This window comes from Lissotriton helveticus, chromosome 3_2 (genome assembly GCF_964261635.1).
Source record: "Lissotriton helveticus chromosome 3_2, aLisHel1.1, whole genome shotgun sequence".
Lineage (NCBI taxonomy): Eukaryota > Metazoa > Chordata > Amphibia > Caudata > Salamandridae > Lissotriton > Lissotriton helveticus.
In genome coordinates, this window is record NC_136062.1 from 59,015,649 (window position 1) to 59,087,737 (window position 72,089).

Here is a 72,089-nt window from a genome sequence, read left to right on the forward strand (position 1 = left end):
ATTGTTGTTATAGATAGAGCCCATGTTATTTCTCTGAGGTAAGCAGAAACAGCTTTATTGACATCCCTCCTAGCCTTCTCAATCTGTGTACAGAATTGATTTGACCACTTCCATTTCTGTCTTTGGCATATATTAGAGTGTACAAAGACAGTGTGAAGGAAAAATGACATAATTTGAGCAAAGGTATCCTTTATTATGATTTCCAGCTCAGTCAAAGTTCCTAGGTCATTGCCACCACAGTGCACAATCATGAGGTCAGGGAATTGGAGGTGCAAAAATGAGTTAACCAAAAGCAGCACTTGTGCCACTTTAATCTTCTCTGTATAAAACATTTAATATCCACATTTTACACACCTAGGTCTTTGTCAATACCTCTGCGTCCCGCACACCTTTTGCTCCAGAAAACATAGCTGTGTCCTACAATCCATACTGTAAGCATTTTGAAGGGATGTCTGGAAGTAATCAAAAGATATCTGTAGCGGAGTAAGTCAGTTGGTAGAATGAGAAGTATCTAAAATGGCAAAGAAGATGCTGCTTTTGAAAAAGCTGATAACTGATTGGCTGTTTATCAACATTATACACTCAAAAATAGTACGCAGGTTACTTTACTGAACAAGTATCTTTCTGATTGGTTATGGCAACATGTTTGATAGGAACAGTAGACTGGATAAGCTAATATTTTGCAAAATTTAGCAACACCTATTTGTAAGCTAGTGTGCTGAATTTCAAAATATTGTGAACTTGTGACCAGCTTGTACAGTTGAATGTTGCAGAAAGTTTTGCAATGGAAACTAGAATTAAACAGAATGGGGGAAGGATTGAAACTAAACTGAAGTTTTAAAATATGAAAGACTAAGTTATATATAAGTGACATGCTACAAAAGTAAGATTTCCCAAGTCATTATTATGATTAGAAGTGGTATGTTCTTAAAAAATAATACAAGTGTTATTGGAAATAGGTTTTTGAACTCTCGTAAGGGTTCTCAAACTGCGGCACCGTGATGGAGTCGTGTTTCTAATAAATTACAGAAGCATATTGGGTAGTTTTAGAAGCGAGTTATAAAGGTTTAATATGTGTAACCAATAGAAATTGGTTATAGAATTTGAAAAACTGAAGTGAGCATTTTGATTTGTTACTCACATTCATTTGTATGCAAAAAGAGAGGGAAGTTTTTCCAATACTGGTTTTAGCTTGTTGAGAGTGATGCACCACATGTATTGTGTTGGAAAGAAAATCTTTTAGGAGTTTCTTACATTTTCATATTCTGCAATAGTATTTCAGAGATGAGTTATATATGTGTAAGGTGTGTTATGTGTTGCATTGGAGTGCTTCAGTGTTTGTAATGATATTTTTAACTTTGTAATTAATTATTTATAAAGCTTGCAAACCATTAGGGAACGGTCATGTTTGAAATATGTGTATTGTAGTTTGTTTTATTGTACTGAAATAAAGATTGAAAAACCTTGTGCATGCTAATATGTGTGCTTCATGAGTCTATAATCAAAGTAATAGGGAAAAATGAGGTTTAGAATATGTTGGCAGATGTATTGAACTGTATCCCTGTCTATATAAGACTGCACCCTTGTGCCCTGTAATATGAGTAGAAAAGAATATATACACTTTTATGCAGACACTATTCTTGCAGTGATCCAGTCCCCCCGGCACTGCCCATGAATTTATCTAATCATTAAAGGACTATCCTTGCACTCAACTATTTACTCAGGCACTTTTCATGGTGTCATTTTATCACCAAGGTACTACATATGCACTTTTTCATTCTTTATGGCAATACCCATGCACTGATTCAGTTAACTAAACACTACCCATGCACTCATACAATCACTAAATCACTACCCATGTACTGATTTAATTACTCAAGCACCATTCTTGTTTTTTCTGTAGCTTTTACTTTCTGGAATTCTCTTGCCTCTTTCTGCACCCCTCTTCCCTCTTTCTGTTCCTCTGTTGTCTCTTTATGTACCTTTGATGCTTCTTTCAGCATTTGTATTGCCTCTTTCTGGACCTCTGTTGCTTCTTTCAGCATCTCTCTTACCTTTTTCTGCACTTATCTTGCCTCTTTCTGCACCTCTGTTCCTTCTTTCATTACTTCACTTGCCTGTTTCTTCACCCGTCTTGCCTCTTTTAGCAGCTCCCTTGCCTTTTTCTACACCACTGTTGCTACTTTCTGCACTTCTGTTGCTTCTTTCTGCACGTCTCGTGCTTCTTTCTGTACTTCCTCAGCAGTGGTTTTTCAACTACTTTCATTCAAAAAAAATTTAAGATCTAGGAATATCATGTCAGTTTTGGAGATAGTGTAGGTGAATTTTAAGAATTCATTCTTTTCATTTAGCCATGTTATGAAGTCATTGACTATATCTTCATTCCCGTTCCATATGACCAGAACATCGTCAATATACCTCTTCCAGAGACAGGTATTGGTGAGGTAAGGATTATGTGCTGCTAAGATCAAGATGTTGGACATATAGTCCTGCCACACTTGTAACAAATGTGCTTCCCATGCTGGTGCCAACCTTTTGTAAGTAAAGGTTGTTCTCAACCCTAAGTTACATGGAGCCTGGTGCCTCCACTCTGTAGTGAACAACACCTTTTCTAGAATGGCCAATGTCTCGGTATGAGGGAAACTGGTATAAAGGCTTTCTATTTCTAATCCAATCAAAAGTTGAGTCTGTGGATCAATTTGCAGGTCCTGTAGGATCTGCAGAAAATCCTTAGTGTCTTGTAGATATGTCTTAATGCCCTGAACAACTGGCCTCAACAAGGCATCTGCAAACCTGGAAAGAGACTTCAGGATTGATCCAATCCCTGAGACAATGGGATGTCCCGGTGGTTGATGCATATTCTTATGTATTTTGGGGATTGTATAAAAATGGGCAGTTACTGGATGTTTGTTAGTCATAAATTCACTTCCTTTTATTTTAAACCCAATTGTGGGCCTGTGCCTCCACTACCATACTCCCTATGTTGATTCTTATTCTCTATGTAGGGTCTCTGGTGAGCGATCATAATTCCGCCGATCACACATCATTCTGTCTGGTGTGCCTCTTTTGTCTGGATGACAATGGCTCCACGTTTGTCTGCCATTTTTTGACTAGATTGTCATTTTTTGAACGTTCCTTAATTGCCTGTATCTCCTCACTAGAGGAGTTATGAAGCACCCTGGTGTCTGTGAGATTAATTTCCTCTATTTTTTTTTGTCCTCATTAGCCACTTAGTCGATCCAGGGGCATTCCAACCGCAGGACACAGTCGCCTCTGTACCGTTAAGATACCATCAAGTATTCCAGGAAGGCTGACCTGGTGTCACAGCAGAGAAAGATGACCCCACACGAACTGACTCCAAAACCAACCCATTATAGGCTGATAGTCCAATGCTACTGTGGCTTGGGGTGCCTCCCGTTGGAGGGGGGGGGGGACCCCGGGCTCCTAGTTGTCCCGTCTCCACTCAATTAGGAAATTCCAAAATCTCACTGTACGGGGACTACATGTTCTGGCCAAATCTACTTTTGATGTTACATAAAGTGAGGACAACCACTCTGCATGGATCACTGGATTGATATTAACCCAGTTTTTGCAAATTTGTCTTCTTGCTAGTAGAATGGCATAATATAGGAATTCTCTTTCTAATCCCTTGATGTTATCGCTTAGCCCAAAAATTACTAAAGACCAAGAAAAAGGGATAGAGATTTTAAGAATTGACTCAAGTGATATCTTGATTTCTTGCCAGAAAGTAGTAATGTTCGGGCATTCCCAGAACATATGCAGGTCTGAGGCAGCTGGAAAAAAACATTTACTGCAACACTTCCCTGGTTGGAACTTAGACAGTCTTTTAGGGGAATAATACGCCCGATGTAATGTAAATAGTTGGTTGCGCCTCAACCAAGCTGGTTTTATAATCTTATAGAGGAGTGTAAAGGATTCTATCCATTTCACTTCTGCCTGGGGTTCTCCCTCTCCACCCCATAATTTGATCAGAAGATTAAGCTCACACTCCCTTTCTTCCATGATGCTCCAATAGTGAGAGGCAACCTCCTTACCTCCATACGGTTTTTCAAATAGATTCTTTTCTAGGGAGCTGTATCCTCCAAATTTGATCTTTTTATTAGTTTGAGAGCGCAACCAACTAGAAAGCTGTCTATAAACAAACCAAGACAGGGGTGAAGTTACCCTGTCTGAGAACATTTCCCATTCCATATTGGAGCCATCTACCACTAGCTCTCCCCAACGTGTTATGCCTGCTTCTTGTAGAACTGTTTTAACCGTCTGAGTGTAATGCGGTGAGAGCCCTGGGATGTCCCAGATCGGTGCATAGTTGGAAAAGTAAGTAATCCCCGCCTTGGATTTGATTTGAGACCATTCTTTTATGGGACAATGTAGTGTCTTTAGCCTGACTTTTTTGAAAAATCTCTGATGCCCAAATTTGAATAGGAATCCGTCCAGAGGAAGATCAGAGCCCAGTAGCATTGCTTTGAACATATGTCAGTTCGAGTTGTGTAGTGGGGACTTTAATAACATCCTGGAGTGGGTCAGATGGAAAGCCCATGCGTAATACTCCAGGTCTGGCAAGGCGAGTCCTCCTTTTTCCCTTCTCCTTCTCAACTTCTTCCATGCCAGCCTGGTTGACTTATAGCACCAAACAAATGTATTGATATTTTGTTGACATTTTAGTAATTGGTTGGTGTCAAATATTAAAGGAATGGTGTTGAAAATGAATGTGTATTTGGGGAGAATGGACATTTCTGCTAGGCTGGTAATCCTGTAGATGGTGAGAGGGAGAAAAGACCAAGATTTCATTAATGAATTAGATTAGAGAGAGATACGATCTAGGTTAGTCTGGGCCAGAAGGTTGGGATCTTTTGTGATTTTTATGCCCAGGTAACGCATTGAGGTTCTTAAAGGGAGCTGAAGATTTGTGATGATCCAAGCCATTATTTCTGTCTTCCCTGCGTTTATTTCGTAGCCTGAGTGTTTCTCAAATTCCTCTGCGCTTTTGATGACAATAGGGAATGCCTGCGTCGGATCTGTTGTGTAAATAAGAATGTCATCGGCACACAGCCCGACTTTCTTTTCCCACCCGGAGAATGAAAAGGGCGGAATATTAGTATTCTCTCTTATAGTGTGAGCAAATGGTTCCAGATAATTATTAAATAGTAAGGGGGAAAGAGGACACCCCTGTCTTGTTCCTCTATTAATTTCAAAGGGATTTGTGCGTGTGCCGTTAATTAACAGACTTGCCCTCGGATTTTTATATAATAAGCCTACCGCTCTACAGAATTTAGGGCCTAATTTAAACTTTTACATGGCAGCATTTAGATAAGACCAATTTACCCTGTCGAATGCTTTTGTTGCATCGAGAGTCATGATTGCAAGGGGTAGAGCAAAGGTTGAGGCAATATCTATAGCTCCGACTAGATCGTATGTTAGATCGGCTAGTTGTCGGCCTCTTATAAACCCCTTTTGATCTTGATGTATAATAGTTCCAATCTCGCTTCCCAAACGAGCAGCCAAAATTGACGAAACGATCTTATAGTCATTGTTGAGAAGCGAGATTGGACGATATGAGCCGCAGTCTATTGGGTCCTTGCCTGATTTTAAGATTAAGGCGAAGTTTGCTTCTCCCCAGGAACTAGGCGGTGTCTACCCTCTTAATAGTATGTTATTAAATAAATTTGTTAACACCGGGGTGAGTGTGGAATTAAGCACACGATATAATTCACCCGGAATCCCATCCGGTCCTGCGGCTTTCCCCAATTTGAACTGTTTAATAACACTTTCGACTTCCTCCTCAGTTATCTCTTTATCCAGATTCTCACTCTGGTGCTCATTTAAACCAGGGAGGTTCATCCTTCCCAGCCATTGATTTCTTTCCTCAGTATTAACAATTATTTCATCTGTATAGATATTATGAAAGAAAGCGCTGAAAGCTTCTCCAATCTCGAGATCAGTATTCCTACTGTTTAGTTCTCCAGCTACCCTCACTTCTTTTATATGATTCCTAGCCTGGTCTGCTTTTATTTTCCAGGCTTGCAGCTTCCCTGCTGATTCACCATATTCAAAGTGGGAACGTTTACTGGCCTGCCATCGTTTGTTTAGTCTCTCCTGTAGTAGTGTTTCTAGCTTATCTTTTAGCTCTCTTTTCTTTTCTGAGTTTGCCAAGGGCGCTTGATCTACTGAGTCCAGTCTTGCCAGATCTTGCTCTATTGATAGTAGTCCTCTCTATATTTCTTTTTTCTGTAGGACGCCCGATTGGTGATGCAGCCCCTTATGTATGCTTTCCATGTTTCCCACACGCTGACCAATGGAGCAGAGTCTAAGTTCTGCTCTAGAAAGGAGATGGTTTCGGAAATAAGGTATTCTCTTTCCGTTTCCTCTAATAATAAAGTACGCTCAAAAGACCATGAGGCAAAAGTAGGTTCTAAGTCTAGTGTTAACGAGAAGAGGATGGCAGAATGATCCGATAAGTGCGGTGGTAAATATATTATGTTCTTTATAAAGTCTTTTAAAGAGAAACTAAATAGAGCATAGTCTATTCGAGATTTATGCTTGTACCTGTAATTATGGAAAGAGACCCCCAATGTTTTCCCGGCTCTCTGTCTCCAAAGATCTTCCAGTCCCAAATTGGACATACAGCACAAAAGAGCGTCTCTTGCTTTGTTGTGGATTATTGCCCTAGAGCTAGGGGATTTATCCAGTTTGGGATCTAATACTAAATTGAAGTCTCCCATTCAAATTATTGGATTGGTAATAGTGATCAAGTGATTTTGTATTGTATATAGATAAGAGGGGTCATCCTGGTTAGGGCCGTAGTAACCCACTAGGGTAAATATCCTTAGGTCTAGCTGAACGTTAGCTATCAACCATCTACCATTCGGATCTGTCTTCCAATCTTCGATCTGGGCCCTAACGCCTTTTTTGAATATAATGACTAATCCACGAATGCTAGAGTTATGATCTGTGCTAACAAATTTATCAACCCATTTCAATTTCTTAAAAGTGTCTGTGATCTCTTGCTGTGTCTCCTGCATCGTTATGATCTGCGCGGGCGAATCTCTGAGGTACTGCATAATTTTATTTCTTCTCCCTCATACGCGCAGGCCGTTTACGTTCCAGGAGAGAAATTTAATGTCTATCATTTTTCTCTACTATTCCATTGCCCTGCACTCCCCATTTACTCTTTATTATTTTTTTTAATTTTTCCTCCAATTGACCTTCCAATATTTATCCGTTTATTGTTTTGGATAGCGACCACTCTTATACAGTGTGCCCTGGAATCGGTGAGTTTTCTAATTTTAAGGTTTTGCTTACGAGGACTTTTTTGTACTACCCCCCCACCCCCCCAACCTCTCCTCGAAACCCCCCCTACTTACTCTGGCCGGATGACTGGCCAGGTTGTCGCCCCTGACCTACTCCTGCCTGGGGCCCCATTTATCTCATCATTCTGTCAGTCTGATCAGTATTGTGTGGTGGTTGTTTTAGTCGAAATTATATTTTTCTTCCCCTTTTCCCCCTTTTTCCTTTTTTTTTTTTTTTTTAATAATCCTGATTGACATCCTAAAGAGTGAACAAAGGGTAAGACAAGATCAATTCTAGATCCTAGATCCTAGATCATAGAAAAGAATGAGGGGAGAAAGAGGCGGTAGTCTTCCTTTTTAAAAAAATATTTTTATAAATTTGCGTGCTATGTGCCCCCCTTTATTATTTTTTATTTTTTGGGGGAATCAGTTGTGACTATTACCCGTTTTTTTTTTTCCCTGTTTATCTTTATGACTATAATGCCCGGCCTTTTATATATTCTTTTTAAGCTGGGGAGCACAGTTGTTATTCATTTAATTTATCGGTTTTTCTTCCTGTACCCCTCCTTAAATCAGGGAGTACGGGAAAATTCACTAATGGAGACTAGTAATTCATCGGCCTCGAGAGGAGTCTTGATGTTGTGCATTTTGTTGTTAAACATGATCCTCAAGAAGGCGGGGAATCGCATCTGTACCGTTGCACCTAAGGCTCTAAACTTTTCCATCCGTTTACCAACCTCCCATTGCCTATCTAAAGTAGTTTTGGATAGGTCTGACCTTACTTCGAAGGAGAAGTCCGAGGTCTTCAGTGTTTTAGCTTTGAGTGCTAAGTTAAGAATCATTTCCTTCGTTACATAGGTTAAGAAATTTACAAGAATCTTCCGGGGTTTGTTCCTGCCTGGATTGAGACGGAAGGGGTCACGATGTACCCTTTGTATATCAACTTCCAGATCTGATACTGACATCTCCAGGTTAAGAGTGTCCTTAAGCAAGGTTGCAACATATTTCTTAATCTCGCTTCCCTCTTTTCCTTACGGGATTTTTAAAATCCTGAGGTTGTTCCTTCTTGAATAATTCTTTAGGGACTCAACTCTTTCTTTTACTGCTTCCCCCTCTCTTCTCAAAGTCAAAATCTTCGTTTCAGCATGGTCTAGCTTTGCTTTAAGCTCGCCCAATGTGTTCTCTAAACTCCCTGTTCTTTCAAAGAGCCCATCCACTTTGGTTTCCAGATTCTCGCACATGGCCCGGATCAATGCTTGGTTTTGCCTTGACTCCGCAAAGCACACTTTAGACTCTTCAAATCCAGATTTAATCTCCTTACTCATGTTAAGGAGTATGCGCTGTATAGTGTCTTTGCTATCTTCTTTATTGCCACCTGGGCTTTGGTCCGGAGCGCTATCTATAATCGCAGTTTCTATACCTAGTGAGTTAATGTCCAAGCGCTCTGTTCCTGGTATTGTGGCACTATTCATCTTTCTGGCATCATTATCCAGGCCTGAGTTTTTTAGCTGTCCGGTGCTCTCTACTGGGAGCTCAGTGCTAGATGTACCTGGTGAAGCAGGGACTTTCGTTGTGATGGACATGACCGGTGCGGTAGTCAGGACCTGTTGTTCCTGATTTATGTTTAAGACCTGGGGTAGAACCTTAAAATAGGACTTCAAAGAAGGTGTAATTCTTGGAGCCTTGGTTTTTCTAGTCAAGTCAGAGAGAGTCAAGTCAGAGAATTTATATAGCGCACTACATACCCAGAGGGTCCCAAGGCGCTTAGAAAGGGGAGGAGGATTACTTGTCAAATATCCACGTTTTAAGTTGCTTTCTGAATGCTAGGTGGTTCTGGGTAAGGCGAAGGTAAGCGGGGAGTGAGTTCCATGTTTTAGCAGCCAGGTATGAGAAGGATCTGCCTCCCATGGTGGTCTTGTTGATGCGAGGTACAGTGGCGAGGGCTTGGCTGGAAGAGCGTAGTTGGCGGGAGGGGGTGTAGAAGGATAGTCGTGAGTTGAGGCATTGTGGTCCGATGTCGTAGAGTGATTTGTGTGCGTGGGTTAGCAGTCGGAAAGTGATCCTCTTATTGACGGGTAGCCAGTGGAGGTCTTTAAGGTGACCAGAGATGTGTTCGTTGCGTGGGATGTCTAATATGATCCTGGCTGAGGCGTTTTGGATTCGTTGGAGTTTCTTCTGGAGTTTAGCGGTAGTGCCTGCGTAGAGGGTGTTTCCGTAGTCCAGTCGGCTCGTGACCAGGGCATGGGTGACTGTTTTCCTTGTTTCGGTGGGGATCCAGCGGAATGTTTTTCTAAGCATGCGAAGAATGTTGAAGCAGGAAGAGGATACGGCGCTGACTTGTCTATTCATGGAGAGTGAAGAATCCAGGATGACGCCTAAGTTCCGTGCGTGGTCTGTCGGGATGGGTGCTTTTCCGAGGGCTTCCGGCCACCAGGAGTCGTCCCAAGCAGAGGGGGATGTGCCTAAGATGAGGACTTCTGTTTTGTCTGAGTTCAGTTTCAGACGGCTTTGTTTCATCCAATCGGCAACTTCTTTCATTCCTTCGTGTAGGTTAGTTTTGGCGGTGCTGGGGTCATTGGTGAGAGAAAGGATAAGTTGAGTGTCATCCGCGTAAGAGATGATGTTGAGGTTGTGTTGGCGGGCGATGGCCGCGAGGGGGCTCATGTATACGTTGAAGAGGGTGGGGCTGAGTGAGGATCCTTGTGGTACGCCACATATGACTTCAGTGGCCTCGGACTTGAATGGTGGGAGGCGGACTTTCTGAGTTCTTCCGGTGAGGAACGAGGTGATCCATTCAAGTGCTTTTCCTTGGATTCCGATGTTATTGAGGCGTTGTAAAAGGGTGCTGTGGCAGACTGTGTCAAATGCTGCAGAGAGGTCGAGGAGGATGAGGGCGACTGTGTCTCCATTGTCCAGTAGAGTTCGGATGTCGTCTGTTGCTGCGATGAGGGCGGTCTCAGTGCTGTGTTTTGCTCGGAAGCCAGATTGTGAGGAGTCTAGGTATTTGTTGGCTTCGAGGAAGGCGGCTAGCTGGTTGTTGACAGCTTTCTCGATGACTTTGGCCGGGAATGGAAGGAGCGAGATGGGGCGGTAATTTTTGAGTTCGGTGGGGTCCGCTGTGGGTTTCTTCAGAAGGGCGGTGAGTTCAGCGTGTTTCCAGTCTTCCGGGAAGGTGGCGGAGTTGAGGGAGCTGTTGATGACGTCTCGGAGGTGCGGTGCTATGACTGAGTCTGCTTTGTTGAAGATGTGGTGAGGACATGGGTCTGTGGGGGATCCTGAGTGGATGGAGTTCATCAGGCGGATGGTGTCCTCAGTGGAGATTGGGTTCCAGTCGTTAAGGGTGTTCACGGGGGGAGAATGTTCAGCAAAAGGTAGGGTGGGTTGGTTTCCGGGTTGGTTGTCGAAGCTGTTGTGGATGTCTGCAATCTTGTTGTGGAAGAATGAGGCTAGGGAGTCGCAGAGGGCTTGAGAGGGGGTGATGTCGTTGGAGATGGCCGAGGGATTGGAAAATTCCTTGACGATGTTGAAAAGTTCCTTGCTGTTGTGGGCGTTGTTGTCAAGTCGATCCTTGAATGCTGTTTTCTTGGCCTTTCGGATTAGTTGGTGGTGAGTGCGGGTGGCGTTTTTGAAGGCGTCCTTGGTGCTAGTATTTGGGTCTTTTTTCCAGGCCTTTTCGAGGGAGCGGCAGAGTTTCTTGGACTTCTTAAGATCATCGTTGAACCATGAGGCCTTTTTGCTGGCAGGTTTGTTTTGACGTTTCTTCAGTGGTGCTAAGGTGTCGGCGGTGTTGGATAACCATAGGGTGAGGTTGGCGGCGGCTTCGTTTGCGTTAGAAGAATGGGCTGGGGTGTTTAGAAGGAGCGATGCGGAGATCTGGTCCGTGGTGATTTTGTTCCAGTTTCTTTGCAGGGTTGGTTGGAGGAGGTTGGTGGGTTTTGGTTTGTTGTAGGTGAAGTGAACGCAGCTGTGGTCAGTCCAGAGGAGCTCCGTAGTGTGGCTGAAGGAGACATGATTGCTGGAGGTGAAGATGGGGTCGAGTGTGTGACCTGCGATGTGGGTGGGGGACGTGACCAGTTGTTTAAGTCAGAGGTTGGCGAGATTGTCCAAGAGGGTGGTGGTGTTGCGGTCGTTGATCTTTTCAAGGTGAAAATTGAGGTCTCCCAGAAGGATGTAGTCTTTGGAGGGGAGCGCGTGGGGGGTGATGAAGTCCGTGATGTCTTCACTGAATTTTGCGCGGGGTCCTGGTGGTCTGTAGAGGAGGGTGCCTCTGAGTGTGGTCTTGGGGTCGATGTGGATCTGGAAGTGAAGGTTTTCAGAGTTGGCGAGGTTGGCGTCAGAGCTGGTTGAGATGCGGATTGACTTCTTATGGACGATAGCGATTCCTCCTCCTGTGTGGCCGGTACGGTCCTTGCGTGTGATCTTATAATCTTCAGGGATGGCAATGGTGATGTCTGGGGCGGAGGAAGCGTTCATCCAAGTTTCTGTTAGGAAGGCGACGTCCGGAGAGATGGTGTCTAGTAGATTCCATAGGTCAATGGCGTGTCTGTGGACTGATCGGGTGTTGAGAAGGATGCATTGTAGGTGGTTGGGGTCAGGAGTCTGTGTTGTGGTCGTAGCGGAGATGTTGTCGGTGCCGATGAATTTGCAGGAGTAGCAGGAGAAAGGTCCATGGGTGTGTCCGGGAGCGGCTTGGACGCAGTTGGGGGCGCGACCGGGGTTAAGGTCTAGGAGGGTGGCGGCATCGTAGGTAATGCGGGAGGGCTGGGCAGCGCGAGGGGCAGGGGGTCTGGCGCTGGGCGCGGTCCAGGCGCGGACGGGCGTGGACGGGCTTACCTTTGGCGCACCTTCGGCGCGGATTGGGCGCGGTCGCTGCGCGTGAACGCTGCGCGCTAAAACACCATTCATATATGGATAGTGAAGGGGTAGGGGCGAGGGCGGTTCAGCTGGGAGGCGGGGCGGGCTAAGGAGGAGGACAATAACAACAAGATGGAGGCGGAGGGGTCAGACCGGCAAGAGGGCTTGGGGTAAAATGCTATTTCTGCACAGAGTCGCGCTAGCAAGTCCAAATGCTAATGAGCAAAGCGGCGAAATGATCAAAACAGTCTGCAACAAAGTAACGTTGTCAATTTCACAATGCAGATCGGCAATTAAACTATGTGAATGGGCAGCGCGGTAAATTAAGCACGCAGGCGGCAATCAGAGCACACAGTAGGCAGTAATTAAGATTAGGATTCGTTTCTCCCTGGGCTGGGTCCTTCTGATTGTTTGACCGCCCCGCTGCTGTTTTATTAATATATATTGCCGGGAGCTTCTTTTTGCCGCTTGAAACTTTAGTAGCTAGTGGTTGGAGCGAGTCTGATTCTGACACTGTTTCTGACTCTATTTCTGATTCTATTTCTTTTTCAAGGCTCTCTTCAGGCACTTTCTCTGAGTCTGAACCAAGACTATTATCTATGTTTCCCAGGTCTGTGTCCTTCTGCCTGCCTTTCCCTTTTCCCTTTGCCTTCCGCTTCCCCAGGTTGTCGGTAGTAAACCCTATCTTCGTAGTTACTGCCCTCTTCTTTTTGGACTGTGTCTTACAATTATTCTGAAGTAAAACAGCGCTGGAGAGGGCTTGCAGTTTACTCTTGACGGTAGTTAGATCAGGAGCGGGATCAGAAAAAAAGTCTCTTCTCGGGAGGCGCCCCGGGCTTACTGTTCGATTTTGTGGTTTAGTATTCAGAACACATCTGCCTGTTAAATCAGTTTCTGCGTGGACACTGTTGGCCCTCGAAGCACTAAAAAAGTTAATATTACTGGCCCAAAGGACTGGGTTACTAACCCCCGATTGCTCCTCTTTTACAGCACCCTCCACCCGAAATCCCCGCTTACCGCACCGTATTGTCGTAGCTGAGATGGCTCTTTTTGTGAATATGCTGCGAACAGCCGCCCTCCTACTCCTCCGCAGCTCCACGGCTGCCTCGCACCAGCGAGACGGAGTGGGGAGAGAGACCCGCCCCCAGCACATCGGTTGCTCTGAACACAGCAGCCGAGAGGTCCATTGAGACGCTGAGCCGCGCCGTCAACAGCTCAGGTATGCAAGCCTCGCGGGGGAAGGCAGATGCAGATCCGACCGCCGAGTGACCAGCAGGCGTACCGGAATTCACCTCTGCCCGGAGGTCAAGACGCACTCAGTCTGGTAACACCACCATAAACAGTGCCATATGTGACCGTGTGGAGGCTTCTACAGACGTGGGGGCATCAGGGCAGGAGCCTTCGTCGGGACGTGCGCACCGCGTTAGCTAGCGGCCGCCATGTTTTCCCTAGTTCCTCTATTACTTTCATGACTGCCTTTTCAAAAGCTAGGATATCCACAGGGATAGAGGTAGCTGAAGGGGTAAATGTCAATTTATTCTTGAGTCCTGTGTCACCTTCTGATTCCTCCTGATCTTTTTTTATCTGGTTTTCCACCACTTTCCTTGCTCCTTTCTGCACCTGTCTTGTGTGTTTGTGTACCCCTCTTCTCTATTCCTGTACCTTTCATGCCTCTTTCTACATGCCTCTTCCTTTTTCTGTACTTCTCTTGCCTCTTTCTGCACCTCTATTGTTTTTTTCTGCATTTCTCTTCCTTATTTCTGCACTTGTCTTGCATCTTTCTGCGTCTCTTGTTTCTTTCTGCATCCCTCTAGCCTCTTTCTTCACTCCTCTCCCTACTTTTTGAACCTCTCTTGCCTCTTTCTGCATCTCACTCTCTTCAGTCTGCACCTCTCTAGTCTACTTCTGCACCTCTGTTGGCTCTTTCTGCACCTCTCTAGCCTCTATTTCTGTGCCTCACTCTCATTTTTCTGCACCTCTATAGCCTCTCTCTGTATCTCACTCTTTTCTTTCTCCACCTCACTAACCTCTTTGGGTACCTCACTCACTTCTTTCTGCATCTCTTTTGCCTCTTTCTGCACATCTCTCTTGCCTCGTTCTGTACTTCACTCTCTTCTTTCCGTACCTGTCTTGCCGCTTTTAGCAGTTTGGTTGCCTCTTTGTGTACCTTTTTTGCTTCTTTCTGCCCTTCCCTTCCATCTGTCTGCACTTTTAATGCTTCTTTCTGCACCTCTCTTGTTTCTTTCTGTACCCCTCTTCCCTCTTTCAGCACCCCTCTTCGCTCTCTTGCCATGTTGTGCACCTTTCTTGCTTCTTTTTGTACTGGTTTTGCTTCTTTATGTACCTCTGTTGGTTCTTTCAGCACTTCTCCTGCCTCTTTCTGCAATCCTCTTGCTGCATTCGGTACCTCTGTTGCCTCTTTCTGTACCGCACGTGCTTCTTTCTGCACCCCTCTTGCCTCTTTCTGCACTCTCCTTCCCTCTTTCTGTACCTCTCTTGCCACTTTCTCTGTACCCCTGTTCCCTTTTCCTGCACCTCTCCTGTCTGTTTCTGCATCTCTGTTGCCTCTTTCTCCACTTGTCTTACAAATAATGGGGCATTTTACCAACAACTAGCGATAATTATCGCTATGTTGGCTTAGCGGCAATATTTTCATCGCAGAGCTGCGGCGATTGTTATCGCTTAGGAACCGTGCTATTCTCAAGGATTATCTCCTAAGCGATAAAAATCGGCCGAAATGCATGAATATCGCTGAAAAGTCAGCGATATTCATGCATTACCGAGCTAATGCTCCTACCCATATTATCCACCTACCATTGGATAACATGGCTAAGAACTGCTCAGGGGCAGGTGTTAGCTTTTGGAGATAATTGCGCTTAGCGCCAATATCTCCAAAAGTTGGTAATAGGAGATAGCGATGTTAGCGACTATTTCCAGTCGCTAACATCTTGGCACGCCCACTTTGCATGTCATTAGTGATAAATTTCACTGACATGCAAAGCGGGGCCCAAGATGGTCGCTATCTCCTACTAGCTGTCGCTAACTGGTGTTAGCGACAGCTAGGTAATAGGGAGATAATTTTATCTCCGCTTTCTTGGCTTTGAAAGCCAAAAAAGTGGAGATAAACCCCCTTGATAATATGCCCCTATATTCTGAGCAGTTGCTGAATAGTGAAGCTGCAAGATAAAAGTCATGTTTAAGACATGTTGGCAGAGGGATTACTTATTGGGCTAGTTCTTATTAGTCTGTGGAAAGGTACACTCGAAGAAGGCCTTATACATTTAGGTGTGTGCTTGAAATGGGAAGTGTAGTCTGTGCAGTTTAAAGTTCTGCTTGCTCTGGTGACGGAGGTATGTGTCTACTTGTACATGTATTTTCACATGTGTTATGCATCTGAAGAGGCTAGCTTAAAAAGTTGGTATATTCTCCTACAGGTGGAGAAATCTTCCTAGTTCTTTTCTGTCATTTGGTCGCACAGGTTGACATGTCTTAAATATGTAGGTGTTATAGAGCCCCTCAAATAGACTATTCACTACCCATATGCTATGAGTAGAGAGGAATACATCCACTTTCTTGTACATAAATTAAAGAGAATGCAGTCTAAAAAACTGGCATTCGACTATTTGTATTTCTTGTTATGTATCATGGCACTAGCAAAAGGTACAAACATACACATGAATGCCTGTCAGTTGATTGCATGCTATCTAAATTTGTGTACAAGAAGGTGTATGTATTCATTTATGCTCATAAAACAGGGCATGTGGGTATTGAAATGTCTATTTTAGGGGCTCTATAAAAACTTACATATGTAAGACATGTATGTTTGTAAGTGTATTAAGTGTATTACAGAGCACAACTGAGAAGATTTGTATACCTGTATGGGTAGCTATCATATTTTCAAGCTAGCATTTTCAGATGCATCACAGATGTGAAAAAACATGTACGAGTGGACACATACCTCAGTTTGGAGAGCACCCAGACCTTTCACCTAATTACTAATCCCATGCCAATATGTCTTAATACTCACTTTTCTCTTGCAGCTTAATATTCATCGACTACTCTGAATGTTGGGCCTAGCCAAATTTAAAACAGCAATTCTTCCCATGTGATTGTTTAAAGGTCTGTGTGTTACCGTGACAGGTTTACTAATATGCAAATGATAGCCCACATATTTAGTTAACATATTAGTATTTGTTAAGTTTAATATTATGTAACAAAGTATTAAAACTATTGTTTGTTTTTAGATACTTACTTCTTGGGGTTAAAAATTGAAGATGGCAAGAGAAGATCAAAAAAGAAGAGAAGAAAAAAGCAGTACTACTTAAAGAAAAGAGGAAATTAGATGAAGCGCAAAACTTTACAGGGAAAACATGTTCTGGTAAGAGAACTAAACACTTAGTTAAAAGAGGTTTACAGAGTTTTTGAAAATGTTGAAATGAAAAAGAGAATTTCTACAACAAATCAAAAGGATAAGAGACATGAAAAAAGAAAATTATTCTATGGTAAAACAATGCATATTACAAAAAGGCTAAAATATTTTGAAGATATAAGGAGGAGAATGTTTAGAAGTAGAGCACTAAAACATTTATTAAAAGATTGTAACAAAATATAAAAAATATATAAGAAAAAGCAACAGATTGAAAGTATAGTAGAGAAAGCTTTTGAAATAAAAATGAACATTATTTTTAATTAATTGAAAGACACCATTGCATAAAGCAATGGTGTTTATGAAGGAGAAATGCAAACAAAAAAACTTCCTAACGGAAGTAACTTTTGTAAAACTTTCACTGGTGAATGGAAGCACACTTCCATTAATGAGTCTTTCTTTAATAAAGAAAGCTATTTTCAAGAGAACACATTGGTACATGCAGTTGATACTAATGGTTGATGCTATGAGATGAAAGATGGTTCTCCCATTCCAGAAGAAAAAATGGTTGTTAGGAAAGTGGAAGAATTAATAGCTGAAGAAGTTCAAGGGAGGTGTTCACAAGCTCCTGTATATAAGTGGGATTGTAGCTGTTTTTGCAGTATTCAACATGAATCTATTGACATATTACGCATTGTTTTACAAGGATATGCCCAAAAAAAGTGTTAAACAGAAAATTAAGATGTCACAAGGACTAGATCCATGTAAAATTCAAAAATATCATAAGTTGCAGGGCCATTTTCTGACTTGTCTTTTAAGAAAAGTGTGCCAAAGCACTTTTCATCATTTAAGAATGTTAGCTGTACACCACTCTGAAATGCAAAAGTTGTTAAGGAGACTCTATTATGTAACAACTCCTGCATTATGTTTAAGTGAAATGAATACAGCTCTTTTGCATGGTTCTCTATCAGAGATAGAAAAAGTTTGTGATGATATACAGTTTCATTTTGTGGTTCGGCAGCCAAATGTATAGAAACTGAGAGTTTGATGAGTGTAGGTGTTGAAGAACATGAGAAAGAGAGTATTATCGATGAGTTAACAGAAAAAATTACAAAGTTTAGTGAAGTTTCATCTGAAAAACCAAACTATATTTGTTTTTGTTGTCGACGTACTCACTATAAAACTCAAACTAGAAATGTTGATCTATATTTAAAAAGTGAAAAGGAAAACAATAAGTGGCATCAACTTGGTGTTTATTTGTTGGTAGAAGGTCAGTTCGTTTGGGCTACTGAGTAAGTACTGTTACAACAACTTAGAAAAAAACAAAATGCCAGCTAGAGCAGTATATAATAACTAAGAGCTGGTGCCTATTCCTAAGGAACTGGTAGATTTAAATGCATAAGAGTCTATTCTTCTTCAATCTGTATACCCCTTTCAGGCTATAGCTAATATGGAGCCTAAAACAGGTAAGCTGTCACCAACAGATTTACAGTAAGAGTTGTGAGTCAAAAAAGCTTACGAGAGTTTATAGATGTTAATAAACTTCAAAAGGCTACACTATTCCTACTACAGAATACTAATTATTATCATAATGTGAATGTGAATGAACAGGAAATTTGCTTAGAAGATGAAACAGAAATTTCAAGTGGCCAAATAGAAAAAGTGGTCATGTGCAGGACTGAAAATATGTATGAACATTACACAATGCATCCTTTGCATTCAATAGAAATAATAGGAGCAGTATTGAATTATTTCAAACAAAAGAAGCAAAGGGAGATCCCATGAGTGCATGGGAAAAAGTTCAGAAGCTTGTTGTTTTCCAAAGCTATTCCCCACTGGAGAAGGTGGACAATATGATGAGTGAGCTGTTCGGATTCCATCTTCAGAATATCGATCAACTAGAATGTACTCTAAAGGTCCAAGATTTCAACAGTGTATTCCATATATATTTCATCTGTTTGAAAGCGATTTGTCTGCACTTTCATATGCAGTGAAATACATATTAAAAACAGTAGTTAATTTTCAAAATGTTTCTGCAAAAGAGTTCATGGACAAAGTACAATAAAGAGATGAAAATGTAGAACGTCAGTTAATTAATTTGATGGCATGCTAACGTGGTACCACTGAATATTGGTATAATCGTCATGGTAAACCTAAATACATGTTAAAAACTTAGGTACACCTACATGGTTTGTAACACTTAGCTGTGCTGAATATCCGTGGGAAGAGTTACTTGAATTTCTGCGAGAAGCAAATTCAAATGTTAAAAAACAATGGATTGAAGATAGTTGAAGAACTCTGTTCCCTGGATCCTGTAAATGCCTGCAGGTATTTTAACCATAGGTTTCAAACTATGATGTCATTTATCTACAGTAAAAGTGTTCCACCTCTTGGAGAGGTAACTGATTTCTTTTGGTGAAAAGAGGACCAAATCACGGGCGCTCCTCATAAACACATGCTTTTATGGATAAAGAATGCACCAATATTTGGTACAGATAGTGATGAAAGTGTTTTGTCTTTCATCAAACAGTTTGTTTCATGTGCCATTCCAAGAGAAGGAGAAGAAAAGAGGTTGAGACAAATGCTTTCAAAGTCATTGATGAGGAAAATACTGCAGGCAGAAATATAAATGTAAAGGTAAAGTTTATACAAAATGTTGTTTTGGATTACCACGTCCTATAATTTCTAAAGGAAGAGCAAATCGTTTTTTGTCATCAGTGAGACATACAATAACTCAGAGATCACCCAAAAATATATCACAGTACATTAATGACTACAATCCAGTTATTTTGAAAATGTGGAATGCAAACATGGATACTCAGTATGTTGCAGATATTTCAATTGCTGTTGCTCGCTATGTTATATCATATATTAGAAAATCTGAAAAGACAGATGAAAGAAATTTCAGCTAAGAAGAGTCTTAGCAAAAAATCTTACAGCTTCAGCTTGAACATGCTTTCCCATAGAGAGGTTGGATCCCATGAATGTTCAGATCGCTTGAGCTCAGTCAGTTTATATTCAAAGTAAAGAGGAATCATTTGGGTACGTCTAGGTCTTGCCGCCACATAAAATGGAGTATTGAAATCTTTACAAGAAATTGAATACTTAGCACAGTACGAGTCAGAAAGTACTGATATTGTTACAATTAATAAGTTGGATACATACTTTCCCAAAAGGAATACATATCTTGAAAACCTATGTCTGTACTTCAATATTACAGCTTTAAAAAATAAATTACAGAAAATATAAAAGATTAAAAAAATGCAGTAATTGGATGTGACAGATGTTTAGTGAAACATGCCAAAGGAAATCTTATTAACCACAGAAAACTCAGTTGAGAAAGTCCAGATAAGAGAGAATTTTTCTATTTATCACTTTTGCAACTGCTCCAGCCTTGGTGTAGTGAAACAAAATTACTTGGAGATTTTGACTGCTATGAAGATTCTTTTAATGCAACTAAAGACAGCATTTGGTGCATAATTTTCCCAACTTCTCAACAAATGTTAAATGATAAGATTGAACAAGAAAGTACTATTGCAGCTGAAATAGCTAGAGAAAGTTCACAAACAGTCAACATTTTGGTCCACTGAGTTGAGATCCACTGGGACAACCAATTATTGAAAATGAACCATCAATATCCATGATTGACCTAGAAACAGCAATGCAAGAAGCACAACATGGTATTAATCAATTGGAAAAGTTCTATGAAATAACTTCTGGGGCCTCAGAGAGATGCCGCTTACTTTTCCAAGAGGAGCTAACGTTGCAACGAGGTGGAGGCTGGTAAGGGTGTTTCGAGCACCAGATCTTCCTATTAAATCCTAGGTCGCAGTACTAGCACTCATTTCCTTGTGGTGGCAATTCAGGGCATCAGCGCGGCCTCGTTTGTTGCTCCGTTGGCAGAACCACTTTGCTTGTTCCTTGCAGAGCAACTCCGCGGCTGGATCTAAAAAGGGCCTACCATATGGTGCGGATGCGCTGGGGAGACGAGTTGAAAGCCGCCTTTAAGATGCCTTACGGCTTGTATGAATACCTCATCATGTCCTTTGGGTTATGCAACGCACACGCAGCGTTTCAGTACTTCATGAACGACGTACTGTGTGAATATTTGGATGACTTCGTCATTGTGTATATAGACGATATTCTAATCTACTCACCCACCATCGGGAACCACACCACTCATGCGCTTACCATACTACGAACCCTTCAGGAATACCATCTCTACTCTAAAATCAGTAAGTGCGACTTCAGAGTGGAGTGGAGTGGAGTTTCTAGGTGTGATGCTGACCCCTAGTGGGACAAGAAATGGCATAAAGGAAGATAGCTGCGATAAAGGATTGTCCCACCCCAGCAAATGCCAGAGACATCCAATGCTTTCTAGGCTTCGCCAATTTCTACCTCTGGGTATATCGCCATTTTTAGTTTTTTACAGAAGTAAGTTCCTTTTCAATGGACCGAGGAGACACAAAAAGGGTTTGAGGCCTTGAAAGAGGCATTTGTATCCGCTCCAGTTTTGGTGCACGCTGAACATGACCAACCCTACATCATATAGGCAGATGCGTCAGAGCACGCGGTAGGAGCAGTGCCATTCTGACACAGGCCAGTCACACCCGGTGGCATATCGATCACGGAAACTCAACCCAGCGGAGCATAATTACACATCTGTGGGAAAACATATCCCTGGACTTCATTGTTGGTATTCCGTCGGACAAAGGATACACGACAATCCTGGTGGTTGTAGTGGACTACCTTACCAAAATGGCCCATTTCATTGCCTGCAAAACCATGCCCACTGCAGGTCAGTTAGCCCAACTGCTACTAGTGCATGTGGTGAGGTTGCATGGACTACCGCAAGTGGTGGTTTCGGACTGTGAGACTCAGTTCACAGCCAGATTTTGGAAGGCGTGGTGTACCGCCCTCAGGTTAACACCTAATCTGTGTACGAGTTTTCACCCACAAACAGACGGCCAAACTGAGAAGGTGAACTAAACTTTAAAACAATACCTGAGGTGCTATGTGGATAACACCACCAAAGCTTTGGTAGACAGTTTATGGTTGGCAGAAATTGCCAACAACAGTGCTCCACATAGCTCCACGAAACACTCACCTTTTTTCTGCACTTATGGTTTCCACCCGAGGTTCATCCCTTTTTTGCATCCTGTTAGAACCTAGGCCTTACCCGAGGTGAGGGAAAGGGTTCTCCAAATTCAGAGAACGCTGAACGAAAGACAGATCAGGCTGAGAGAGGCAAAAGAGCACTACAAGGCATATGCAGACAAACATCGGCATCCAGATACCGTTTATAAGTTGGGGGATTACGTATGGTTGTCCACCAGGAGAATGAGGTTCAAGAGGCATAGCATTTTCGACCCTAAATACATTGGCCCATACAAAGTGGTGAAGCATATCAACCCAGTAGCAGTTAGACTGGCCTTACCCTCCTCACTGAGGATTCATCCATCTTTCCACACCTCATTGCTTAAACCTCTCGTTTATCTGCTAGAAGAGGTCTACTTTCAGTGCTGGTAAGCGAGGACCTAGAACATGAGGTGAGGGGTATCCTAGATTCCAAGATATACAGAACCAGGTTATGGTACTTGATAGCTTGGAAAGGATACGGAGATGAGGAGAATTCCTGGGAGCCAGCTGTATGGGTTTACGCACCACGTTATGTCAAACTGTTCCACAAATGCTTTCCTGGGTAGCCATGTCTCTGTCAGTGTTCTTCAGGAGAGGGATGTATTGTTGCGTCCCACCAGAAGGGCACCAGAAGAACACTGCCTTGGCGAACTAAAGTGCAAAATACGCCATAAAGACTAAAGGTCCCATGAGCCTCGGTGGTTCTGACGGCAGTGACATCAGCACGCGCCTGAGGCGTTTCTAGGAAACAACTTCCGGGGCATCAAAGAGATGCCACTTACTTTCCCTAGAGGAGCTAATGCTGCGACAACAAGGAGGCTGGTAAGGGTGAACCAGATCTGTTTAAATCCTGGGTCGCAGTATGAGCGCTCATTTCCTTGTGGTGGCTATTCAGGGCATCACCGCTGCTTCTTTCATTGCTCCGTTGGTGGAACCACTTTGCCGGTTCATTACGGAGCAACTCAGCAGTGAAGTCCTTTTCGGCACAAAAAGAGGGAGAACCCTGTTCTGGATATTCATGGGTTTTCCTCTAAAGTGCACTAACCTTTTGGACAAATCCATGTCGTTGCTGGGCAAGTGAGCCCAGACACGATTTCCCGTTTTGGCAAACCGACATCGGTTCATGTAGGGAAAATGCCCTTTCCTTCCATAGCCCATATCCGGTGACTTGGTTACTCATTTGAGGGTACGTTCAGTTACCTTCGATAAACACAGCCAGGAGCATTGGGCAATTTACCTTATGATTTTGTTGTCATGTGAACATCACGAGTGGTGTGTATAAGTAAGAAGGGGGACACATATAGGAGAACATAGGCGAGAGGGACTGTCTTGAGATCTCCTTGTGTATTGTAAATGTACCCATTCGAACAGGGCCTCTATCCAAAACGTATTGTGGAGGAGGGCCGGAATTGCTGTTTTCCCTGGTATTCACACAGTGGTCATTTGAGTCATGTTTGTTTGTTTGTGTGTCAAGTAGCAGGGGTACTGAGAGTGAGCAGGAGGACAGCTCTTCCGCACCCCATTCTCCGCATACAGGACTGCCCATTTGGTATTTTAGACTAATCCTATGTAAACCCTCATGCATTGATGTTATGTGGTGTTGATGAACATGCCGATTGTGATAGTTTGCCTCCAGATCTAGCTGAGAGACACTACACGCCCTATGTGATTCACAGAGTTAGAAGAGAAAGGTTTTCTTTCTTTACAGCTCTTAGTATTTTGTACACAATTCAGAAAGGGTCAGGGTAGGAAAGGAAAGAACTATACGGTTGTCCTTTTGTTTATACCTACCTTGTTTTCTTTACAGGTCTCCCTCCCTCCTGTCCCCTTCCTTCCCTTCCATGAGCACTCCATTGAGTCTGTGTATATACATTCAGACCGTGGTGGTGTCGAGAGGTGGACCATTCTAAGCTAAATACGATCCTGAGGATTCCAGGCCATGACACATCCAATCACCCAGGCACTACCCATTCACCCATTAATTCACCCAGGTACTATCCATGCACTCATGGAATCACCCAGACACTGCTCTTGCACTCACTAATTCATCTAGCCACTACTCATGCACTCATAGATTCACTCAGGCACTGCTCATCCAGTCACGCAGTGATAGAACCAGTCCCCATGCATTGATACATTTACACAGACAGTACCCATGCACTCCCCAAATAAACCGGGCACTACCCTTACACAAATCCATTTACTCCGGCACTATGCATGCCCTAATGCAATCAGCCAGGCACTACCCATGCACTCATCCAATCTCCCAGGCAGCACATGTGCACTCTTCCAATCACCCAGACACTATCCATGTTCTCACCCAATCACCCAGGATCTATCCAAACACTCATCCAATAACCCAGGCATTATCCTTGCACTCATTCATACAACACATTCAAGTTTGTCTATCTTTAATGAAATAGGCGGTTCTAAACAGAACTATTTATTCTTTTTACTTCTTTGTGTTTTTCTAATTTCTTTATTTATTTATTTAAATCGGATTTAAAAAAGCAAGGCAACAAACTGCAGTATAGTTATGAAAACCTTTTGCAATTGGAGCGTTATTGCAAAAACAACACAAAAATTATCATTTTTGCAGCTACAATAACTGCTGCGATAGACTGCTTCCAGGTATAAAGTAGTTTTTTGCACTTTAAACTGTGGAAAGTTGTGTAGCTCCTTATGTATCCATGTATCTAAATCTATACCCCTAGGTTCACCCTTTTTTGCATCCTGTTAGAACCGAGGCCTTACCCGAGGTGAGGGAGAGGGTTCTCCACATTCAAAGAACGCTGAACGAAAGACAGATCAGGCTGAGAGAGGCAAAAGAGCACTACAAGGCATATGCAGACAAACATTGGCATCCAGATCCCGTCTATAAGTTGGGGGATTACGTATGGTTGTCCACCAGGAGCATTTTCAACCCTAAATACATTGGCCCATACAAAGTGGTGAAGCATATTAACCCAGTAGCAGTTAGACTGGCCTTACCCTCCTCACTGAGGATTCATCCATCTTTCTACACCTCATTGCTTAAACACTCTCGTTTATCTACTAGAAGAGGTCTACCTCCAGTGCTGGTGAACGAGGACCTAAAACATGAGGTGAGGGGTATCCTAGATTCCAAGATATACAGAACCAGGTTATGGTACTTGATAGCTTGGAAATGATATGGAGATAAGGAGAATTCCTGGGAGCCAGCGGTAGTGGTTCACGCACCACGTTATGTCAAACTGTTCCACAAATGCTTTCCTGGGTAGCCATGTCTCTGTCCGTGTTCTTCAGGAGAGGGATGTATTGTTGCGTCCCACCAGAAGGTCACTGCCTTGGGGAACTAAAGTGCAAAATCCGCCATAAAGACTAAAGGTCCCATGAGCCTCGGTGGTTCTGACGGCAGTGACATCAGCACGCACCTGAGGCGTTTCTAGGAAACAACTTCCGGGGCATCAAAGAGATGCCGCTTACTTTCCCTAGAGGAGCTAATGCTGCGACAACAAGGAGGCTGGTAAGGGTGCACCAGATCTGTTTAAATCCTGGGTCGCAGTATGAGCGCTCATTTCCTTGTGGTGGCAATTCAGGGCATCACCGCTGCTTCTTTCGTTGCTCCGTTGGTGGAACCACTTTGCCGGTTCATTACGGAGCAACTCAGCAGCGGAGTCCTTTCCGGCAAAAAAAGAGGGAGATACCTGTTCTGGCTATTCATGGGTTTTCCTCTAAAGTGCACTAACCTTTTGGACAAATCTATGTCGTTGCTGGGCAAGCGAGCCCAGACACGATTTCCCGTTTTGGCAAACCGACATCAGTTCATGTAGGAAAAATGCCCTTTCCTTCCATAGCCCATATCCGGTGAATTGGTTACTCATTTGAGGGTATGTTCAGTTACCTTCGATAAACACAGCCAGGAGCATTGGGCAATTTACCTTATGATTTTGTTGTCATGTGAACATCACGAGTGGTGTGTATAAGTAAGAAGGGGGACACTTATAGGAGAACATAGGAGAGAGGGACTGTCTTGAGATCTCCTTGTGTATTGTAAATGTACCCATTCGAACAGGGCCTCTATCCAAAACGTATTGTGGAGGAGGGCCGGAATTGCTGTTTTTCCTGGTATTCACACAGTGGTCATTTGAGTCATGTTTGTTTGTTTGTGTGTCAAGTAGCAGGGGTACTGAGAGTGAGCAGGAGGACAGCTCTTCCGCACCCCAGTCTCCGCATACAGGACTGCCCATTTGGTATTTTAGACTAATCCTATGTACACCCTCAGGCATTGATGTTATGTGGTGTTGATGAACATGCTGATTGTGATAGTTTACCTCCAGATCTAGCTGAGAGCCACTACATGCCCTATGTGATTCACAGAGTTAGAAGAGAAAGGTTTTCTTTCTTTACAGCTCTTAGTATTTTGTACATAATTCAGGAAGGGTCAGGGTAGGAAAGGAAATAACTATACGGTTGTCCTTTTGTTTATACCTACTTTGTTTTCTTTACAGGTCTCCCTCCCTCCTGTCCCCTTCCTTCCCTTCCATGAGCACTCCATTGAGTCTGTGTATATACATTCAGACCATGGTGGTGTCGAGAGGTGGACCATTCTAAGCAACATACGATCCTGAGGATTCCAGGCCATGACACATCCAATCACCCAGGCACTACCCATTCACCCATTAATTCACCCAGATACTATCCATGCACTCATGGAATCACCCAGACACTGCTCTTGCACTCACTAATTCATATAGCCACTACTCATGCACTCATAGATTCACTCAGGCACTGCTCATCTAGTCACGCAGTGATAGAACCAGTACCCATGCATTGATACATTTACACAGACAGTACACATGCACTCACCAAATAAACCGGGCACTACCCTTACACAAATCCATTTACTCCGGCACTATGCATGCACTTATGCAATCAGCCAGGCACTACCCATGCACTCATCCAATCTCCCAGGCAGCACATGTGTACTCTTCCAATCACCCAGACACTATCCATGTTCTCACCCAATCACCCAGGATCTATCCATACACTCATCCAATAACCCAGGCATTACCCTTGCACTCATTCATACAACACATTCAAGTTTGTCTATCTTTAATTAAATAGGCGGTTCTAAACAGAACTATTTATTCTTTTTACTTTTTTGTGTTTTTCTACTTCCTTAATTTATTTGTTTAAATCGGATTTAAAAAAGCAAGGCAACAAACTGCAGTATAGTTATGAAAACCTTTTGCAATTGGAGCGCCATTGCAAAACAACACAAAAATTATCATTTTTGCAGCTACAATAACTGCTGCGATAGACTGCTTCCAGGTATAAAGTAGTTTTTTGCACCTTAAACTGTGGAAAGTTGTGTAGCTCCTTATGTATCCATGTATCTAAATCTATACCCCCTAGGTTCACCCTTTTTTGCATCCTGTTAGAACTGAGGCCTTACCTGAGGTGAGGGAGAGGGTTCTCCACATTTAGAGAACGCTGAACGAAAGACAGATCAGGCTGAGAGAGGCAAAAGAGCACTACAAGGCATATGCAGACAAACATTGGCATCCAGATCCCGTCTATAAGTTGGTGGATTACATATGGTTGTCCACCAGGAGCATTTTCAACCCTAAATACATTGGCCCGTACAAAGTGGTGAAGCATATTAACCCAGTAGCAGTTAGACTGGCCTTACCCTCCTCACTGAGGATTCATCCATCTTTCTACACCTCATTGCTTAAACCCTCTCGTTTATCTGCTAGTAGAGGTCTACCTCCAGTGCTGGTGAACGAGGACCTAAAACATGAGGTGAGGGGTATCCTAGATTCCAAGATATACAGAACCAGGTTATGGTACTTGATAGCTTCGAAATGATACGGAGATAAGGAGAATTCCTGGGAGCCAGCGGTAGTGGTTCATGCACCACGTTATGTCAAACTGTTCCACAAAATGCTTTCCTGGGTAGCCATGTCTCTGTCCGTGTTCTTCAGGAGAGGGATGTATTGTTGCTTCCCACCAGAAGGACACTGCCTTGGCGAACTAAAGTGCAAAATCCGCCAAAAAGAATAAAGGTCCCATGAGCCTCGGTGGTTCTGACGGCGGTGACATCAGCACGCGCCTGAGGCGTTTCTAGGAAACAACTTCCGGGGCATCAAAGAGATGCCGCTTACTTTCCCTAGAGGAGCTAATGCTGCGACAACAAGGAGGCTGGTAAGGGTGCACCAGATCTGTTTAAATCCTGGGTCGCAGTATGAGCCCTCATTTCCTTGTGGTGGCAATTCAGGGCATCACCGATGCTTCTTTCGTTGCTTCGTTGGTGGAACCACTTTGCCGGGTCATTAAGGAGCAACTCAGCAGCGGAGTCCTTTCCGGCATAAACAGAGGGAGAAACTTGTTCTGGCTATTCATGGGTTTTCCTCTAAAGTGCACTAACCTGTGGACAAAATCCATGTTGTTGCTGGGCAAGCGAGCCCAGACACGATTTCCCGTTTCGGCAAACCGACATCAGTTCATGTAGGGAAAATGCCCTTTCCTTCCATAGCCCATATCCGGTGAATTGGTTACTCATTTGAGGGTACGTTCAGTTACCTTCGATAAACACAGCCAGGAGCATTGGGCAATTTACCTTATGATTTTGTTGTCATGTGAACATCACTAGTGGTGTGTATAAGTCAGAAGGGGGACACTTATAGGAGAACATAGGAGAGAGGGACTGTCTTGAGATCTCCTTGTGTATTGTAAATGTACCCATTCGAACAGGGCCTCTATCCAAAACGTATTGTGGAGGAGGGCCGGAATTGCTGTTTTCCCTGGTATTCACACAGTGGTCATTGGAGTCATGTTTGTTTGTTTGTGTGTCAAGTAGCAGGGGTACTGAGAGTGAGCAGGAGGACAGCTCTTCCGCACCCCAGTCTCCGCATACAGGACTGCCCATTGGTATTTTAGACTAATCCTATGTAAACCCTCAGGCATTGATGTTATGTGGTGTTGATGAACATGCTGATTATGATAGTTTACCTCCAGATCTAGCTGAGAACCACTACACACCCTATGTGATTCGCAGAGTTAGAAGAGAAAGGTTTTCTTTCTTTACAGCTCTTAGTATTTTGTACATATTTCAGGAAGGGTCAGGGTAGGAAAGGAAAGAACTATACGGTTGTCCTTTTGTTTATACCTACCTTGTTTTCTTTACAGGTCTCCCTCCCTGCTGTCCCCTTCCTTCCCTACCCCCGCTTGAGCACTCCATGGAGTCTGTGTATATACATTCAGACCGTGGTGGTGTCGAGAGGTGGACCATTCTAAGCAACATACGATCCTCAGGATTCCAGGCCATGACACATCCAATCACCCAGGCACTACCCATTCACCAATTAATTCACCCAGGTACTATCCATGCACTCATGGAATCACCCAGACACTGCTCTTGCACTCACTAATTCATCTAGCCACTACTCATGCACTCATAGATTCACTCAGGCACTGCTCATCTAGTCACGCTGTGATAGAGCCAGTCCCCATGCATTGATACATTTACACAGACAGCACCCATGCACTCACTAAATAAACCGGGCCCTACCCTTACACAAATCCATTTACTCCGGCACTATGCATGCACTTATGCAATCAGCCAGGCACTACCCATGCACTCATCAAATCTCCCAGGCAGCACCTGTGCACTCTTCTAATCACCCAGACACTTTCCATGTTCTCACCCATTTACCCAGGATCTATCCATACACTCATCCAATAACCCATGCATTACCCTTGCACTCATTCATACAACACGTTCAAGTTTGTCTATCTTTAATTAAATAGGCGGTTCTAAACAGAACTATTTATTCTTTTTACTTTTTTTGTGTTTTTCTAATTCCTGTATATAGTTATTTAAATCGGATTTAAAAAAGCAAGGCAACAAACTGCAGTATAGTTATTAAAATCTTTTGCAATTGGAATGCCATTGCAAAAACAACACAAAAATTATCATTCATGATTTCTTGCAGCTACAATAACTGCTGCGATAGGCTGCTCCCAGGTACAAAGTAGTTTTTTGCACTTTAAGCTGTGGAAAGTTGTGTAGCTCCTTATGTGTCCATGTATGTCCAAATGACTATTTGTGTGAACACTTGTACTGTCTCTTTCTGAGCTTCCATGCGTACCCTGCAAGTATTATGGTATAAAGGCGCCACGGTTTCTGTACTCTGTGTGCTGCCTCTTACATTGCCTGAGGATTTTGTATAGACGTAGTTCCACCTCATGAGGTTTAATAAACTGTTTGTTTAATATTACAGCTTCCGTGCCAATTTCTACTTCGTCAGTCTAAAGACCAGTGCAATAAGAAGGGTGAACCCCTGCACCGGTGGGCTCAGTAAGGCCCATTCCACAAATTGTCACCCAATGTAGGGCTCATCTGTGACTCGGATACCCGAAATAGTGGTCTTGACGGAAGTTTGGAATCTCACTAAGGACGTACACTGCATAAGGATGCCCTTGTCTTTGCAGGCAGAAGTGCTTTTCCGATTTTCCCGATTTGAACCTCCAGGTGATGCCTGTCTGCCGACTGAGATCCCTTCAGGGAGAAATATCTTGCGAACACGCATTTTGAGAACACAAACATGCCAAAAATGTCACGAAGTCACGGAACGTAGAATTTTTTGCAAATTTCCCAAATTCCGCAAATTCCACAAGCGGAATGGAATTTACCACCCATGCCCAATTATTTGCCCGATGATTTCAAAGATTCTAATTACGCATAGCAATGCCTAGGATGGGGTAAGGAATCAGTTGAAATCTCAATAGATCAGCAGGGTCCCTAGGTTAATGCAAATGTTTTGAGTTCTATTGATCGTTTTTTGGTTGATACAGGAGCTACTCGTAGTGCCCTGTCTAAACAATTGGTTCCTAGGGCTCCCCTGTCTGGCTTAACAATCACTTCGATAGGATTCATTGGGACACCTTCCCATAGCCCACTGTCACAACCGCTTGCATTTCATGTTGATACGTTTTCAGCTGCCTTTCCATTTTTGCTTTCTCTTAACACACCGGATAATATTTTGTGTCTTGATATGCTCCAACATTCTTGTTCCACGATACGCTGTTGCCCAGAGGTGTGCGTGGTATTTTATATGACAGCTATCCTATGCCTGAAAGGTCCTGTCTTCTTCAAGAAGATACTGCTTTAGCATCTCTACCTAGTACTTTTTGAGCTACATCGGATACCAATGTAGCTCAAAAAGCTCAATATAAAATATCTTGAGAAGGCGAGGAGGCACTGATACGCATTGTTCAAGATTTGATTGCAGTGGGAGTTGTGGAAGAAGTCCCTTACAATGTTTGTAATAGTTCTATCCTTCCAATATTGAAGAAAGATACTGATACTAGAATATACAGATTTATCATTGATTTGCGAGAGGTTAATGATCGTAGTGCCCCAATTAGTCTCTGACATCGCAACACTTCCTATTATTGTTCTGCCACTACATTTAGTGTGATTTACTTGAAAAACGCTTTCTTTTCTATACCTATCCATCCTGACAGCCGGTATTTGTTTGGCTTCACTTTGAATAATCGATCCTTCAGATTCTGTAGAGGGCCACAGAGAGTCCTAGCATTTATAGCCAGGACTTGATTCTTTCTCCATACCAAAAGGGGTAGCTCTCATACAATATGTCGATGATATCTGGTTGGCAGAGGATAACTCTGAACAGGGTGAAGAAGGAACACTGTCAATGCTTTCTTTTCTTGCGTCTCATAATCACAAGGTTTCTCGAAAGAAATTGTAATATTGTAGACCGCAGGTTACCTATTTAGGTCACCTATTGTCTAAGGAGGGATGTACACTTATACCAGATCGCATTCAAGCTATTTTAGACATACCTGCGTCCTGCACTCAGAAGGAGGTTCGAGCATTGATTGGTCTTACTTCTTTCTGTAGGCAGTGGATTCCTAGTTTTTCACAGATTTTTAAACATTTGCTGGCCCTTTTGACTAAAGACACTCCAATGCCCCTTCATGGGCTACTGAATACCAGAATGCTTTCCAGCAGTTACGCCAAGCTTTGTGTTTTGCACCAGTGTAAGGTACTCCAGACTACACTAAAGCCTTCACATACACAAAAGGGATGGTTGTGCGCTATGGTTTTTAGTACAAACACATGGTGATAAGCAACGTCCTTGTGCATATTTTTCGAATGCCCTTGATCCAGTTGCTTGTGCATTGCCTAGCTGTTTTTTTGCTCTTTGGCTGCGGCATTTGTGTCCATATGTTAGAGTGAGGGCATTGTTTTGTCACATAAATTGCTGGTGTTAGTACCCAATGCAGTTGATGCCCTTTTAAATCAAACGAAAACACAGCGTTTAACGAGTGCCTGCTTGACAGGATATTAATTGACACTTCTGGCCCCTCATATCACCTTGAAAAGATGTTCGACTCTTAATCCAGATACCTTATTGCCAGTCCCAGCTACTAAGTCTCAGTCACAGGAGCCTCATGATTGTATATTCCTTACTCAGGAACAGACAAAGGATCACATTGACCTGCAATATACGACCCTTTCAAGTGTAGATGGGGAGTTATGGGTTGATGGGTCCTGTTTGAAGTTACCAGATGGCACAACATCAGCTGCATATGCAATTACAACACTTCAGGCGGTAGTTGAGACAGCTTGCATCCCACAGAAGTCAGCTCAGGGAGCCGAGCTGATAGCATTAACGAGGGCATGTGAGCTTAGTACTGACTTGTCTGTTAACATCTACACCGATAGCCAATAAGCCTCCGGAGTGGCACATGGTTCTGGGCTACTCTGGAAGGAAATTGGCTTCCTTACATCACATGGGACTCAAATAGTGCATGAAGAATTAGGGCATAATATCCTTACTGCATTCATGTAGCCCAAGAAAATAGCTATTGTTACATGTAGTGCACATAAGAAAGTGACTGATAAGATAGGACAAGGCAATGCCTTCGCATATTATACAGCTCGTGAAACAGCAATGCAGCGAAGCACTAGATCTATGTATGTGGTAAAGTCACAGGCTGAGCGTTGGCATGATGCTAGACAAGTAGTGCTAGACATACAGCGATCTCCTTCTTCATATGAACTAGAACAATGGGCTAAGGAGGGAACACTGGATGATGAGGGATGCTGGAGAAATAAAGACGTGACCAAGTGGAGATTGCTCACAGCCTATTTGCAACCTATGATTCATCTGGCACATGGTCTGGCACATGTTGGAGCATTGGAGCTTCCTCAATAGCGAAGCTACTTACGTAAGTATGGGATGATCCTGAAATTTCTTGCACAGCTAAAAAGATAGTCCAGTCCTGTCTGATTTGTCTCCAATATAATCCTGGAAAGGGAACACGAACTCCAACAGGAGGGTTTGCTACACCAACCGCACCTTTTGAGGTTCTGTGGATTGAATATATCCAGCTTGAACGCTGTAAAGTATGTCCTAGTAGTGGTATGTGCCTTCAGTAAATGGATAGAGGCGTACCCTATGAAAGATAATACAGCAAAGGTGCTCCTGAAGGAATTTGTTTTCGATTTGGTGTTTGGGGACTTTTGTGGAGTGACAATGGACCCCATTTTATTGAGCCAGTTGTTGAGTATGTTTTGAAAAGATTAGGGATCAAGCAGTAGTTTCATGCTGCTTTTCATCCACAATCAATAGGACTTGTGGAACGACACAATTCCACCCTCAAACTTAAGTTATCGAAAATTCAGGCGCCCACATCTCTGAAATAGCCTGATGCATTATCTTTAGCATTGCTATCCATTAGATCAGTGCCAAATACACGATCTGGCCTCACACCGTATGAGGTGGTATTTGGAAGGCCCATGAATATTTGGGGGACTCCTAAGACAGGCCCTATACATGATGTACCTTGATGAGTGACTACCTGTCACAGTTGACTGATAGTTTGCTTTCTATTCATCAACAGGTTCGAGAGGCTCTTCCTGACAGGTCCGAAGGTGACAGCCATTACCTACGACCTGGCTATCAGGTCATGGTGAAGAATATCCAGAAGTCGAATAGCATGGAGCCGAGATGGCGAGGCCCAGAAACGGTCCTCCTCGCGACTAGAACTGCAGACAAGAGTCACCAATAAAAAGGCCTGGGTACATTCAATCCATTGTAAAAAGGTGCCATCTGCCTTGGTGGAGCCTAACATACTTGCTGACCATCTAGACCTCCTAGCCATATCACCTGAAGAACCTGAGGAAGTCTTCCCGGACCGCACAACCCCCCCAGGTGCATCTTGATATCAGCTGCGACCCGGAGAGAAACTTTGTTGTTGAAAAAGACTGGTTGAGCAACCGTCCTGGGTTAGTGAAAAACTGAACTAAAGATGGGGGCGTTGTTGGCTTAGTGACAATCGTCTTGACCCTCAGTGCAGTAATCAACGGCTGCCCAGGACTTTAGAGCTCCATCTACTTTGTTGTTTCAACGTCATGCTAAACATGACTATGGAGAAGGTATCAACCGCTGCGAAAATCTGCAACAAGAAAACTATGTTCATTGCTGGGTTCACTTTCATCATGATTATTATGGCAGTATTAGCTTGGGTTGTAGAGGAAGTGGCTCCTGTTCGACAAACGCTGAATGCCACTACTCCAGCCCCCATTGAGCACCAATATTTCTCCCTTCCCTATCATGAGCAGCAGCATAGAATGTCCTACCTCAATAATACATTCATCCAAATGTTGTAACACACCCACAATGCCACAAATGTCACCAACTGTTAGGTGTGTGGAATGATGTTAGCTCATCAGAAAAGGGAGGAACACCTTTCATTCCTCTCCCATTCTCTCACAATGGTTCTTTTCGAGCCTGGTTTGCACTCTTGTGGGCTTCTAAGGTAGCTAATATTACTGATGCTGGTGTAGGGAGAATGAATTATTATCTTAATAAAGTGTGCTATCCTGATGAGGTAGGAGATCCACAGGCTAAAGGGAATGTATGGGAAATGGAGGAGTATAGACGAGGAAACTCTTCTATGCGTTATGTTTTCCCGATTACTCGAACATCTAAGGGTAATGGACCTCCTATTATAGCTGTTACTGGAGCCCAAGCAGATTTGTGTGTGAACAGTGTTGGAAGAATTCCTGTGGGGAAGAGCGGCTCTACCCTAGTATTGAACATTACTGGGATCAATAACAGTAGTTTTATGTCCTCACAGGATACCTACTTCATCTGAGTGAATAAAGGATACTACCATCTGCCCATTGCATGGTCAGGAAATTGCAATGTGTCCTTTTTGTTGCAACTTGTGTTCTTGGCTCCTCCATCCTATCATAAAGACTATAAACTGTTTAATGACATTTCTAAGAACAGATATAAGGGAACAATAAATCATGATGAGGTGGATCAGACTGATCCTGCACTGCAGCAATATGTTGACTTTAATTTCTGATTGTTCTTCTTTGTTGGTGCCGCATTGAATAGTAGGAAAATCAGACGTTTGAGACGTGTTGTAGAGGCTGTAACCAACCAGATGGCTATGGCACTTGGAAAAATCACAGACGAACTACAAATTGAGAGATTGTGGTGCTTCAAAATCAAACGGTCCTTGATGTTGTCTTGGCTGGATCAGGTGGTGCATGTTGTGCCATCAGGTGTAGTTGCTGTGTCTAGATCCCTGATCATGCCCCTTCTGTTTTCAACGATATTTCTAAACTGCATAAAATTGCTGCTGAGATTCACCCTGACACTGGAACATGGACTTTATTTGTAACTTGGGGCTGGAAGCTCCTGACAGTACTGTGTAATTTGTGTGCAATTCTACTATTATGTTGCCTATATCTGCAATGTGGTCCAATGCTTTGCTCCTTGTGTATTACAGCTTGCATACCTACTAAACGCAATGTTAAGACTGTAAATGCTCAATATGTACCGGATCAATAAGTTAATTAAATAATCCGTATTGATGTAAAAGATGTGTACCTTGTTCCATCTAAATCATAAATGTCTTCAGCTAATGCTAAAAGGGTCGTCTGTTAAAATTGGCAGTGACCGCTGTTAGCATGAGCTGGAGCCATTTTGTTTGTTGCAGCCATTTTAGTTAGCCATCGCTCGCCACATGCTTTTCCAGCCTCACTGTTGTCTGCCCTTGTATTTCGCTGGAGTCATCAAGTATAGTTAACTGTTTCAGCACTGAGCTAGTGCTTTGCGCATGCTCAGAAAGACTTGTAGTTGTTGGAATGCACCTGTTATAATCGTAAATGTCAGACTATTTTAGCTAATGTCAGCAGTTGTGAAGCTCCTCCCACATTGTTGACTTAGCGATTCTCATGTGTCCAGGTTTATACAAATGTCTATTTGTGTGAACACTTGTACCGCCTCTTTCTGAGCTTCCATACTTACCCTGCAAGTATTATGGTATAAAGCTGCCACAGTTTCTGTACTTCGTGTGCTGCCTCTAACATTGCCTGAGGGTTGTGTATAGACATAGTACCTCCTCATGAGGTTTAATAAACTCTTTGTTTAATATTACAGTTTCTGTGCCAATTTCTACTTTGTCAGTCTAAAGACCAGTGCGATAAGAAGGACGAACCCCTGCACCGGTGGGCCCATCCCACAAAGCAGTGTTGCTCTAAACCAGCAAACCCTGGTACGAGCAATAGCGTATCAGCTGTTAATGTAGAACTTGCGGATGTACTGAGTCCTGGAACTTCAACATCCTGTGCTTATAGTTGCATTTCTCGCTGGTGCTGCTCACTTGCAAGATGGTTTGGATGCATTGTCTGCAGAAGCTTCATCACTGATGAGGTTCCACAGGAGTATTTTTTTGCAGATCCCCAAGATAATATCTTTTCATGCACTGTGCAAGTCACTTTGCGTGCATTTACTTTTTTCTCCCAAGGTGGAATAGAGAAAAATGGTCCAGACAATGTTTTCCCTTCTATTTTTCACAGATTCCTCCAGCTCCTTCACATTTTCAACTACATCTGTGGGTGGATTTCCAGATGCCATTTCCAGTGTTGAGTAAAAACACCTGAAAAATAAATGCAGAGTAAGAGAGAACACAAGAGTTGTTTATTCTAAAGATGCTCCTGAAAGAAAGAACAAATTGGGTGGGGTCCTCTAAGTAGTAGTTTAGAAAGCTTCTTGGCCCTTATGAAGTCACATGGGATTCACGTACCGGACGCGTATCCACAGTGCACCGGACCCGGTTCCGGAAAATATATGTAAACAATATTATATATTCATTCAAGCTACAAATAGAGTAGATTTACAAATTTGAAAGTAAATCCGTTGGTATAATGTATGATATAAAATTATATATATATATGTTTGTTAGAACTACATAATTTGCGCTGGAGTCGCAAAACTCTTGCACACCGGGAAGTACGTGTGGGAGGGTACGCGGGAGTGTCGCAGCTACTGTAACTTCATCAGAATAAATCAAATATTCAAAATATTTATATTAATGCCACTTTTATAACTCTTTCTATAAAAAAAATACGATTGATTTCAAAATAATACGGTATATATCATGTATTTAAATTTTAAACAATTGAAACATTTGGGAGCCGCGCACCCATCGCACATGCTACGCACACTCTGCGCGAACATACAAACATGGCGGCAGGATGCTCAGATTCGCACACCCACCGCGACCTGTACTCAATTAGTACACAATTCTCAGATTCTTTAAAAAATATATATATTAGTGAATATATACCTTTATGAATGTGAACATATTTTGAACAAGCATTCTTAACATGTACTGCAACTTGTAGAGAAAATTCGAGCACTGGTTACAGAACCTTAGAAATTCACTGAAAAAAACACAAGTTTCAGCGACATTATAGTTAGAAATTAGCATTGAAAAAAGCTCAGAAATTCACTGAAAAAACCACAGGTTGAAGGGACATTATTGTTAGAAATTCTATTTTAAAAATCTTATTCACTGAAAAAACCACAGGTTTCAGGAACGTTACAGTTTGGCTGACATTTCACTCATAAAAAACCCGAAATTCAGCAGCTAACTATAACTTGCACCCTCGCAATGCACTGCTATGATGTCACGTAATACATTACTCATGACATGGTCAGTGACATCACAGAGAACATCTCAAATGATATCACTGATTACATCACTTTCAAGAATGTGTTATACATCCCATCAGTGGCAAGAAGTGGCATGGCTGCCCCCCCCCCCATGTTGGACGCTTCGACAATCCATTTTACTGTTCCCCTATTGATGTGGCTGGCACCGTACGTTTGTGGCATTCACTGCTTCTACCATTGTTGGTATTTTATTCTTTGTATTTTGCGTTACCCTGAATATAAGTCATTGTGTATACTGAATTATGGGGAAAAGGAAACATCCTGGTGCTGCTTTAGCTAAGTCCCCACCAAATTCGCAACTGTCTATTATGAATTGTACTACAGGGGCAATGTGAGCTATTGAGAAATAGGTCCTCAGAGGAAACACTAACTACCTGCACTAAGGGGAGCCCTGATTTGATAAATCCATGCTCTGGATTGAACACTGTTGAATCCAACAACCACCAGGCTGTTAGACCTGGCACTCCGGATAATGACGAACACCACTTTGAGTTCTACCTCACCAGGCACCTCCAACCCTCCCCCGCCCTGGGAGTCACACTGTTGACCATACCAAAGCTCCATGTTAGGGATCTGTAAAGGCGAAAAATAAAGACAACTGAGCAGAGGCAGGCAGCTACTCCCAAGCTTCTCAGAGCTGGTAACAAATCACAGTCAGGTGCATCACTGGACTATTCCTCTTTGCCGGCATCAGTTCAAGTGTTGTTAGACCTTCTTTTTGTACCCTTACGGACAGACTTAAAGTTATTGAATGTGCTTTATTAACTTGTGCAGAGCAAATGGGGTCGATTAATTCTCACTCTGACAGTCAGCCCTCACATAGGCAGGGTGCAGAAGGGCTGAAGGATCATTCTAATAATACTGGTTTAACCCCAGACATAATGCAATTCCTCCACTACTACAAAAGGCTCCTGAGAACTCCAAGTTACCTATTTGTCCCCTGTCTAATGTGGTGCCACAAAGTCAACCAGCACCTGTCACAGAAGTGAGTAGGTCTTTTATAACAAGGGCATCACTTCCTTCCCCGTCTACCAATTGCTTTAGGGGAACTCTTTCTACTCTTTCTCTGTCTAATTCTGATCAATGAGATCTCCCCCCTCAGCTGTGTCTCCTTATGTCGTTGTAATGGCCAACGTTCTGATTCTTCATGCTTATACAGAAGAAGCATGAGACTCGCTAAGAAACAAATCACTCAATAGGTTAAATACAAGAGTTGGGCTGGGGGAAGCCCTTTTTGCAGGTTTTTAAATGGCTATATGGGTCAGGTTGATTGGTAGAGTTCCCAAATTACTCTGTGTGGAGCTCTCCTTCAAAAAACCAGGACTAGTTAATGCCAAACTAGGAAGACTAGGTTCAGTGTCTCTAAACCAAAACCAAATCTCCGTTTTACTCCTTAGGTTTTTCTATCAACCCCCTTCACAACAATGTATTCATTCCAAAGCACAGATACAAGGTATTCCTCAACCACAATCACTATCTCAACCATCAACATCCAATGCAAACTATGTCAGTCCTTTTATGTATCTGATTTTGATCTCTAATAGTTTGAATGTCTCTCCATCCTTACTGGGGTGAATTGACTGAGGGTAGACATTATGAATGGAGCTATCTCACATGGATTTGCCCCTACAATCTTGACCCCTGCTTCTAGCCCACCAATAGATGATAACTTGTTAAATCCTTAAATAACTGCTGAACTGCCTGAAATAAGGAGGGAGGCAAATACGGATCCCGCAACACTAAATGAAAGTACCACCACAATGTTATGCTGGAATGTAGTGGGGCACCACAGTAAGCATAATCTATTGGAATTGTTAGACTTTACCACAGGTTTTAATATCATCTGCTTACACGAAAGATGGATCATTGAACCTATCCATCTCAAAAGCTCTAAAACATTCCATTCTCTAGCCATTTCATTGAGACATGGTAGACCCAAGGGTGGTCTTTGTATTTACGTTTCTAATAAATTAGTTTCCTCAAATATTGCTGTAAAGTCCACTAACTCCTTCTATCAACTTGTCTCCATAGATCTTTCAATGTCTTCTTCCCTGGTATTAGTAAACTTTTAATATAATGCCCGCGACCTAGATACACTGAATGTTTCAAGCCAACTTCTTGTTGACCTGGAATTATTATTCTTTAAGGAGTCTAGAGATAAAATCCTCATATGGGTGGAGATATTATTATTCAACCCTGCCCACTGCCAGTAAATAAAATCTGTGGTATGGCCTCCCCCACAAATGACGATGTCACTCATGTTTTACATACAGAGTATGAAGAGAAACTTAATGAGCTACTTTTCAAATCTGATCTGGGCTTTAGTAAAGAGCTGGGAGAGAGTCCAGTTGATATATTTTGTACATTTGAGTGTTGCATTGGAAAAAGTGTTCCATTTTTTGTTGTTTCCTAATCGTTATTCTGCTTTAATTAATAATTTCAAATTAAATGGTTTTGCAACAAGCAATCATTTACCTCAGAGTGTAGAGTTGGACACCAATGTTGTTAAAAATCATGGGGTTTGTCATCACACCTTATCAGTGGAAAGCATAAAACTCTCTCGACCGAATGGTTTTCCAACCAGATTCTTAGAACAGCTAATCCAACATCAGAGCTTGGCTTTTGACGCTTGCTTAAGCAGAAGATACTATGGTTATTGAGGCATTCAACTGAATTACCAAGGAAATCAAATAAGAAGAGAGGAGTTGTAAACACCAGGAGTTGATTTGACCATGCCTGTGCTCAGGCTCATAAAAATCTGAAAAGGGCCTTGAATATCTTACCCAGGAATATTTCTGAAGAACAACAACGGAGACGGGTGTACAGGCTCACCCTAAAACATTGTAAAAAAGATTTGAAAGAGGAGGCCTGGGGAAAATTGCACAATGCCAGCTGTAATAAGGATACCACAGCAATTTGTTGGGTTATAAATTCCCCCTTCTTGAGATGATGTTGACAAGCCCAGAATTGAGGTTACAGTGACTGAAAAATATTGGTTAGCCCATTTCTCCAAATTATACGCTAATACAAGTGATCAGGGCTGTAATAGTCCAAGATCTTGTCCTGTGGATGATTTCACTATGTCCCCACTGACCCACAACAAGCTTGACCTCAATTTCTCTCTCAAACAGGTCAATTTGGCTCTAAGGTCAAGTAAAGGAGGCAAAGCACCGGGCCCAGATGGGATTCCGAATGACCGCTTTAAGGTTAATATTGATTTTGGGGCCCCCTTTTTCCCTCATCCTTAGATCCTGTCAGAGTGTTGGTTTCCATAATTCCTGGTTTGAGTCCCATATTGTGCCAATATTTAAGAAAGGTGACCAAACTTATCCTGCACACTATAGACCCAGCTCTTTGTTAGACTCTTTGGTTAAAGTGGTTGGTCGCATGGGGGGGCGTGGCTAAGAGCCGATCGTGGCGGACGTGTAGTTTCTAAGCTCCGTCCGTAGCCCACAATACCTGCTGTTTATCCTTCTTCCCGATCTCGCCACCCACCAGAAATCCACCCCAGGTGCTTCCGCTGCCACTGGTGAGGCAGCGACGACCGGCGGCTGCCTTCCGATGCCATCCAGAGCTGAGTGCGGCCGCGTTGGCTGACTGGGCCTGCACCGACAAGCGGAGCCGCGGCCTCGATTCACAGCACGCCTGGCCCTGCAGTGGACAGCCGGCGAGACGCTCCGTGATTATTGGGGGTGATCGGCGGTGTGGCTTGCGGCTGCCCGCCTGGCCCCCTGCCTTTCCTGCCACGCTCTGCATTAACTACAGCGACCACCTTAGACCCACCGGTTCCAGCCTTCCTTGCCGACGAGCTCGGACCGGTACACCGGCGCACCCCGCCGCAGCGAGACCAGCACTCACATTGGGGCCGGCGCTCCGCGCGACGGCGGCGCGGTGCTGGGGACTGCCGAGGTGCCCTGAATCCTGCTGAGTCGTCCTTGAGGCGGACGACGGCTATGCGACGGGGCCTCGATTGAGGGACGCCATTTTGCTTCGCCCCCGGCCTTCAGACCGCCACATCATCCTCGGGAGGGGTTGCCAGGCGTGGCACCCGGAGGTACGACCTTCTGTACAGCGGTGGGAGAGGCACACGGAGGTCCTCCTGAAGTCCGTGGTCATGTATGGGCACTAGCGGGCCCGGCGACATCCTGGGCTGTGACACTGGGGCGAGGCCACCGCGCACTGACACATCACTAAGGGGGCTACTGCGCGCTATTACCGAGGGCCCTTCCTGCCGCCCCCGGCGTGGCGATCCAGCCTGCTCAGGCTCACGCTGCCCCAACTTGCCTCACTGTGGTGCACTCGACCTTGGGCACAGTGCCCCAGCACCCACCCAGGGAGCTGCCCTTGTCCTGGAACCGGCGAACTCCTTTGCGCTCCGCTAGCGCTTACGCCATTGGTACTCCATCTACACGCGCCCCCGCCTGCAGCGAGGATAGCCCTGACTCCACGACGTAGTGGACCTGTTGGGTTGACCAGAGGGTGGACAGAGACACCGCGTCTCCATCGAGGGACGCCATCTTGCTTTGCCTAGCGGAACTCCGGCCCGCCGCGCTGTCGCCAAGAGGAGTTACCAGGCGCCCAGAGGTACGACCTGTATGGGGTGGCGGATGATGCCCACCGAGGCCCTAATTGACTCTCTAGGCGGTAACGGACCCCGGAGCCTTATTGGGTTGGGACACAGGGGGTGTAATTGCTGAGCCCTGCAATACAACGACGGGGACTGCTGCGCAATATTGCTGTGGGCCCCTCGCCCTGCCTCCGGCGTACAGGACCGGCCTGCACCGACATATGCTGCTCCACCCCGCGCCATTCTGCCGCGGTTGACATCCGACATAGTGCGCCAACGCCCACCCGGAGCGCTCCACCTGTCTTAGAACTGGCAAGCTCTTTTACACCTTACACGTACCTACGACGTTGGTACCTCATCTTGTCGTGGCCCCCCTGCTGCGAGACCAGCCTGCTCCTACGACATTCTACACCGCCACATCGGGAGGGCTGCATCGGGTGTGAGTGCCGGCCACAGCGGCGCCCTGCATACCAGATCTATGGGGAGACATAGGGGCAGAGCACCGGACCAGGGAACATCAAAGGACATGCAGTCCACCGGTTCCGAGGACCCACTGGCCTCCTCAAATGTAGACGTTATCCCGCCGACAGGGAAAGGGTCGCAGGACGCCAAATTGGACCTCATCCTAAACGAAATTAGGGCCACGAGGGAAGCACTGGAATCGCGCATAGACAACATGGCGACGGGCCTCTCCCTGCTCCGAGCAGATCACAACAAACTTGCTGAGAGGGTGTCGGAACAGAAGATCGCACTTACTGACCTGATACCTCAGCAGACGGAACACTCAACAAAGCTCGAGGGCATGGAAAAACAACTCAAACAACTTTGGGAGAAGGTGGATAATGCGGAAGGGAGAGCCCGGCGCAACAACGTCCGCATCTTGGGCATTCCGGAACGCAGCGAAGGGAGGAATCCTACCCAATTTGTGGAAGACTGGCTCAAGCAGATGGTAGGCCCGGAAGATCTGACCGCCCTCTACAGTGTGGAACGGGCTCACAGGATGCCCTCCAAACCACCACAACCGGGGGCACCTCGGCGTCCATTGATTGCTCGTCTACTCAATTACAAGGATCGAGACACTGTCCTGCGTGCAGCCCGGGAGAAGGCTCCAATCCGCTACGAAGACAAGACTGTGTCGGTGTACCCAGACTTTACACCTACGGTGCAGAGAGCCCGGTCCACCTTTCTGGGGGTAAAACGCAAACTCCGTGAGCGGGAGTTGAAGTATGCTCTCCTGTTTCCCGCCCGTCTCAAGATCCTACATGGCAACAAGTCACACTTTTTTGACTCGCCGGAGGAAGCGGAGGAATGGATGGAAGTGACGCTCACGCCGCCAACCTCGCAGGACCCATTTGCCAAGGGTGGGAACGGTGGTCGCGAACACCGGCCAGACCGGCGACGCCCTGCTACTGACAATGGCCAATCCCCCTCGAATCGGAACCCCCCAACTGGGCAAGACACGGCGACCGGCTTGGAGGGGCAACCGACGGTGGTGGAACTAACGGAGGAAGCCCTGGCTGCTCATGACGCGGGCTCTGCGAGGGACATCGCCAGCGTATCAGGCACACGCACTGAGGTATCAGGATCGGCGGACAGCCTGCAGCTCTTCCCCAAGATCACGGCGCAAATGGCTGCGGAATTCTGACACCAACGCTTTGAACACTGCCTGGGTGGTAACGTATGACCTGTATGCCTGTTGTGGTTGGCCACACACGGAAGGGTGACCTGAAGGGTTAAAACCTGCTTAGGGCTTGCTGTGCCAACGAGGCCTAGCACTGATCGGAATCAAATTGACTGCACCCCCCATCATATAGACATGGTTATGTTTAATTGCTACCCATGTTGGGTACCGAGGTTTGGACCCCCGACCTGTTTCTCTGGGGACCTCATTGTTCAGGGGTTAACTGTTTATTTGGCACTCTCCCTCTTTCATAGGGTACACTTGGTATGCTCACCTACGAGCGCAACAATGACACAGACTACGATCAGTCATGGGGCCACTTAATGTTTACACCTTGTGCACCTGGAATGTGAGGGGCATGGGCTCGGTCTATAAAAGACATAGAATACTGGCGCAGCTTAACCGTAGAGGGGTCATGATAGCTTGCCTTCAAGAGACACACTTGAACACTGCTGAGACTGCAAAACTGTCCAAGAAATGGAAGGGCCAACTCTTTGCCACGTCCTACTCTGCATTTTCGAGGGGGGCGGCTCTTTGGCTTCGCAATTCTGTGCCCTTTCGACCCATGGAGCAGAGAATCGATAGTGAAGGGAGATATGTATTTGTGAAGGGTATGCTGGATGGGGATGCAGTTGTACTCGGATGTGTTTATGCACCTAATTCAGGACAATCAGACTTTTTAACCAGTCTTAATAGTGTGCTAGTTGATTGGGCGGGAGATCATTGGATCATTGGGGGGGATTTTAATGCTGTGCTGGATGTTACATTGGACAGATCACACCCACCACTACACGCTACAGACAGCAGGAAACAAGCAGCGGCGCTGACGCAATGGGCGGATGGGTGGGACCTGACTGATGCTTGTCGTAATAAACATCTATCTGACAAGGAGTACACTTTCTTTTCCCCACCACACCAACTGCACACTAGAATAGACCGAGTGTTCTGCTCCCGCCCTCTATTGGAGACGGTCCTCACGGCACAGCATATGGGGAAGACGCTTTCAGACCATAACCCTGTGGAGCTGACGGTACAATGGGGTAGAGTGCTGACACCAATCCCGACATGGCGATTGCCTGTGGAGCTCTTAGAGGACACAGTCTTCAAATCGTCGGTAGCGTCCGCCATAGAGACCTATTTTACTGCAAATACTGATACTGCTAGCTCCAGACAAATAGAGTGGGACGCGTTTAAAACATACATAAGAGGGGAGGCGATGGCCACCCGGGTGGGCATGAAAAGGGAGGTGATTGAGGGCCTTAGGGACATAGAGGGCAGACTGGCCATGCTGGAGCGGGAGGCAGCGGGCACGAACCTGCCGTTTACACCACTACAAGAAGCACACATTCGACACGCTGAACTGCTTGAGGACTTACGCTTACTGGACTACCGAGAACACACTGCCAGACAACACACGCAGGCTGACAGGTCGGGACCACTGTTAGCTCGTATTATACGGGACTCCCCGACGCATCTCCCTATATTGGAAATTGTGGACCAGGGGGGAACACTGACCTCGACTCAACTGGGAGTCAACACTGCGTTTAGGGAATACTACACTGCACTGTATGGCCGGCATCGGCCTGTCTCTCAGGAGGCATTAGAGAACTTCATGGAGGGATTAGATCTCCCCCAGCTGACGATAAGACAGAGCGACGACCTGAAACGTCCTATCACTATGCCAGAAATTAAACAGGCAATACGTGCCCTCCCGAGGAATAAAACCCCTGGGACGGACGGTTTGCCCGTAGAGTTCTATGAGGCGTTTGCCGACATCTTGGCCCCACGGCTGCTGGTTGTTTATCAAGAGGCGCGGCGCGCCTCCGCCCTGCCACGGACATCCTTACAGGCTCTGATAACCTCCCTCCTAAAGCCGGGTAGAGACGGGATGCAATTGGCTAACTACAGGCCCCTGTCACTACTTAACACTGACTATAAAATACTAAGCAAGATTTTGGCCACTAGGTTAGCGCAATACGTCCCCCAACTGATCCACACCGATCAATGCGGGTTTGTGCCTGGTAGAAGCACAGCCATGAACCTTCGTAGACTGGCCCAACTGATGCCACACAACCGAGATGACATGACCACGGAGGGTTGTATCTCCCTGGACCTGAAACAAGCCTTCGACTCCCTCAGGTGGGACTTCATGTTTACAGCGCTTGCTAAATTCGGGTTACCCCCAGAATATATTGCGTGGGTCCGACTACTGTACACCGAGCTCACGGCACGGGTGCGCACGTCTCGTTGTATCTCTGATTCCCTGGCCATTCATAAAGGCACCAGACAGGGATGCCCGCTCTCCCCGCTCTTATTTGTTCTGGCACTCGAGCCGCTCCTCTGCCGGCTGCGGGGGGATGCCTCTCACCGGGGCATTCAGAGGGGGGAAAAGACTCATGTGGTGTCTGCGTATGCGGATGATATAATCCTATACCTCCGTGATATGCGAGGCAACCTAGACCCAATACCCACGCTTTTCGAGGCATACCGACAACTGTCGGGCCTGACGATTAGCGGACCCAAGTCGTATGGATATTACTTTCATGCCGCTGGTCCGACTGATCCACTGTCCTTCCCACCATACACTTTTCAAATGGCGGACACCACTATCCGCTATCTCGGAATTCAAATCTACAGAGGAGCAGAGGAGATGATAGACGGCAACCTGGGCAGAGCAATACGGGCGCTCAAGTCGCAGGTACAGTTTTGGACGTCGCTGCCGCTGTCGGTGATGGGTAGGGTAGCGATCTCTAAGATGGTGGTGCTCCCCAGACTCATTTATTTCTTCACTAACCTACCATTCCTGATCCCAGTGACAACTTTTAGGGCACTGGACACGCTACTGACGGAGCTGATTTGGGGGTCTGGGCGGAGACGCCTCGGTCTTGCCAAATTGCAGCTGACTACTGAAACTGGAGGACTGGGGGTACCGGACTTCAGAGCCTATAATTTCGCCTGCCAACTGCAGTGGCTGGCATACTGGCTAGCAGGCCGGAACTTACACGAGATAGACATGACGGAAGAGGACCGCTCCCATGGGAGGATCCATGCATTACTATTACCCCGGACGGAATTCCCTAGGGACACCCCCCCTCTCCTCCAGCTTGCAATACGCTACTGGCGGAAGGCGGTCAAGTACACATCTCCAGAGTCTTCATACGCCCCCACAATCCCGTTACTGGGTATTCCACTAGAATCCGGAACGCTATCGGCGCAAAGACTAACACCGTGGCACGACGCAGGGGTCATGCAGGTTGGGGACCTATTTGCAGATGGGCACATGTTGTCATTTGAGGACTTCAGGACCGCGCATCGAATACCAGGAGGTTCTTTCCTCTTACACGCTGGTTTGCGTCATTTCGTGACAATGATGTGGACGCGGACTGGCGATGAGCCTCCCACTAACCCGCTACTGTCAATGCAATACCTAATGGGGACAGGCAGCCACCTGACTAGATGGCTTACAGCCGGCATCAGAGCGGGAAGGGCGACGACTCTGTTGCCCCTAAAGGCAAAATGGGAAACTGACACTGGACGGCAGTTCAACGATAAGGAATGGGAACGTATCCTACAATATCCCAAGAAAGTGGCTAGGAACCCGAAGTTCAAGTACATTCAATTAATGATATTGCATAGGGCGTATCTCACACCTCACCGTATACACGCTATGTTCCCTGGCGCATCAGACTCTTGCCCTCGGTGTGGTACGGATGATGCCTCACTGCTGCACATGCTCTGGAACTGTCCCAAGCTGGGCTACTTCTGGTCCACTGTGCAGGAAGGGGTCGCTGCGGCGGGCGCACCCTTACTACTTCACACGTCGGAACGTGCTCTGCTGGGGCTGGGTCCAGCGGGGCGCAAACGAAGTGTGCCGACGCGCTTCACTGACTTGGCTCTACTGCTCGCGAAACGTGCTATAACCATGCGATGGAAATCGCCCAAACCACCTGACCCGGACATGTGGAGATCTGAGGTTATACGCTGGGGCGGGGCGGAGGCGGCAGCGCTACAACGCGAGGAACGCAGAGGCCATAGGAAGACATTGATATCACTGGACTGGTTTTCGTTGCTAGAGGCTTTCAAGGCAGAGGGAGACGATGACTCTAATGTCCTCTCCCCTGCTGTTTAGGTTGTGACTGGTTTGCAATGCTTGGCAACTTGTCATGGACATCCATGGTGCACTACGACAGGTCTAAGAGGGGGTAACCCACCATAATATCGATTATGCCTATAGTTGACTGAAATGTATACTGTGTTTATCTGAATCTGTTTCTGGTAATAGCTGATGCCAATGTACATACTCGACTATTCATATGCACTACCAAGGGAAGAGTTGCCGAGGGTGGGGGTGGGGGGTGTATTGCGGGGAGGGGGGTTTTGTTTAACTATCTACAGAAGCAACAAAACAGAAAATGTACACTCCATATGCCTTCAATATGCTGTGTGGACTTTGTTACTGTCCTCTTATCTGTATGTTGGCAATGCCATGCTGCGTTTTCTATACTATGCAAATAAACACATTTTCAAAAAAAATAAAAAAGTGGTTGGTCGCATGGTTTTATGTAGACTACTGGAGTGGGCAGACTGCAATAACATAATTTTGGATGTACAATATGGATTTTGACTGGGAATTGGGACCACGGAGCAAGCCTTTAATCTGAATCTGCTGATAGACAAATACGTACACATAAAGCGTGGTAATTTGTTTACAGTTTTTGTTGATTTGTCCTCTGCTTTTGACTGTTTAGTGCATGATAAACTCTAGTCTTTTATGATTTCAATGGGTGTATATACCACTACAGTTAATTTTCTTAGATATTTATACTCTTCTAGCTCCGCAAGGATCCGAGTTAGTCTGAAAGGGGAATGTACATGACACTTTAGTATTCAAAAAGGGGTTTGACAAGGGTGCGTACTTTTCTGTTAAATTTGTACATTAATAATTTGGGTAGCACTCTTGTTAATACATGTACGGACTTGCCCCAATTTGGGCACCGGCCTATACTGGTCTTGCTTTATGCGGACAATGCGGTGCTTATGGCCTGCACCTCATTGGCTTTGCAGCTCCTCCTTGAAAAATGTGTACATTTCATGGAGAATCTGGGGCTACAAAATAATACAAGTAAAACCTTTGTCATGAAAGCAGGCTGAAAACCATGTGATATTTTTCCTTGTTTGCGATCGTCAACATCAAGTTGGCGAACGCAAGTGTGGAAAATAAACCTCCCAGTGAGATTTCTCAATTCGGGGTCAGGTTTCTCATTGCGATTGGTCGCATATGCTTGCGACCGCTCACGTTGAGAAACTGCCCGTTTGCGTTGAAAAAACGGACTCATGAATAAAAATCTCCTTGAGTGGCAGAAAAGGAAAGAACGGACCACTTGCACTGTGCAATGTGCTGTACTCTATGATTGCACAGTGCGGACAAGCATCAGGCACTCTGGAATCACCACAAACACCATTTTTCTATGGAACACTACCACTTGCAGAGCTCTGAGTAGTGCAACAGTGTTTTTTTGCCACTTTGCAGAGCTCCGAGAACTCCACCCAGGGTTAATACCTAGTACTTTTGATAAATGTTCAACAAGTCCTTCCCTGGCACAAGATCTGGACATCGGATTACATGGAACTTAATCGGATTATAGTAAAGGACTGCTGTAGCTCGGAGCTTGCTCTTAAAACTCCATGGTTAAAGTTCATCAAGCAATTCATGTCTGATATTAGCTACCCTGATTATTAAGAGCATCCAGAAACCTTGAGTAGCATCACAAGGAAATCATTAAAGTTAGATTGTTTAAACTTACTGGAGGAACTGAGGTTGTCAGTTGAATTGGTCAAACCTACTGTTTTACATAACCAGATGGTTCTGACCACTTTTCTATGCAACCCTATTTAGCCAATGTTCTTACTGCTCAGCATAGGTTTGTCTGCACATTTTAGGCTTGATATTTTTCACCGCCTGACAAGCTTTCCAAATAACTGGTTGAGTGAACCAATGAATTGTCCCTGTGACAAGATGTCCAAACAATCGACTATGTATATATTGTTTTTTTGAAAATTGCACACAGATTTGAGAAACTCTTTTATTAAGCCGCTAATTAAATCTTTGAATTTTAAGCAATGTAGGCCGACTTTTTTACATTTGCAATTACTTCCACATTTTTATATATGTATGGTTTTAGCAAGATTTTGAAAGGCTGTTATTTTTAGAAGAAAGTCGCTACTGGGTGAGCAGATTATTACTGCTGTATGCTAAACTGTGCTTGAATTTTGTCATTCTTGTTTTTAACCTAACAGCATTTACTTCTATTGTAATGAATTTTATTATGTACGCATTTTTGATACACTATGTGAATCGAATAAGGATGATTCTGATTCTGAATGGCTACATGAGTGAGTGATTGGGTGTGTAATAGGCTGTATGGGGGAGTGAGTGGCTGTTGGAGTGGGTGTTTTGTTAAGTGAGTTGGTGTGTAGGTGGCTGTATTGGAGTGCGTTTCTCTGTATAAATGGCTGTATGGGTGAGTGAGTGGATATGGGTGTGCTTGTATTGATATGTGAATGGGTATGCAAGTGGTTGTGTGTGTGAGTGTGTCTGAGCACTTGTAAAGGGTGAATGAGTGGCTGAATTGAGAGGCTGTATGCGTGGGTGAGTGACTGTGTGAGTGGATGTATAGGTGAATGTTAGACCTGGCATAATTGGCATGAGTCTCCCTTCCATTTTGATGGATTGCCTCCTCTGTTTTTGCTGGTTGTATGCTTTGGACAATTTGCCACTGCTTTTCAGGGCTGCAGTGCAAGTGCTCCCTATGTTAAATTGATGTCCTAATTAGTGACTTAATGATTGGGTTATTTGATTTTCTTGTCAGACCCTAGTACAGTGCACCATGTGTGCCCAAGGCTTGTAAATCAAATGCTCCCGGTGGGCTTGCAGCACTGGTTGTGCCTCCCGCAGAAGCAGCTTGTAAAGTGTGTCTCAGGCCTGCCATTGCAAGGCCTGTGTGCAGTCTGTGACTGCCATGTCGATTTGGCCAAGTGCACCCACTAGCCAGTCCCTAAACCTTCCCTTTGCTGCATATTAGAACCCCCTATGGTAGGCCCAAGGGCAGGGTGCATTGTAAGTATCAGGTAGGACATGCTCTGATGTGTGTAGCATGTCCTAATAGTGAATTACCGCCATTTTTGTTTTTTACTATTGCAGGCTACCTGCTCTCCATAGGCTACAATGGGCAGTTAGAATATTATATTCTTATAATCCTAACTGACTCAGTGAACATGGTAGAAATTCGAATTTAGAATGCCTAAACTCAGAATGATAGTAAAGTTGGGCTGTGTTTGAAAATGCCACTTTTAGAAAGCAGGTATGTTCTTGCCTAACTGTACAGGCCTGCCTCTGCTAGGTTGTGTATTCCTTGTCTGGAGTTTGTGAGTGACAGGGCTGGGGGATTCCTGGAGACAGGCTGGGGCAGCCCAGTGGTGAATAGAGAGATCTGCATCTAGATGGGAGGGAGGAGTTGCACCTGGGACCTGAATAGGGCTGGGCCTTCCCTCTACAATTCTCGCTCCACCTCCTGTGGCGTGTCTGAAGTCTCTGCCTTGCACTGTGAAAGGAGACAAGGAATCATGTCATCAAAGTGCTCCAGAGCTCTGCATTCCCTCCCCTGTGCTGGCTCCACCTCATGTGGCGCGGCTGATGTCTCTGCCCTGCACAGTGAAAGGAAGGAAGGAGTCACGTAAACAGAGTGCTCAGGAATTGTTTTGGACTAGACAGAGGCATCTCTGCCTTCAGAGAACAAAGGATTTTGGGGCATAAATATTGGGTCCCAGACCCAAGATCACTTCTGGAATAACAAACCTTTTGCCAAGAAGAAGAACCAAGGAAGCTGCAGGAGTTTGACTGCTCCTCTACCAGTGTGCTGTTTGCTGGGTTGGCCTGCAGTGGTTGCTTCATTGCCAAGGAAAGGAGAAGGAACTTTTTAAGGACTTTCATTATCTACAGAATATTCTTCAAGACCTTGAACTATGCTTGCCTCCTGCTGAAGTCTCAGAGACAAAAGACTTCATCTCCAGCTCCCCTCTGAATTTCCTTGCTGGGAATTCTATCTACAGACATTTGCATGTCGCTGGGAGCTGGAAGCACGATGCATCGAGAGGAGGCGTGTCGCCAATACAGCTAAAATTGTCGCATCGCCGGAGAAGCGAGCCTTCACTGCATCTCCCTGGAAGCGTGTCTTCGTCAAAGCTGCCTGCTGTCGCACACCGGAGAAGTGTGACGCCATCGAGAGAGTCGCCATTGCATCACCGGAGAAACGTGTTGCAGGGTCTGTCGTGGCTTCAAAGTATAGAGTTGTTGCAAGGCTGTCAGAGCGTAAACGCATCGTCATCGCATCGTCGCTTCCATGGCACCACCTTCCCGCATCGCAACCGGATCATCGCATCGCATTAAGGTGCCATCTTGCGCATCGCAATGGGTCCGCAGGCCGAGAATCTAAGCATCAACCACGCACCGGTAAGGCTCACGATGCATCCCCTACTCTGCGCAAGCATTGAGGCACGACGCATCCTTTCCCCCGGATCATGGAACCGACGCATCTCCCCTTTTGCGAGCCTTTTGTTCACTTTGCGTTACACATTCAGGTACTTTGTTGAGAACTTTGTGGCATTTAACACCAACTTGAACCAAGCAACTTTTATCATCTTTCAGTCATCTTTAAGTATAGTATTGTGTATTTTTGTCGTTTGTGGTCTTGTGTTAAGTCTCTATAAAAAATACTTATTTTTATAAAACCTATGTTGTGTCAATCTGTATTGTTTTCACTGTATTACTGTGTATATTCACAAATGCTTAACACACTGCCTCTGAGATAAGCCTGTCTGCTCATGCCATGCTACCAAGTGGGTGAGCAGGGGTTATTTAGGAGTGTAATCCCCTTATCCTGACCTTGAATTAAGGGTTCCTATTTGGACAAAGGTGGATACCATTGCCAACTAAAGACCCCCAGATCTAACAGTGAATAAGTGGATGTGTGAGTAGTTATATGGGTGAGTGCATGGCTGTGTCATTGACTGTATACGTGAGTCACCGTTGTTTGAGTAGCTATATGGTTGAGTGGCTATATAAGTGGGTGTTTGAGTGAGTGAGGGTGTTTGTGAGTACCTATTTAGATGAGTGAGTGGGTGTGTGAGTGGCTCCATGGTTGAGTGAGTGGTTTTCTGAGTACTTGTATGAGTTTGTGAATGGGTATGTGAATGGTTGTGTCAGTCTGTGAATTGTGAGCGGTTATATATAAGGGATTTGAATGAGTGTGTGAGATGTTGTGTGGATGATGTCATCAGTGATGTCATCTGTAGATTAGCTATTAAATTCGGTGAGTATCCTAGTACTACAGTCTGGGTGTCCAACATGTGCTGACATTTCAATCTGTTGAAACAATACTAATTAATTGCTCTCCAAAATCCATTTAACTTTGGGCATTCCCAGATGAAATGTATCCACTTCCCTCCTCTCTCCATATTGCAGCGGAAGTAGTTTGCAGAAATCTGAGGATTTATTTTATGCAGAATCTGGCATTCGATATAGGAACCATTTAGTATCATATTGCATTCATCTAAGATTGGCCGCTTTCAATAAAGAGTAATTAAACTTATTAATCCTATCCCAGGCCAAGGTGGAAAACCGTAACCCTTCCTGGGATTGCCATTTTTTCTGTGCTTTCAGATCAGTTTACCTGCCGCCTGTCTTCGTAGGAGGGGGCCCAGCTGCTGATCTTTTCTGTTTTTTGGAGTCTAACAACTGCCCTGCAAGCTCACTGGTAGCATTAATGTGTATGGGCTTGAGTTTCTGCAGGAGATGTCTAATCGTAATGAAGGACCTTCGAAAGCTACTTTAGTATGTTCAATACACAGATCTATTTCGGTCCAGGTTTTCCAATTCCCATTTAAAACATGCTAAAGCCCGGACTTCTCCATTTGGCTATATGGGCCGGATATAGTAATGGATCATGGCCTATAGGCCTATATGTAAGTCAGAGAGAAAAGTTTCTCCATTCATATGGGGGATGTCATAATGGCTAAAGAGTTGTTGTTTCCTCTTAATACTCCATTGTAGTGTTTCATTTCTGAATTTTGGGGGGATTTTTCTAGACACATAAAAGCCTTGATTTAATATTCCTGGTGGATTAGGTCTAAAAAGAATTCATCATAGCTAACAATATTTAAAATCTTCATTCTTCTATAAATGGTATTTACAAATTCACAAAGTAGTCAGGAAGGGCTAGACCCCCCTTTTCACCAGGTCTATATAGTACATACATAGTGAGTCTTGAAACCTTATTAGCCCAAATAAACAGAGAAATAAACTTCTTTAAAAATTGTAATTTGAACCGCAATTGGAATGGCTAAAAACAGAAAATTGAATAAGGGTAAAATCATCATATGAATTACAGCTTTCCAGCCTATTGTTTAAACATAAAAAACAAATATATATTCCGGTAGCTCTGTCATTCATCCTTCCAAGACAGCTGTCTAATGATATCCCAAACTTCCTGCATCTACTTTGTAAATTAAAGCAATTAAAGAAAAGTGAAAATATGCTCTAAGATCAAAGTCATATAGGAAGTTTGCGAAACTATGGGAAAATCTGTGCTAAGAGCTAGTGCGCTGAGAGGATATGGAATCGGCAATGAAGTATATACTTGGTGGGAGGTTATGTGGGGTATGCAACATCTATGATGTAAGTAATGCTGTACAAGATTTTGGATTTGAATCATGCACATTTTTAACTTTGTTTCTTTTCTTTATATGTTCTTTACATTTTTTATCATGTGGAAATGTGAGATTGTGTAATAATCTATAACTGTACTATGCTCTCATGAACTATACCTATATAAAAAATACATTAAAAAAACCAGTGATGCCATTTGAGATGTCATCAGTGATGTCACTAACCACGTCATGATTAATGTAATATTAAAGGTCATAAGCAGTGCATTGCAGTGGCACAAATTTTAGCAAGGTAGGCAACACTAACTGCTGAATTTCAATGTTTTTGTAAAAGTGAAACATGAGCCTAACTATAACATTCCAGTAACCATTAGTTTTTTTCAGTGAATGTCCAAGGTTTTATAAAATTCCATCTCCTAACTATAATGTCCCTGTACCGTTTTTTTTCCCATGAATGTCTATGTTTTAAAAAAAATCTATTTCTTAACTATATTGTCCCTGTAGCATTTGTTTTTTTAAGTGAATTTCGAGGTTTTTGAAAATTTTATTTCCTGAATACAACTTGTAAAATTTGAAATTGGCTGTATAGGTAGGTTACTGGGTGTGTGAGTCTCTGAGTGGGTGATAGAGTGGTTGTGTGAACTTCTGAGTTGTTCGGTGAGTGTCTGAGCAGGTCTGTGAATGGTTACTAGGCCTGGGAGTAAAATACCATACCGGTCGCAGAGTGTGCAGAATTTAGCAACTCCACATTCTGCAGAAAACTTGGAGTTACCAATAAACTCTGCAGTCTATAATGGAGCAAAATTCTTTTTTTGCCATAGGTGAGCGTGATTGAGGTTGAGCAACCGCTGCTACCATCTGTAGTGTGTCAGAAGGCCCCAGCCCTATGCAGAGTGGCTTAGAAAGGGGGCAGGGCCTCTGACATCTCAACTACCCAGCTGTGGGGTACATACTTGCCTCCTTCTGCTCTTTTCTGACATTTATTTTGGCTCTTTCTGTTTGTTTGTGAACTCTTTCTGATTACTTTCCCCGTGCAATGGGACCGTGGGGACCCTCAAGGCCCCAGCTGTCTCAGCCACCTCCCTACCTCCTGTAGGAACTGGCATTGATCTGACAGACATGGGACTGCTGAAAGGCAGCTCCCTGTCTGTTACCGCAATTTTGTATCAGTTTCCCTGCATGCATATTTACATGCCAGGAAATAGATAAAAACTCCTTTGTCTGTAAGGTGGATCTGTTTGACAGCTCCAACTTACAAAATGTGGATAGATGTTTGCATTTGCTTGATGGGAGCTGACAGGTCCCATCAAGAAAAAGCCAGCAGCTACCTCCCGAGGGTGGGCACCTCAAGAGGTAGCAGGAGCTGGCCCTGGTGGGTATCGGTCCCCAGTGCCGCAAATGGTTCCATTGTAAATCTTTGCCCAAGGGTGGTGGTAGTCCCCGTTCAAAATTCATAGGAGAGGGTCCCTATGCACCTTCTCCTTTATATATTTACTCATTCCCCCTAGGACCTGTCCCACCTGAGGGCTTATCATTACAGGAGCACAGGAGTCTGCGCTTCTCCCCCTAAAAATGTTTTTAATTATTTATTTTTTTTGCCCTGTGAAGCGTAGGGTTTCCTAAGGTGTCATGGTATTCTCTTTTTTTGTGGAATTCAGCAAACGCCAAGTCCCAAGATGGCTGGCAACATTTCCTAGCTGAGGTTTTGGCAGCCAAACTGATTGAGACTGTCAGATTCTCTGAGGTTCTGCATCCCTATATATACAAATGTGGATTTCCCCTATTATTTGTTACCCTACTGAGTGGATTTATACCAATCCACAAAAAGATTGTTTTCTGGACTAACAGCCACCTTCTTGCCAAATTTGGTGTAATTCCATTCAGCGGTTCTAGTTATAGTTGTGTCTACATTTCCGATGGAAATTAACATGGGAAACACCTGTTGTTTTTTTACCCCCCTGTTTCACAGCCTCCGCTTGACGTATCACTCAGAAACTTTTCATGCACAACAAGAATACTAGGGCACTTTTTCTAGAAGATTTTTTGAAGATTCGTCAAATGGCATCAAAGATATAGGCAAGTCAAAAAACACATTGCCCAAATATATATATCTTATTACTGGTTTTGTAATCCATAGGAAGAAATAAGGCACTTCAGCAATGTATTGTCATAGTTTTATATATTTTTTTTAAGTTTTTGGAGCACCACAGTACTTCCTCAAAACTATCATGGAAATACTGCGGTACCTATTGCAATAAAAAAACAATTAACATATCACAAAAGATTCTTTATGACAAGCCAGTTCACTCCACTCTATGACAAGCGACTCCACTGTAAAACACTCTACTCCACTCTACATCACTCCATGCCTCTCCACCCTACACTATGTCAGAGCTCTGCATTTTACCCATGCCACTTGACTCATGCCACTTGACTCAACGCAACTTCCCTCTATGCCCATCTAACTTAAGACCCCCTACAACATGCCACTGTATGACGTTCTACTCCACTCTACTCTATGTCACATCACTCCATTCCACGGTACCTATTAAAACCCAACAAAATGTTTTATATATGGAAAAAACACTCTACGGCATGCCACTCTATGGCACGCCAATCCATGACACGCCGCTTGACTCTATGATACGCTAATCCAATCTACCCCACTCCACTCTATAACACTTTATGCCACTTCACTGTATGTACAACACACCACCACCCTGTATGACATGACATTCCAGTAAAAGACTTGCAAGGCCACATCACTCTACATGCTTCTACTTTAAGACACACTACTCTATGACACACAACTCCACTCTACCCTACGACATGCCACTCCTCTGTACCCCACTCCACTCTAAAACTCTCTAGTCCACTCTATGTCCCTTTACTCTACGCACTCTATGACGCCCCACCCCACTCCACTCTACAGCATGTCAATCTGTTCTGAGATACCCTCTCCCACTCTCTTATTCCACTCTATGAGACACCACTCCACTCTATGAAATGCCGCTCTACTGCACGCCACTCTAAGGCAAGAGTGTAATGAAGCTAAGAGGATACGGATGAAAAATTACAGCGAGATAAGCAAATCAAAGTACTAAATTGATTCAATAGTTTATTTTGGAATAATATTCCATAAAAATGTGACACACTCATTTCAATTCATTCTTAAACATACATAGCAGATCCCTCAATGACTAACGCCCAGTACTACAACTTACAAACAATAAAAAATCATATCAGTCTCTTAAGTACATGTGCAAACCTCTTCAATACACATTTAAAAAACAGCTCGTCGTTTCTCATGAACAAATCATAAGATAAGAAATTATCGGGTCATAGTGGCAACCATCATAAATTAGTATACATGAATACAAAAAACACACTCCTAAAAATCATAATATTGAATGTTAAGAATGATTAAGATCAACTTCTACACAATAACCATATCAATAATAAATTGGTTATCGTACCATAACCCCGGCATCATACATTGGCCTACATTTGACTAAAACTCCGCAGAGTGAACACACATCTTTTCAGAGACCATCTCAATAAAAAACTGGAGTACCTTCACTACTAGAGGAGCCTAGGTGTACCAAAGCTAATCACCCTAGATAAACACCAAACACGGGCACTGTGCAGAGGAACTCCAATTGCACCTGGAAGTATCAGACAGTAACCCAGGTCCCAAAAATGGACCCAAAGGTGGATCAACAACCAAAACCACTTAGGCCACAGAAACTCTATCCAATCTTGGTGAGGCTGACCGTTAGTCCAGGTAATGACCAGCCAACTATAGCATTTGTGGCACAACTATTTACAAGATCGTGCCCCTGGGGTGGCCCCGCTGATGAAGGACAAAAGTAAGCCCCACAGAAGATCCAACACCCTTCACAAATTGACTGAAGAGGGGACAACAACACAGCACGGCATCTAAACAGGCAGGAGCGAGGTGAGCCTCCATCCAATACCGATAACGCAAGATCACTTCCTCCCCAAATAAACAGTATAGGGCCTTGAGAGATTAATGCAGCTCAAACTGACACCAAAGCAAATATAATAAATAGTTACTTCCCGGAAATAGAGACTTTACTGTAAGTCAAAGGGTCTACGTCCAAATGGAATCAGAGATTAACATCATATCCTTATGCCCGAATACACATCCCGCTGGGGTTAAGATACACTAAATAGGGCTAACATTTTCCAAATCCTCCAATACATTCCAGAGTTAACATATCTGACAGCAGAAAATCTAATCTGAGTTAAATTCAAGGCCCCGAACAATAATACGACAAGAGAATCGACAATAGCAACATGGAAAACCATCGGGATAGCCCAAATGATCATGACAGACAAGGCCCAATTCGCGAAATGGGGAATTAATGTACATGAACCCGAAGTGGAAAAATATCCAAACATCCTAGCAGGCAGACTCAGCAACAGAAAAACACAGATGCAAAGAAAGTCCATTTTAAGAGGCAGAAACCAAGTTGCTTATCCTAAACCGTTCTCCAAATTGAGAATAAACTTCTCACCTACCTCCTCTGAAACAGGTCATAAAATCATCAAAAGAGAAAAAGCAAGCCATACACATATGGCCAGGATGGAGGAGCAATAATTAAGTCAGGTTGGCAATCAAACTGCTCCCAGCAAAAGGAGGCCCAACGGGCCTCCGAGTAGAACGAACAAGACCATAAAAGTAATTTCATGTAACGTGTACGGGATGAAAACCACGCTATAGTGCCTTTGAATTTCTACGGACCTGGGACCTGCTGTGTCTCCAGGAAACCTGCCTACTCGCCCCACTGGTTATACCAGTATTTGAGGAATTTCATCACCCACCAAATAAACATAATGTATTTGGAAGACCATCAGGGGGTCTATCCATGTACGTAAGCTTTGGTATCACCATAACGTCAGCAAAATCCCCAATGAGCATGGACAAGGTCCCATCCTTACATTTGCAAGGCCTGAAAGTTAATGGGTCTGCAATAATGATCCTACTGTTTAGTCCAATTGCAAAGACAGCCCGAGACACAGCAAGAAGAGGGAACTGGTCGACACACTCAAAGAGCTGTTCAGCAACTAAGCAAAGTGTGGGATAATGTTGGTCAGTGACTTTATTACTCCTAACCTGGGAACAGAAACAGATGCGTCACTACCTAGGGACTGAGCTGGTAACCTGCTCAACACATTTCTAAACAGTTACAGATTGAGGTCGGCACCAGAGGCACACAACTCCAACAACGCTATGATTAAAGATCCCCAGGAAAAATCCAAATCAACTACTGATCACATTGTTAAGAGCAATTTTCTTCACATGTGCTGCAGACCAGTGATCATCTCCCACTGTTTACAGCTATTTCTCTGCAAACGGGTAGCTTTAAGCGCATTGTTCCCCTGGGCTCATGTAATGGGAAAGAAATACACAAGCTCCTGAGACGACTAAAGCGGAATAAAATCAATACAACTCATCTGGCAGCCTAGAAAAACAATTTGCCAATACACAACAGTGGCTACATTGAGAGCAATATGCCCGGCAAAGGGTCAAAACTGGTACCCGAGGGATGGTAGGGTGGCCCTGCGGACCTGCTTTCAGTCCACATACTGTGGGGGGCTGGCAACCTCTGATATTCTATCGTACTACATGGCCTCACATCTGCTAGTCCTTAACAAATGGTGATATGAGGATAGGGCTGATCCAGCATACACTGTTGAGCAGAGTTGCATGTTGGACCACACATGTTTCTCTACTCTGCACAGTTGCAACGCTCCCTGCCATCTGCTATGAGGATTGTTTTCCAGATCTGGCGGCAGGTGCTACAGAGGTTGAGTTGGTAGAAAAGGGTTTATCCGGAAGACCCCTCTTTGGCGCAATGAGCGCCTACCACAGTTGGCTGCTCTGCCTGGATTTCACTATTGGGACATTATCGGGATCTCCACCCTGGGTGATGTTATGCGGGGGTCTGTCTTGAAATCCTTTCAAGATCTACAAAAAGACTTTCATATGTCAAAAACCCAATTTTTTAATATCTACCTTTCCGGCATGTCATTTCCCCTAGCATGCCATTTCCTATAGCTTGCCATTTCCCCTAGCATTAGAGACACTGGAAGAGTTCAGTTCGGTGGAGGCAAAGGTGTTTATGGGGGATCTCCAGGATCACAAGATCTCCAAAATCTACCAGTCCCTATCTATACATGGCTCCTCCTCGCTACAGCATCTTAGGGAGATATGGAAGAGAGATGTAGGTCCGATGGAGTAGGAAGATTGGACAGAGGCTGTGGCCTTCCCTGCGAAGGGTAGCTAGTGCCACAAGCTTACGGCTGTTCCAGTTCAAATACCTCCATCGTTTATATTATACCAGGGTTAGGATGTGGAGGGCAGGTCTGGTGGCTTCACCTGTGTCTTCGATGTGAGCATGAGGAGGGTACCCTGCTACATACTGTCTGGCACTGCTCTGCATTGGTGCGATTCTGGAGGGGGTAATGGCATGCTTTTCTGAAGTGTTGGGTTTGAACCTTCCCTGTTCACCAAACTGGCACTCCTGCATGTTATGGATGGAATTTGGGGCAATATTTACAAATTACATCTTATGCTTCTGGAATTTACCCTAGCTAAAAGGGATATTGCCAGGGCCTGGAGGGCGACGGCGGCGCCCTACGTCTCTCTATGGAAGAATGGCCTAGACTTCTGTATGGGCTTGGAGACTCCTATCTTTGTGGCCAGGGGGTGCCCGCATAAGCACTTTAAGATTTGGAAGCAGTGGGCGGAGTTAGAGTTAGTCGTGGCCTGGAGTTAGAGCCTATTCTGTTAGCCAGGCACCTTGACCCGGTTTAAATGTCTACTAGTGTGACACAGAAAAGTTGTTTCTTGGGTGATGACAAATCATGATTGTATAAATGAAGCTTTTGCTTTGCTTTGTTGCTCTGGTGTGGACATCAGTACGATGGGAGTGGGTTTGTGGGGTTATAGCCATTTTGTTAATATTTCATTTGTATTGCTTTTCACATTTTCCTGTATACACAGGAATATAGTCAAAGTCATCATGATGTATGCTAATGCTGCAGAAGATTCTGGGTTACAGAGCTCTGCTTTAGATGTGTTATTTGACAAATAATGTTTGTTTTAAAAAAAAACTGGTACTGGGTCTGTACCACCTTCTGCTAGGCAAAAAACTAAATCATTGGTTAGAGTCCAAAGAAACGGTGTGATGCCAACATCAACCAAGGTGTAAAAAAAATCCAACTGGGCTAAAAGGCACTGAGACAAGCCAACCACAACTACAAATTGCGGGAGATGAAACAGCACTCCAAAATCGTCTGCAAGCCAGGAACTCGCACAAAAGAAATATATGGAATTTTAAAAGATGACAAGAAGATTCCCAATGGCTTCACATCTACAGTCTTTTAATCTCAAGTAGTCAAGCAGAATTCTGGATATACATCAACATGCTGACCGGGCACGGCCAGCCACGACTGGCAAAATGGAGTTCCAAGCCACACATGGGTCAACCATGTGAAAACACTGTACTACAAGTCTTCCTACAACACACTTCCAGACTACCAATGATTGTTCACAAGCATTAGCATGCACAACTTTACTGGTAATAAAACCGGTGCAAACCATACAATCATGGAAGAAACAACCAAACCTCTTGATGTGCACAAATGTGTGCTAACAATATTAAAGAACATCCAAAGCAACGGAGCCCCGGGGTACAACAACCTACCTCGACACCTATTCAATGAGGACCATGAATTCTGAGAAACTCTACTTAACCTGTTATACCAGTTCTGCATGACTAATACAACAATCCCCGAAGACTGAAAACCAATCCATAAAAAAAGCTACACTGCAGATCCAACCAACTACAGGATGATAGTCCTTCTAGATGTCATGGCAAAGGCATATGCATGTCTCCTCTTGCAAGATCTACAAAACTGGGCAACTGAGGATGGAATACTACCCGTAAACCAATCTGGCTTCAGGGCTGGAGCCTCAATATTGGATAACATTCTAGCCCTATCTTACCTGGTAGAACAGTCCACCCAGGAAAAACAGTGCCCCCTCTTTGCATTCATCATAGACTACTCTGCGGCGTTCAACTACGTTAATAGTAATTTACTCTAGCAAACACTACAAAACTAGGGGATCCAAACCATGCTGCTGAATGCCATCATTGTCCTCTACACCAGAACCTGGGTATGCGTCAAACTAACCTAGAGCGCAGCAACAAAAAGGTGTACACAGACAGGGCTGTTACAAGGCTGCATATTGGTGCCTTTACTTTTTAACTTATATTCTGCAGACCTTGGTAAATCAATAATAAAAGCCAACCTGTTAGCACCTACAATTAGGCATACCAGACTGTTCCTAATGGAGTAGGCTGTTGATATGGTCTTAATGGACCAACCGAATATGGGCCTGCAAGAGCACTGGACGCACCAAGCATCTCCAATGACGAAAATGAATTAACAGCCAAGGCCAATAAAACAAAGTTAGTGATCTTTGGAAAATATGGTAACAAACTCAAATATCAAACAGTATTTAAACAGATTTTCCAGATACCCGCCCATGCCTGGAATGCCTTACTACGACTGGAACTCGGACTATGCAAACAATCCACACTGGGCATCGATCACCTGCCACTATCGAGGGATATGTGCAGTCTCCCCAAATACAATGAAAGCAACCCTGAAACCAATTGAAGGAAACAAGTAAGACTATTATCCAAGTGAGGCGACCTGGGGCTCCAGGAGTTCTCTGGTAGCAATATCGGGTTCTTACTCAGCTCCTACAAGGACAAATTGAGTCAGCCATATTTTGACTCAGCAGGGAATACATCAGTCTTAAAGCAAATTCTGTCAGTCAGACTTATGGTCATCCAATACAAGACATAATCATTTGCTGGAAATCCCTCAAGGTGGTCACCTCTTGCAGACTTTGTCATTGGTACGAGGAGTCTTTGGCTGACCTAGTTTGTATCTGCCCTCATTTGAGTCATGCATTCTGCACTTTATTGAAACCTCTGTTTTTAAAATGCGGCCCCTGTACCAATTTATTTATTTACGAGTTTATATAGCGCTGGAATCGACTTAAGACAAAATCCTAACTCAAGTCTGTCTTGAGTCTGTCTTAAGACAAACTTAAGACAAAATCCTAACTTCTGTGAATACAAAAAGTAGTAAGTTTAGGATTTTGTCTTAAGTTAGTTCTGTGAATCGGGCCCTAAAGGTATACCCTAGGCCCAAATATGCGAGCACTTATCAAATTTTATGGACTCTTATTGTATGCCCTGTGTAACTGTTCAAAATGTACTAAATGATACAATATGAAATTGTTTTTTCTCAATGACCACAGAAGGCTTGTGGAAGGACAACCACGCAGTGCCTTTTGTAACAATTTATATTAATTGAAACAATAAATGAATTCATTAATCAGTAGGCACCTCAGATATAACAAGATAGACCCACTGCTGTACAATGTATCAACTCAATCAAATAGGTCGAGAGGAGGAACCACGATCAATAGGGTAGATTGTCAGGAATTCATACCCCACTTCTTCTGCAGACATCCTACTACAAACAAATACCTGCTTAGGATGGTCACTACCAAAGTGGAGGTGTCATTCAACAAAACACATAAGGCACAAGGGGTGAATCCAGTTTCTTCTTGGCCTCTTGTAAACAGTGCAACACAAAAATATATGTTCCCAATTTTCTTTAGCCTTCAAGTTGCACAGGGTACAATAATAATCACCAAGCTTGCCATTATTGTTTTTCCTATTCATTCTGTATGCTTAAAAATAAAGGATACCATAACGAAAATGTAGGTAAAATGTTTTAGCTTAGAGTGGACACATGAGTCCTTATAGCCTTTGTGCTACCCTCAGTAAATTTAACCATTGGACCCTATCCTTCCTCACATTCTTGCCAAAGCAGTAGAACTCATCCTTTCCAATTTACTAGAAATGTTGAATCTCTCCTTAAAAGAAGGAGCAGTCCCTGCGGCATGGAAACATGCCATAGGAAGAGCAGTTCTAATAAAAGTCCAACCTAGACCCTCTTGATCCAGGAAATTACAGCCCAATCGTGTTGCTCCCTGGATTGAGTAAAGTGTTTCAACAACATGTTACTGAGTACCTTTCAGAATATCTAGAAGTGAATAATATTCTGTACCCTAGTTAAACAGGGTTCTGATGTTAACATTCTACAGAATCCACCCTTCTGCATTCAAAATGCTGCTAGATAAAGGAGGCACGTCGGCCATCATACTTCTTGATTTAAGCTCTACATTTGACACTGTAAACCACAATTTTCTTTTCAATAGAATTAATAGTGCAGGACTCTCGGTACATGCCTTGATCTGGCTCAACTCCTCCTTAAGGGACAAGACCATCCAGGTTTTTGAGGGATGCTGTATCTCAGATACTCCACTCCACTGAAATCTATTGCATTCTGCTCCACTCTAGAACATTGTGCTTAACTCCATGGCCCACCATTTAATGTCCCTGTACACCACTGTACACTATGACACGACATGACACTCCACTACAGTCTATGACACTACACAATGCCACTCCACTGTAATGTCATGTAATGTAATAGGCTATTTGTACATCATGACTGTCACTCCGTGGAGCATCCTGGCGCTGAACGGAACCCAGAAAAGGAGGCTTAGCTAGTTAACTGCTTGCTGTAAGAGGGAGACATCATATCAGGGTTTTGCAAAGGGCGTTGATGCAGAGAAAATCCATGTTGTAGAGCTTTCCTAAGGAGGGTCTTGGATTTGATCTGGCGATGCTGAATAGAAAGTTTGTTCTGCCTTCTGGCCTTGGAGCCAATCACAGTGAGTGATTTTCCTCCCTTCAAGGCTAATCTAAAACTCTGTATTTTCAACAGACTAGCGTTCGACGATCTTAGACTCCAAGAGGGAGTGGAGGGCATGAATCTAGTGTGAAGATATTGAGGGCCCGAAGAGTGGAATTCCCTAAACTTAATGATGAGGACCTTGAACAGGACGCGTTTATGGATTGCCAGACAGTGAAGTGTTTCTAGGGCCACTGATGCAGATGACCTCCTAGGCCATTTCAGCACAAGGCATGATGCCACTTGCCGGACCATTTGAAGGTTATGTAGGACCGATTTATTGGCACCTATATAGAGGCTGTTACAATAGTCCAGTCTGGACGTAATGAAAGCGACGGCAACCGTCTGTCGGGCTGAAATTGGAAGCAGATGAATGAATTTTATTAGAGTTTTTATAATATGAAAGCAGTTGCCAGCAACTGCCAGTGATTGCTGGCATCACATTTTATTCCCAGATTTCTAACCAAGTTCACAGTGTTTGGCGGAGGGGTTGTATTAGCTGGCCACCAGGCCTTGGAAGAGAAGGAATTCCCTTGGCCTAATGGTGAAATTTCCGTCTTTTTCGGAATAACACTTCAGGTGGTTTGAATTCATCCAGCTAAAAGTAGCGGTGAGGCACTGGTGTAGATTTTCTTTTGCCTGAGTGGTGTTATTTTCCAGAACCAGAACTACCTGTGTATCGTCCTCACATGAGATAGTCTATATGTTAAAGTCAATATCAGTCTAATCAGTGGAGCCATATAGGCGTTAAAAAGAGTGGGGATAAGGCTCGACCCCTGAGGTACCCCTGAGGGCTGTGGTTTTTCTTGCGAGTTGTATTGGCCTAGTGTGATCACTTGTCTGCGATTTATTTATGATGGGTTGACAATATCAATGAGAGTATGTAATACTATAGGGGGACAAGGATCAAAAGGGGAACCTGATTTGATAGGCTGAATTGCCTGACCCGATCATTCCTGAGTGCTTGGATTGAAAGTTTGCATAGTTGCTCTGTCATTCCCTAGGGGAGCTTCACTGTAAGTGAATGAAGGGAAAGTGTTTTTGTAACATTCAGACTTTCTCTGCATAAAAATCTGCTAATTGTTACAGAGAAGCTGAGAAGGGGGAATTTCTTGTTGAAAGATTTTAGGATTCGTAAAAGTATTGACTATTTTAAAGATCGCTTTTTGGTTAGGATGAAGGATTTAATTAACTCAGTGTAATATGCTTTTTTAGTTATTTTATTCTGGACATGATATTTACTCAGGGCTACTTTAACTTTACTTAGTTCCGTCTCATTATAATTTCTGCGCCATCTGCGTTCTAAAGACCTACTATAGCTTTGTAGTTCTTTTAAGGTGTGTGAATACCATGGGGCAGAGGGCTTCTTTTTAGGTCGGCCATTATATAGAACCTGTGGTGCCAAATGATACCTCAGAGTATGGATCCACTGCGCAAATCGCTGGTTATCCACTGTAGGGTCTCCTAACAAGTTATGTCTTCTCGCTAGTGCATTGGATGGAGGTCTGGGTGTGCTATTAACTCCTTCCACCTGGGTTTTTCTTGTTGGTGTGACCAGGTGTGCTGCTTTGTAATAGGCCTAGTCTCGGCCGAAATTTCAAATGGATTTAGTTTGTGATCAGTCCATATTTGATCGACTGGGGGCTTAACTTTAAAGGTTTTCAAATTGGAACAGATGCAGTCCAACATGTGACCGGCATTGTGACTGGCTGAGAGGGTATACTGTTCTAAGCCAAGTATGTCCATTGTCTCCTTGAAACAGGTTGTCCCTGGGTCATTGCGAGAGTGAAGGTGTATATTGACATCTCTTAACAAGGTAAAATTGGAGAATCTAAGAGCCAATGCGCTCACTACATCTCCAATGTTATCCAAAAAGTCCTTGTAGGGCCCCTGTGGGCGATACGGTAATGCTCCTGCAAACACAAAGGAGTTATGTAGTTGGAGGCAGAAACTGATACCCTCTGCGCCTTTTAAGTTTGATAATTGGGCTATAGCGCCCCTCAGGGTACTAGGGAACATAATTGGTAGGCCTCCCCCTGGTCTGTCTAATCTCTCAATGAGATAGCCAGGGAGAAGGGCATTTACAATATCAGGATTTCACCAGGCTTTCAGTCAAGTTTCGGTTACAGAAAGGCAGTCACGGTTATAATTTATTATTAGATCATAAATTATGAGGGGCATGCTTACACATAGACCTTGCATTTATGTGGCCACTACATATCCAAATTGCAGTAACATTATTTTTAAGTACAGGGTCTTGTATAAGCTCAAAGACATGTTTGCAGTTCTTGCAACTAGAGGGCCCCTCCCATTTAGCAGCATCAAAAGAGTTATAGCAATTTGGAAAATCCCTGTTTAGGGATAGGATGAAATCCCTAGTGAGAGGCTGGCCTAACTGGGAAAAGGCAGCATTCCTGGCACTGGAAGCATTCCAGGCGCGGACGGGCGCAGACGGGCTTGCCTTTGGTGTGCCTTCGGTGCTCCAGATGCGCATGTCCTCTGCACATCGGCGCCATCCCCGGCTTTAATACTGAGAGGCAGCGGCCATGAGTTGACACTAGACCGTCTCCCTATTAAAAATGGCTGCCACTAGTGTGCAACCGGAGGTAGGGAAAATCTTCGCGTTACACCTACCTCCACTCAATCAGCACAAGCTGTGGTGGAACAGGGAGAAACGAGGGTGAAAAAAGAAGGCAAAAAGGTAATTCCCAGAAGGTAACTTACAATTTAAAATATATTAAAAGTTCAGTAAAGGGGGGGCGTGGCTAAGAGGGCGAAGATGGCGGTCGCAGCTTAGAGGAGCTCCCGCCGGCCCACACGTTATCCGATCATTATCCTGGCCCCCGAGCCCCGCAAACTGCCCTACCTGTTCTGGGGGTGTTCCGGGTGGCACCGAGACCTCTCCGGTGTGCCGCCCCGCTTAATCAGCTGCTCCAGTGACCCGCGATTGTTGGCGACGCGGTGCGGCCTACTGTCCACGAGTGGAGCCGGGGCCTCGATTTTCGGGACCCGGGGCCGACGGCCAGTGGTTGGGCCGGTCGGGGGATTCCCCACCCTGCAGCATCGGCGCCGGAGCTCACGAGGACCACTGGGGGTACCTGGAACGCCGGAGGCTACACCTGGGGTGTTCCTGGGACAGCGTGGGGGCACCGCGGCCTGTGCGGACCCCGAGAGACCGGGACCTCGAGTTTTGCGACCCCGGGCCGGTCCGAGTCTGAGAGACCGGGGGTCGCAGAGGTTGGCTCCTAGGGTCGGTGTGACACCTACTGTGCGCAGCGACCACTGACCACGTCCAGGAGGACCCGGAGGGGCTGGGACGCGGATCACACCCGACTGCCCGGTGGCCTTGCATTTTGCCCATAACGTGCGCTCTGAGGCGCGCCTCCCCGGGCCTGTTCCCGAGACTGCTTGGGGCCGGTGAGACGACGGAGGGAGCCCCCGCTGGATCCTGCCTCGGATACTGGGGCTCTGGAGTGTCCTTGAAGCCTGCCTGGCCCTGGGGACGCCGGGGCCTCGAGTTTGGTGGGCCTCGGCCGGATGGTATTTTCCCTGGCTCCTAGACCGGGAGGTGGGCTCGGAGCAGCTGGAGAGCTAGAGATTTGCACGCCACGTCGGACTTGGATGGCTGGAGCTGGTGGTGCCTGGAGGGACGAGCCTACTGCCCGGATGGTGCGTGGAGGTCTCCCACGGATAGCCCGAGACAAACTGTGAGTGCCCCCCCCCCTCCTCCTCCCCTCTGGTGGACCGGCGCTGGGGCGCTGTGACGGGACTTGTGACCCGGGAGGTGTTTCGGGGCTAGTCAGTCTGAAGACCCGAGTGTCTGCCCTGCATCATCCGCTGCTTTGGGACACGAGTGGGGTGTGGGGTGGCCAGGCAGACGACGGGGCTGGACGTCCCCGGTTTTTGAGACCTTCCTCTGCGCGTCCTGGCTCGCAGATCCTGGGGGAGGTCCGGACTGAGATCCAGGAAGCCCTAACCTGGTGAAGTGACTATCCTGTTGAACGTTCCCGCTGGGGCTTGCTGCCCGGAGCTGAGCTGCGGTGTCTGTGTTCTGGGGGTGCCCACTAGAGACAGCATTTGAGCCCCGACGGAGTCTCCTTGGCCCCCCCGAGTGGACGATCCGGTTGAATTGCTGTAGACGAGGGGCCCACCGCTGGGGCAGTGAGGCCCTCTTCCTTGCCACTAACCATGACGAGAGGTGGGGGCGGCACTGGGTCCACCAAGCAAGGGACGATTGATAAATTCACAGGGCCCAGTGGAGGATCCGGGGCCTCCGGTGGTGGCCAGAACACAGGCCCTGATAATGCGGCCCTGATGGCCGCCATCACGCAGTCCAGAGACATGCTTGATGCCAAAATTGGGGCGGTTGGCGCCGATGTCATGCTGCTGCGTCAAGATCTCCGCAATGCTGTGGCCCGCATCACCGAAACCGAAACTCGGATTACAGGGGTGGAGGACGATGTGGTGGCTTTGAAAAAGAAAGTGGAGGACATGGCCAGGATCCAAAAGGGGCTAGCGCTCCGTGTCGAGGATGCGGAAGGGAGGGCGCGAAGGAATAATCTGTGCTTTGTGGGCTTTCCAGAGGATTGTGAAAAGGGGTCCATGGATGTATTCTTGACACGCTGGTTGGAGAGCTGGCTTCCCCCGGACGTCTTGTCACGCTGCTTTGTGGTGGAGCGCGCCCATAGGGCCTTGGCGCAGAAACCGCCGGCCGGAGAGCGACCACGTCCAGTCATCGCCAAGATCCTTAACTTTCATGACAGGGACGTTATTCTCCGGGAAGCAAGAGCAAAGGAGGACTTGTCGTTCGAGGGTCACAGGATTATGATTTTCCCGGATTATACCAGGCTGGTGCAGCAGCAGCGCCGATCCTTCCAAGATGCGAAAGCCAAGTTACGTGGATTGAAAATTCAATATTCACTGTTGTACCCTGCTCGTCTGCGGGTTGTGTTTCATTCCAAGACCCACTTTTTCGACACCCCGGAGGCGGTGTTTAGCTGGACAGATGAGACAGTCAGGATCCGACCGAATGCCCAGCCGGGCCTGAACTCCGGAGCATCGCGTGGGTCGTCGCAAGAGAGGGGCGAATCATCCAACAGGAGCAAGAGACACAGGAAGTCTAGGTCACGGCGACGCTCCCGATCCGGGGGTGGCCAACTGGATGGTGCACAGTCAGACACTGCTCAGTCTGGGACTGGGACCTGAGAGCCGTGGAGCCCCCCTCTTGTCTCCTAAGCGACATTTCGTTTCTGGCCTTGGCTGATGGCCATTGGGGTAACACTACTGATTGATGGGCGGGTACATGGTGTGGTGTGGTCTGGGCCATAGCTGGACACAGGAAGGGCGTAATGTCTGTTGTAGTTCTGTCCCGCTGCGCTTAAGCGGTGGGTCACATGTGCTTAATGGGGTTCGGGGTGCTGACCCATGGGCGGCCTACTCCTCTCATGTTCGAGGGGGGCCCTAAGGGGAGGTACTGTTAGTTGGGGAGTGTAGGGGGATCCATTGGCGCGGGGGGCTTTGGGCGCTCTGTTTTGGGCCTGAGGCTCTTCATGCCGCGACAGGTACTTCACTGTTCCATGAGGTATAGGGGTGGGGGAGGGGGGATAGGCGGGGGTTTGGTAGTTGGGGGTGTTGTATTGGTGAACGGGGAGGGGGGGGTGCGGGGTAGTTGGGTAGAGATGCACGTGATCTTTGCTGCTGTGATTTCTGTAATGCAAGGTGCTTGGGCTGGGTCCGAGGGTCTCCAGATGCTCTCCCACCGAGACTATGGGTGATTCCCCGGTGAAGGCGCCTGTTAGTGGCTCCATGAAAATACTTAGTTGGAATGTCAGGGGGATGCTGGACAAAATTAAACGGGGAGCGGTACTGCGCTGGGGTAAGAGAGACTCGGCGGATGTCATGTTGTTGCAGGAAACGCATATGTTAGGAACGAAAGTTCTGAGTTTACAACGATTTGGCTATACCCAGGTGTTCCATGCAGGCTTTACCAGGGGGTCGAGAGGGGTAGCTGTCCTTATTCACCGACGACTATCTTATACTCATGAACGCCATTGGCTCGATCCCCAGGGTCGGTTTGTGATTGTCAAGGGCATGATTGGTGTGGAACCTGTGGTGTTCGGCAGTGTGTATGCTCCCCCTCCCCTGCAATGGTCTCTGGCGGAGCGCCTGTTTGAATTGTGGGCCGACGTCCCGGAATGCCTGGCTGTGATAGGGGGTGACTGGAATGACGTGGTGGATGTGGGTCTGGACAGGCAGAGAATGCGGGTGGCCGCAGTGGCACCTACCCCTACGCGTCTGAAAGCGATGATTGATGGGTTGGGCTGGGTAGATGCATGGCGACATTTGCATGCCAGGTCGCGTGAATACACGTATGTGTCAGCAGTACATGGCTCCTTCTCCCGTTTGGACTGTGTGTTTGTACCCGGGGCCTTCCTCGATAGGGTGAAGCAGGCCGTGATTCAACCTCGGGGTCTGTCGGACCACTCCCCGGTTGCAGTACGGATTGCACTGCGTAAACCACATC